At 39.6% G+C, this 72,089-nt stretch overlaps 3 protein-coding genes across 4 annotated transcripts in view; all 3 read right to left on the minus strand.

Moving 5' to 3' along the window:
• Positions 1-25,591: 25,591 nt before the first annotated feature.
• LOC307250724 (kinesin-like protein KIF23) lies at positions 25,592-39,782 on the minus strand. The gene is made up of 22 exons (XM_080027890.1): positions 39,721-39,782; positions 38,848-38,914; positions 37,304-37,432; positions 36,686-36,791; positions 36,304-36,440; positions 36,087-36,199; positions 35,785-35,955; positions 34,875-34,987; positions 34,575-34,696; positions 34,244-34,346; positions 34,069-34,148; positions 33,735-33,854; positions 33,451-33,610; positions 32,126-32,287; positions 30,350-30,516; positions 30,049-30,222; positions 29,458-29,664; positions 27,175-27,408; positions 26,894-26,982; positions 26,525-26,585; positions 26,245-26,285; positions 25,592-26,111 (listed from the first exon to the last, which is right to left on the minus strand). Exons 1-22 carry the CDS (start codon positions 39,732-39,734, stop codon positions 26,096-26,098), a joined length of 2,586 nt encoding a protein of 861 aa, XP_079884016.1. The 5' UTR covers positions 39,735-39,782; the 3' UTR covers positions 25,592-26,095.
• Positions 39,783-40,559: 777 nt separating this feature from the next.
• On the minus strand, positions 40,560-50,474 carry paqr5b (progestin and adipoQ receptor family member Vb). 2 transcript variants are annotated; one of them, XM_080026460.1, is made up of 8 exons: positions 50,344-50,474; positions 49,436-49,563; positions 45,365-45,570; positions 44,595-44,721; positions 43,924-43,968; positions 43,271-43,367; positions 42,951-43,095; positions 40,560-41,557 (listed from the first exon to the last, which is right to left on the minus strand). In XM_080026460.1, exons 1-8 carry the CDS (start codon positions 50,395-50,397, stop codon positions 41,274-41,276), a joined length of 1,086 nt encoding a protein of 361 aa, XP_079882586.1. In that variant the 5' UTR covers positions 50,398-50,474; the 3' UTR covers positions 40,560-41,273. The 2 variants fall into 2 exon arrangements, with proteins under 2 accessions (XP_079882586.1, XP_079882587.1); XM_080026461.1 differs by lacking the exon at positions 43,924-43,968.
• Positions 50,475-57,723: 7,249 nt separating this feature from the next.
• glceb (glucuronic acid epimerase b) overlaps positions 57,724-72,089 on the minus strand; it is a 52,926-nt gene continuing 38,560 nt past the window's right edge. The window contains exons 4-6 of the mRNA XM_080025817.1: positions 68,522-68,767; positions 62,360-62,652; positions 57,724-62,222 (exon numbers count right to left, since the gene is read on the minus strand). Coding sequence (XP_079881943.1) covers positions 61,491-62,222; positions 62,360-62,652; positions 68,522-68,767 — 1,271 coding nt within the window. The 3' untranslated portion in view covers positions 57,724-61,490. The remainder of the gene's footprint in view (positions 62,223-62,359; positions 62,653-68,521; positions 68,768-72,089) is intronic.

Consider the following 72,089-nt stretch of genomic DNA (forward strand, 5'->3'; position numbering starts at 1 on the left):
TTAATGGGGAGGAAACACCAGGGTGTACATATGGGTTTTGAGCCTTGATTTAAAGGCAGAAATGTAGGGGAATCACATTTGTCAGGTGGCAGTTGGTTCCACAAGCACGGAGCAACTAGTGCAAAGTACATTTCTGAGAGTTGTGCCAGTGGCATGGCTGTATATGCTGGTCACCAAAAGAAAGTGATTGTCTACAGTAGCTCAGAAGAGAGTGACATCTCAATTCCACTTAACGACACCACTGATGAGAGTTCAGATGGCCAGAAAGATGATGATGGTGACTTTGTCATTGTGAGCTTTGCAGGTAAAACCATTAGATCTGCTAGGCCTTGTTTAAGAAAATAGTTACTTTATTTACTTTAAATACACCTTAAATAAGTGATTGTCTAAAGGATTTGTCTTGGATTACAGTTTATGAGATATATATCAATGGCACAATTCACCCCATGGTATTCTCTCCAACCGCACAACATACACTACACCGGGGGCAAGTTGTGCATCAAGACAACTTTTTTTCCGAAAGCTATATTTCTTCAACAGTTTATTACAGATCCAAAGTTTTTATTGCCAGGGATGCACAACACCCTGAAATATATGTACATATTTGAGTTGGAGACTTTACTGTCAAGGCCTTACTTTAAAGTTACTTTGAGTGAAAAGTTGCACAACTTAGGCCACTCTCCCCTATCTCTTTTTGTAACGATCCCTCAAGGTATTTTATTTTTTATAAGAATTGTTACAAAGACAGGCTTATTGAGCGTGCATTTTGAAATGTTAAAATAAACTTGTCAGTGCTCTCCAGTGGACACACTCTGCTGTGGAGACACTGTTTCCAATCTACCATCACTTGACATACAGTCAATGACGGATTACCGCATGGGCAAAGTGGGCACATGTCCAGGGCCCTGGCCAATAGGGGGGCCCTTGATTTTTTTTTTTTAATTAAAATTTTTTGACGGGGGTTTCCCCCCTGGGAATGGGTCGTAAAAAGTCGGGTTGTTTTATAATCGGGGTCTTATATTCGGCCGGGACAAGCTTGTGTGCGCTTGGAGAGAGAACGATGTGTCTAGAGAAAAAAAGGCACGGGAAATGGCCAAAGAGCTCCACATCCCCACTGAAATCAAAGCCTCGACTCATTGTGTTGCGAGTCAACGTGTCAGAGGCACGAATCGGTACAGCGATCGACCTACAGTGGCTTTTCTGCTGTGGCAGTTGTAGTGAGGAGAGTTTGCCAACTGTGCGTTCCCTTTACGCACCAGTACCAGTGTAACGAGCGAGGCGGTTGTTTCACTTTACAGTTAGTCGGCAGTGAGATTGGGGTATCCAGGCTCGGGACATGCAATCAGATCGCGGAGCCTGTCCCCTCGACACCCGTTAACGTGCAGGAATCCCCTGTGATCATTTAGTTTTAAACCACAGAGTGTGTCTGTCTCACTGTGAACGACACCAACACAGCGTTTCACCGGGTGACGCGCTGCTTTGCTCAGACATTGAGTGTAGGCTCCGAGGGGGGCAAGGGTGGGCCAAAAAGCAGGCGCAGAGATCTTACAAAGGCAAAAAAAATCTGCTCGCGCGCTTAGCGCGCGCTCGCATCGTCGGTGTCTCTGCCCCAATCTAACTGTCTAGTAGGCTCCGGCGCAAAGAATCTCTTTCTCTTGCGCAGCACCAGAGAGACTTTATAGAATTGTATTTCGCTCTATCTCTCTCTTTCTCTCTCTAGGCCGTGCACTGCATTATAATGTGTGTGATTGTGGATTGCACGGTGTGCTATTGCGTGTATTTGCGTGTTGGTAGGGGTCCATGACTGGTTTGTGTCCAGGGCCCGTGGTCATGTTAATCCGTCCTTGCATACAGTATATGCCGATACTGATACTGTATATCTGTGATAAGCCAATATCACCTGACACACTGAACTGGCCCATTTACCCATAGAGATCTTGTCTTAAATCAGGAATATCAAACACTGTGTATCCGACCATATAATATGAGATTATCATGTTCATAAGAACACCAATATACATATGAAGCTGTATGGACCAAAATATTATAACTTAATAAAGTAAAGTGTCAAGCTGTGTGCAAGGTGTCTGGTTACATTGCAATCATATGCATCAGTCTCAAATATTACACAAGTTACAATTACTATTTAACAAATAGTTAATAAACTGTATAAATAAGATGCAACAACAAAATTGAATTCACTGATATCTAACAACATCTCTGTGAAGGGCCAATGGCAGTGAATTCTGGCAGTCATGATTCGAGGTAGAGCCTTTCACACAACACCTGATGTATGACTCGACACTAAACAAACTTATCCCCAGGGATGAGTTAACAAAGCCATTTCTACGTTTGCCATGGCAAATGACCAGAGAAGATAAAGTACCATGAAGAACCAGCCTTGACTCTGCTAACAAAACTGACGGTCAGTGAACTTGTTTCAGAAAATCTTCAACTGTTATTGTGCAGAAGTTGCATGGAGAGCTTTTGTCTACAAAGCGGCAGCCCTGGTGTTGTTTATGCGGGCTACCATGTGACTTCTAGGAACTGACTGGTAGCAGAATAAATTGACTTTCCCCAAAGAAACAGAGACGTTCGCTTTTTTTCCCGTGTTAAGCGTATTAGCATGGGGTTGCACTGGGAAGATTAAAAATGCTCAGCAGCTGCAATGATTTGTCATAATCAGTGTAAGGCAAGAAAGACATAGCAAGAGATAATATAGCAAGAATTTGTGCTGACAGCGGCATAAATAAAACCCCAGCTAATAACAGAAAAATGGTATGTCCTTCTTTGTCAAACATGGAAGCGCATCAGGTCAGAATGAGCCCAAATTCCTTCCCCTTTGTATTTCCTTTTCTTTTAGTCTCAACCAACTTTATTGTTGCTGCTGTGTACTGTGTAGACATAGCTGACAGAGAGACGACACTTAGCACACAGATACACACATAGCAACTCCTGCTTCTCTGTGTGCTCTGCTAATATTTACACTGCCAGGCTGAACACTGACACTATTGAGTTTGGCCATTCAAAATAATGTTTGACTAGTATTAGAACAACAGTGAGGGAACACTGTCTGGGCAATAAGGCCAGTGGCCCTCAGGTTGTGGCCCAGATAGGCCGGGGGAAGAGTAAGGGTGTGGATTGATGACATCTTTTCACCCTAGTTAAACATTCAGTGAGTCAGTGCGTTTTTGTGTTGTTGGTTTTTTTTGTGCCTGCCTTTTGTGTTTGTGTGTGTGTGTGTGTGTGTGTGTGTGTGTGTGTGTGTGTGTGTGTGTGTGTGTAGGTGTGTGTGTGTGTGTGTGTGTGTGTGTGTGTGTGTAGGTGTGTAGGTGTGTGGGGATTGACTAATGTTTTGTGGTTGCACTAACTGACATTTGCTTTGTTTCTTGTTCGTCATGAGCAAAACAAGGTTGTTAAGGCGACAAACAAAGATATAATAATCAGTAAGTATCAGGTGTACATGGTATCTCAGGGTTTATTCACACAGCTAATCTGGAAATGGAAAGACTAGCGCAAATCCCATTGTTTTATGAGGAAAACTGTTTGTCAATTGAAGAGAAAATCGATGATCCTGTGAGCACGTCCTGTGACTGGACAAATTAGATTGTCTGGGACAAACCAATCTGAAGAGGAATTCCTTTGACTTTGTGAAACATTCGCCTGGGTTTGTGTTAGTCCAGGCCAAGTGTTTACAGTCATTGAGAGCCAACAGGCGGAGTCCACTGTCCATAGGTCTGTCAACATCATCATCACTACAGCAGGTCATAAAAGTTAGTTAATCATTGTCTAGTGCGTAAGTGTGAAACACAGTTTGTCCTCGCAGCGGACGAGGGCCAAAACAAAGATGCCTGCTCATTTCATAATCAATATCCTTACGAAGCGTTATTAAATGAAAGCTGTGATGGATAAAAAAAAAGACTGACTGAGATATGCAGCTGATATACAAACAGATCATAAAGGAATATAGCACTGTGTGTTTTTAATATAAATGTGAGATCAACTGTGGTGGGGGAAGGGTAGGAGAGGACAGGTACACAACATCAGCAACCAAAGTGATAGTCTTTCATGGTTAGTACTGCCATCTCCTGGTGATAGATATTCAGTATTCATGAGGGTTAGGCACAGTACTGTATGTAAATACAGAGGTTTTTCTCCCTCAAATTTACTGATATGAATATTAAAACAGAGATTTGATAGGTTTTATAAAAAAAATTACAATAAGTTCTCCTCCATAAGAAAATACTGTATTGGCTGATGGTGTAAAAAAATTGTTGAAACTGATCAATTATTCATAACCTTGTTTGTAAACTTGCTTTGGATCGAATTTAAATAGGTATAGTCCAAAAGACTCGAAGACTTTCTGGAGAACTGTTATCAAATTAAAATGTACTCTAAATTATCTGAATCAACTTTAATGACTGTGTTTGTGAAGGGCTTTGCCCAATATAACCTCCTCAGTTATGACAATGTCACTGTTCAATAATACTAGGCTAATATGTGGGAGTGTCTCTTCTAATTTGGCGCACAACATGACAGTTAAAATTGTACTGCTGGTGGAGTCCCTTTTTTATCTAAGACAATGCCCCTGCACCACCTTCAACCCACTACTGGCAATAAAATGTTAGACAAACATTAGCTTTGGCAGCGCATGAACAGAACAGTGAAAGTCATTGGACATATTAAATGGTTTATAGATTCAACAACTGAACAAAAAAAAAGTAGACGAAGACAAAGGGCACAGTAGGGAAGGAGAGGTGCTAGTGAGGGCGGAGTAAACTGTTCACTGTTAGAATGCGTGAAGTGTTTTAGCAAATACAGATTATGCAGAACAAACATGGATACCAGAGAAATTAGCTTGGCAAACCATGCATCTGTAAAACAGTCTGGAGAGAAGGTCTCTTTAAAAAAATATATCAGAAAGTAAGTAAACAGCACTAGCACAAATTGCCCTGAGCAAGTTAATTGCAAACATCTCAATACACAGTAGCATTGGTTAAAAAAAAACGGGTTCGACGAGGCAATAAACACAAGTGGGTCAGAAGACCAAATAAAGCGTTGCAGCAGTTCCGGTTTTCAATAATAACTTTGGTAAATGAAAGAGCTGAATGCCGGAGCTTCGAAAGTAAAACCTAACTTGTTATAACACAATTTCTTTCTTGAAGGAGGCATTATTAAACGAATGGCTTGTGCTCAGTATTGCAGTCCTCTCTTTCTAAAAGAAAAATATTGACTTCAATTACTTCTACAAGCAAGAAAACACACAGAGGTGTGCACTCACATAGAGCCAGTAATGTCTGACTAATCTAGCTCCCAACCTGAAATAGCAAAGGTGAAAACGGCACCCTTTCATTTAGCAAACAATAGATCTATAATGAAAGCTCTGAAAACAAAGCACGACTCAGCGGTACAGGATCAAAATTGTTCCTCTTCAAAGAGATCCAGAGCTTGTGTTCTATGCTTGCAAATATATGTTTGTAAGGTTCATCTGAAATTCAATGGAAGTTAGCTTTCACTGGACTGAGCACTATCATCATCTCTAGTGATATACATTTTTAAATTAAATTTTCAACGTATTAAAGAAAGTAGAATCTGACATGAAAGCAAAGTCATTGTCGATAGCTTATAATAGGGGTTATTGTTTGAACAGAACTAATCACATTCAATGTGACAATGTCGGCTTTGTGAAAAATGGCATTTCTAAAACACGCTCTACAAAAAAAAGACTCAGGATTCCATTTTCTTGTAACCAGTGTGATCTCAGTTGAAAAGGAAAGCAATTATGTCTCATTTGAAAAGCCACTTGGACAGCTCTTGTGGCAGCCTGTGAGTAGCCCCACTCATACATGACTCATTTCTACTCATTTTCATCCAGCGAGTGAAAATGCAGCACACTCTACTGCTCCTGCCAGATTTTTGTATGCAATTATCCTCAGGCTCCTCTGTACTCTTATCTTCTCCATCTGAGGTCAGCTCAGATGCTAATAGCCACAGGCCTTGAAGTAGTGTAGTGTATTGCAATAGAAAAAAATGTATGCATGTAAAAGTAAGATCTTTTGCCTGGAAATCTTCAACTCATAGATGCTTTCGCCTGTCTCGAAACTAGGGCTGGGTATCGTCAAGGACTTCGCGATACGATACGTATCACGATACACTGGTCACGATACGATATATCACGATATATCACGATATATTGCGTATCTTGATATATCACAATATATTGCGATATTCCATAAACAAGTTGCCTTGTCAAACATAACAGCACAATATATTGATAATTGCACAGACAAATGAAGTCAATACTATTTCATTCACAACTTCCTTTACTATTTTCTTCCTTTTTTTTGGTTTTGGCAAATGATCAAACACTGCTGCAGCTGCCATAACATCAAAATAACAAATCCAATTCACTCTTGTACTAACTGTACAGGACACACTGAAAATGAAAACACATCAGTGTGCTTTTGTGGCAGAGTGAATCTTAAGTGTTCTCATAAACAAAACTGATTTAACTTCAATAGTCAGTATCCTATAGACTCAGGCCTGACAGCAGACATGGGTTTGAATCTGACCCGTGGTTGTTCTCTGCATTTCATTCCCTCTCTGCCCCATTTCATATATGTATCTCTGCACTGTCAATAAAGCCTTGAAAAGCAAAAGCAAAAAAAAATAAAATAAAAAAATCATAAAAAAAAAATAAAAAAAAATCGATTTTTGGTTATAAAAATCGATACTGATATCGCGAAACTAAGTATCGCGATATATCGATATTTTGACACAGCCCTACTCGAAATGTGCAAAAAAAAAAGAAATCTATACTGAATATAATAAGACTGTGACATAAGTCACATGTCGAAATTGAGAACAACAATACAAAAGTATGTACCAGGAAAGCAAAAAAATTAGGACATGAAATAAGAATTTGGAAGCAGCAAAACCCAATTAAGCACGGTGTGAAGTATGTAACTAAAAACAACCACGATCAACTTAGATGTTGAGTCAAGATCACTCAAACTACTGTATATCCAGTATGTATGTTAAGGGCATTTCATGCCTTTTTCAGTGTTGTCATTTTATACAACACCGACATTTGTGAGCTAGAAACAATGATTCATCTTTAGGTTTTATAGGTAGTGATATTTAATGAGGACACCGACTTGTCCATTGCTAGTCTGAAGTTTAAGCTGGGAAGTAAAGTCTAGATCAACACATTATATAGATATATCAAAATTGGTATTTGTAAAAAATTAGTTTGGTGGTCAAACATACACATATTTTTCAAGCCAATGGAATGTACCTGCACAGACACCATAAACACAGTAAATGGCAATGCCAGTTGACATGGGCAAAGGTGCAAAGGGCTTGTATGTATATACTGCGGTTTCCAAGAAGTGAGTTAAATATTAATATCAGCTACGGCAGTTTTATCTTGGCCAGACCATTTATGATCCTGGCCCATGCCATAAGATAGGCCAGCCTCAAAGATGGATAAGGGGGGGTATAACCTACATGAAGGCATGTAATAGAGATATTAAAACAATATACTGAAAAGGAATGCAAACATTGGTAACTGAAATACCAAAGTCTCCTGTCTCCCTCAACTGGTGCTTTCAGCCATGGAAAAAGGTGTCTTGAGAAAATGGGAATTACCAATTAACCTTAACCCAGACACATAGAAAACAAAAATTCAACTTGATGTATTTGCGGTAGATATGAGACACCGACAATGTCCCTTAAATGTTCTATTCCTAATTTAATTTTTTCATCTTTTTAACCTTTACTGATACCTACCCAGGTTAGATTCATGTTCTGGCACTGCTTTGGCTTATGGTTACGGTTGGTTTCACAGTCTTGATGACTAAGGCCATGTCAACGATAAGCCAACTAAACTTTATTTAACTCTTTGAAAATTTATGTACATCATAAATGGTGTTTTTCCAAAACCACATCTTCTTACAATCACTTACTGTACTAGGAGGTCAAATCTGTAAATGCTGGTCGCTTATGACCTTTACAAAATCATGACTTACACTTTGGTTGCAAGCTTAAAGAGCACCTATCATGCTTTTTCAACTTTTAAGACCTATAAACGTTGTTATAATGATTTATAGTCATATTTAACCATACTAAAGTGTCAAATAATGAATTACATGCATTTAGACGTATTCCCTGCTGACCGTCTGGGGTGGTTGTGCAGAGCGCTAAACACTACGTAGGAACGCTGGTCGTGATTCACTTGTTCAAATTTCCGGGATTTATTTAGTAGATCAATCCGGATTTTCCATGTATGGTAATGCTGCAACGTGCTCAGGCACGCTCCGGCCATGCCCCCACCTGCCTGCTCAAATCTGCCCGCGCGCCGCTGAAAGTCTTCCGGAAGGTAACCAATCACAACAAAGTGGGGTTGGCAGGAGGAGGGCGAGGGGGCGGAGAAGGACGAAGCCTAGTGTTGACAGAGAATGCTGAATGCGCCCAGATGAGAGTAGAGTTTCCAGAAAATCTACATAGTTTTTTGTGCTGTGATTTGTGTCAGGCTGCTCTATTGGAGTCATTAATGAGAAATTAAGACCAGAAAAGTAGTATAATAGGAGATCTTTAAGTCATGATAGGCATGTGTAGCAAGTTATTGACATTCTGTATATAGGAGGACAACTTAATGTTGCTTAACCTTTTCCACGTATATCTATTTCTTATGTTGGTGTAATTTACCTGATTTTTGTAGTCATATTTTGTGAGCATATATTTGTTATTTGATCGATGGCCAAAATGAAGCAGCACATTATTTACTATTAGTGTTCCCAAGATTAAAAAGGTCAGTTCATTGTATTCATCATTGAAATATTTCTTGTTGAGTGATATTACATTTCTTGGAATGTAATGAGAAGTTTCAAAATATTTCTGACAAACTGAGATAGTCAACGACACTCCTTAATGTTGCCCTTGTGTGTGCATGACTATGTGTCTCTTTTGTTTAATCTTTCTTTGTATACCTTTTTTATTAAATATGATATAATTACATAGTATCATTATCACTTGATTATAATAAATTAAATAGAACGACTGTTTTGTCAACTTTTTATCCAAAAGCTGCTGGCTGGCTGCCAATTTCACAACAGTTCTGGGCATTTTATCAATATCAGGAAAAAATAGAAACACAGTATTTACAGTAGGTATTCTCATTGTATTGCATTTTTTTCCAAAGTGAAGATTTTCCTGGATATGTATTAAAATACTGTTGATAACAGAAGATGAGACTGAACAGTGATACAACTTCCCATAATTCCGGGTACAAAGTGAAGCAATGGTTGCGAGTGCTGAGTGACACAAACGTAGAAATGGTAGAATCCAGTGCTGTGTGCAGTGATGCAGATGGTTACTTAATGTTGGTAGATGTAAAAATCAGGACATGACTTTAATAAATTATTTTATAGTGGGGGGTATGGACTCCACAGTGGGATAGTTAAAACCTCATGAACGAAAAATTAAGAAGGGTCTAAAACGAGGATGATAAAAGCGAGAGAGAGAGCGACAAAAAAAAAAGACAAGCTTACATGCTAGACCTTTAATGAGTGTGGGCGTATGGAGATTTGTCTCAACATTGTCATCGCAAAAGACAAACCACAGACAGTAAAAATAAATGTCAGCCCGGGATCCACTGCGCCTTAGCAAAAACCACACCACTGACAGCTGCAGAAATCCAAGGCTGTGCCAGGAACACAAAGAAAACCTCCAACCCACTTTGGCTGAGAGGGTTTATTCCTCAACAATGCCTTCCAATATTTTTTTGTGGATGCAAAAACCCAGAGCTTTCATTGTTCTTGGCAGGGACCTTCATGTCCTCGTTGGTGTTGACGAGGAACCGGCTTAACGGTAATCACTTGCAAATGTATTTATCTTTTATAGCTTGTGATTGCAACTGTTTTCCTCCATGGGCTGAAGCCAGGGAGTGTGAGTAAAGGCCTTTATTTGGAATTCCTAAAGGACAATTCATTTTTACTTATATCTTATCCATTTATGGTTTTTACATGGTAACGATAGGGTAACAACAACCCAGATGACCTAGTGCATTACAATAAGCTATTCTATACAGTTGATGTGCCTTTGAGCCAGGGAGTCATTGATGACAAATGAGGCCTGTAAGTGAAACAAAGCCAGATTAGCCCATTTCTCTCCTAAATACAGAGAGCATCTTTGTGTGTGTGTGTGTGTGTGTGTGTGTGTGTGTGTGTGTGTGTGTGTGTGTGTGTGTGTGTGTGTGTGTGTGTGTGTGATAAGGCTTTCTTTAATCTATTCATAGGATTTGTTTGTATTGTTTTTGTGTTGTGGTAGATGGTGTAGTAGGCCCTGCTCGACTCCTGAATGGGATTTGGTACAGTCAAATTCAAAGTTACGGATATGGTATTATGACTGCGCCACAAGCGGATGCATTCTAAAGCAGCTTCTATTTCATAATGTTACCAATATGGTAGTGTATAAACCACAGCACATTCTGTAATGTCGGGATTACGGCTACAGCAGCGTTATGCCTAAATTCAAGGATGGGAAATATTGTCTCAGTTTACTTTCCTCGTGTTTTGCTCAAAGCTTCAGCTGCCGGTCTCAATGACACTAGAAGGAGGTTAGGAAGAAAATACTGAAAGATCATTCAAAAACTAAAAAGAGTTGGTGTATTGAAATAAGGCACAGAGCTAGCATGGCTAAAAGGTTGAACTAGAAGGAGATATTTTGCACCATTATTAGACAGAGAGTTTTCAAGATTAACCTCTTAAAATAAACGTATTCGTTATTGCTCTACTCTCTGCTGCTGTGTCATATTAATGAGACTTGTAGCAGGTTTGATTAGAAAATCAAGTTCACTAATAAACGAGCAAAATGCTGAATATCCCGACCAACAAGTACCTTCCTCCTCCATGTTAAATGACAGAGCTCTAATTGCTGGAGTCTCATCTGCATCCCAATGTTCCCCCATTCCAACACATTAGCTCCCAGGCAGCAGTATCCCTGGCATATTGAGATGTAGTGCAAGAACCGCGCTGTGGGCACCAGACGACGTGCAGCTAATGCACTTTGCTAATGTATTATTTAGAAAGTGGCATCGCTAATTGAGTTTTAATGTCAGTGGCCGCTCTCCCTCATGTTTGACCGAGCACAGGGGGGAAGTTTAGATGTTGATAGATTACAGCTGGCCACTGGTGGCAGCTCCAAAAGGTCACTGCAATGCTAGGGCAACCCACCACCACCTCAGCTGTTAAAGGAAACCTGCCTTCTATATGCACACCTACTGTATGAACATTTTACTTGTGTTTAAAAATGAAAACAGTATTAAACCATTAAGCAGTCCACTTTATAAAACAAAACCGCTTTAACTCTTTGATGCATTAAATGGGTCAAAAGTGACCCAGACAAGTTTATATATTCAATATATTTGCTATAATTCATGGGATTGCTATTGATTTGTGGTGAACAATAATATAAATATATATATTGAAAATATGGAAGATTAAATTATAAGATACATTTATTTAAAAGATAATGCAAAGAAACACTGAGCCGTGTGTGGAACATCATATGCAAAGGGGTAATTTTTGACCTGTGTTTTGGATTAGAAGAAGTTTGCATTGCTTGTGCAGCAAAGGGTTAACTGCATGGGCCTATAAATAGGTCTAGCTATGTTTAACTCGGCTTCAGAGATAACACCGGCATCAAGTAGTTTTAAGGAATTAACAAAGATAATCCACATACACATAAACCACCCTAATATATTGAAGTGCTACTGCAATCACAGGAGGCATATGTTTGGAAAATATGAAAAGCTCATTTAGAGAAAAGATTATGTAATGCTACAGAAATAAATGAAAATGGCAGAAACACAATACCTTTCAGGGGCTAAGAGGAAACGGGTAAATGTTTGCACGTTTAACTGAATCCACGTATGGAGGAAATAGGTTTCCAAGTTGAAATACCCTATCTGAATAAACAAGGAAAAATTTACATTTTAAACAGCAACACATTATACGCCGCAGCTTTGTGGCAAATCATTAGCTACACACTTCCGTGCAATTATTTTCGCAAGTTCACCCCACACGTTGCTTATGATAGGAAGGCACAGAGAACGGCTCGAGTCTTTATGAGAACCACTCACCCAGAGCACGAGATAAAGCACAGCAATAACTTATTTCAAAAAATCCCAACCGGCTAATTAACATTGTGAATTCAAGCAGAAAGTCAGTATTCCTCCGACGAGTTTAATTGCATTGATGTGTGAGCCACAATTTAACAGCTCAAATAGAGAGCTGCTTTGGCTCCAAATAAATGACGGTATTTCCCCACCTCAAAGACTGAAACAGCATTTCTCTTTTTTTTTTTTTTAGCATAATCAAGTTTAGCTTTACCTGAGCTCATTTGATGATTTAATAGACTTAAATGAGTTTTCCTCCCAAGGTTAATCATGAAGCACTGAATTAAATTTGCTACGTCGCGATTGCTTATTTAGAAAATGTCTTTGGTTCTGCTCAGAGGAATGAACGAACATCCTGCTAGGGTGGCTGTAACAAAACATTGCATCTAGAACAGAAAAAAATTATTATTATTATTTTACCACTACATTATACAGTTGTATTTTTCAATCTTAACAGATATTTACCAAACCGGCCCTGTCAAGCTTTGGATTTCTTTACATATTGTATGTGACACTAGGCATTTAAAGAGTTTGGAGAGTGGGATCTGTGTTCAGTCTTTCAAAACACAAAATACACAGTTGCAATAGTGTAAAGAATGGATTAGAAGGTGTTTTTATCTGCTCTAACGTATGACGCAATTGTCGCCATATCCAGCTACTAGCTTATATACAGTTCAGCATAATAGTAAGTAACCAAACATTTCTTCCAAGGCCAAGTCATCAACAAAGTGACAAGTTACATTTTGGGGAAGCCGGTTCTGGATGAAATGAAAGCTAATTTTAGCAGCTCTGTACAGAAGCCTTAAACATGGAATCATACATTTTATTTCCTCTGTTTTCCCCCGATGAGATAACAAAGCTTGTTTACACTTATTACTTAAAACATTAGTTGTCGTTAGCTCTGGATCAAAAGTTAATGAACTCATTATCACGAGAAAACCAGCTTTGTTTTCTCCATATCGCGGCATAATGAACATAAGAGTGAACAACCTTTTGGTGTGATGGGGTGATTATCTTGTGATCTTGAGATAACGCTGTATAATAAGTAATGAGAGGAAACGTCATTGTTATCTTCTGATCACGTGATAACACAAATTTACTCCTTATCACAGGAAAACAGATGAAACAAAATGTATGATTCCATGTCTGTTTAGGGCCTCCGTAACTCTGTCATGAAGAGATAGTGTTACACTTGTCTACTCTCGTCTTGTATTTTAGCAGAATATAATTTAATTGAGTAGCCATCAAGTGAATAATTTAAAACATTTTACATGGGTCAGCAGTAAACATTACACAGACAGCTGGAGACTGCATTTTCAACAGATTTATGGAGCTAACATTAGCTGAATTGGAAAAAATGCCGGCAACACTCGTCATTTCAGTTGGCTGGAGATGAGGTGTATGCTTTGGAGTGGTAGATCTGCTCCTTTTATGATGGTGAACTGCTTACGCAACGCAGGAGAGCAACTTAGCTTAGTACCAAAAGGACAGATATGAAAAAGCCCCAGTGTTCGACAGCTTGTCTAAAGTTCGATTTCAATCTCCCCTCTCATCCAGCCAAACTGTGCTCTACGTATGTCTCTATGACAGGCGTTTTTTAAAGAAATGTATCCTGAAGTTTAAGATCAACCTCAACACTGAAGCACTGCTCAGAAAAAGACCACTGTGGTGCAGAGAACAAGCGATTGTATTATGGTGCACCTCATCAAACACGGCATGGTCAAAAAGCAGCGCTCTTGATATCTCAGACAAGTGAGTTTAATGGCTGCCAGTGCTTGACCTTCTCCACAGGGCCTCCATGTTAGTCACTCTCCAGCAGTTCCAAATTGAAACACAGCCATAGAAACGTCCAAATATGTGCAGAAAAAAAGGAGAAAGACAAAGCATTAGAAAGGAGACAGGAAAAGAACACATCCTGATAATAGATTCCATCCACTCCCTTAGGGTCTCTTTCCACTGTCTATCCCTGGTATAGTTGACTGAATTGGGAATGGGTGTCCCAAGGGGGTGATATAAGAGTGACAGTGCCCCTCTGAGTATTCCTCTGTGCAGTTTTTATGTGTACAAGGATTGACTGCAGTACAGATCACCCCACTCAGGGTGTGTGTCTGACGGCTCCATCGACCGCAGCGAGACCGTGCCCTGAGGCCTTTTGCACTCGGGGGCATCATGGGTCTAGCTGGAGATTGGGCTCTGGTGTTCCCAGTGACATAAAAGCAGCAGGTGAAAATAATCCGTCTTCAGCCATGTGATTTAAGGATGTAACTTCTCTCTACCTAGTATATACTCCAATTTAGTTTGAATCTTTAGGACATAACATACAACATAGTATAAAAAAAAAATGTGTGAGGCCTAATTGAGATTGGTAAATGGTGTTTAATACATTTAATTGGTAAATTGAACCACCATCCGCTTGTGATCATCACATTGAACCCTCCGCCCCCGCCCCTCCAACCCTGAACAAACCGCAATTACACTCACCCTCCTTATGGCCACCTTGACGTTCATAAGTGAATCTATTGACTATTACAATTATGGAGAGTGACTGAGCTCATCCCACTGGTTCCAGCGCCTAGTTCCTGAAACATGCAGCGGGTTCTGCGAATTGGACAATTAAGATAATTGACTGTACAGGCCCCATTAACAAAGCCTGCTTTCAGCTCCGAGCCGCCGTTAGATTAATTCTCATAATGGAAAAAGCCCTTGTTCCTCCATTGTTCCCCATTTGCCCTGTGCCAGTCATGTCTTATGTCCTATGTGAGTGTGGTTTCATGATGGACTGGGATCACCATGTTTTATTGGACACCAAGAGTGAAGACCAGTGGAGTGAATGAAAAGGTGACAGGAAGAAGCATATAAGATGATTATTGTCCAGTCTGAAATGTGTCTGAACGTATGACTACTACTCTAATGACTATTACTACTACTCTCAGTTCGATTCTTTCCACAAAATTCTAAAAATTAAAGTTCTATCAATTATTCAAATGCACTCTACATATAACAACAACAACAACAACAATGACAACAGCATAATTTTATTCCAAGGTGTGCAACCTCCTTAAACAGACAGGCAAGACTGAAAATACAGAAAGAACATGTCCTGCTGTGTTGGCCTGCACGCTGGCATAAGGGTGGCAATAATGTCAAGCTCCAGATTGGTGTTAAGCACAAAAGCACTCTTCAAACATTTTTTTTTAAATATTTTTTTACTGATTTACTATGATAGACACTCTGGTAGTTCTGGTTCATTGACGTTTGAAAAAGTTCCTGCAGCACTTTAGACAAGTGTGATCCATACTGACTGAGGATGCTGTGGCTCAGTGACCCGATTTAATAAGAGCCTGATAGAAAAGTGATAACACTCAAGAACTTCCTATGTGTTTGATTCACTACTAGATTTGATGAGCATCACTTCACATCACCTAAAAATAAGCATGTGATTATTCACATGAAAAATCCCCCATTATTAACATCTCAAAATGTAAAAGACCTGCAATTTTAGTCAGTCAGAAGAAGCAATCTTTTTTGATTGCTTCCTAGCTCACCTAACCGATAGAAATTCAATAATAGAATTCCGAATGGGTTAAAAGAATGATTCTAAAGTAATGTAAAACATTTAAATGTAAGTAAATAATGAATGGATTAAACATTGTGGTGTGTGCATGTAGTGATTCTGACTCACTTCATGATGTCTTATATGGATCCTGTGTTTCCAATGATGCATTCATGTGACAAAGAGTCAACCATTGACCTGTGTGGATGGGGGGTTGTTGTCTTAGTAATATGAACTCTGTGTGTGTTGTGAGTATTTTACTGGGAGGGGAACTAATTATGTCATGCCAGTTCCTATACCTGTTTTGTTGCTGTTCAGTGCTAGACTTAGGGAACGTGTTAAGTTACAAGCACTAAACACACACGGCTGCTCTATGGTTCTCTTTGTGTTAGGCCACCCAGAATATCTCCATGGTAGTCCTATACAGTCCTACACCTTTCTACACCACTGCCTCTCAAGGCCCGGCCGGCACACACACACCCTCTTATGTGAATGGAGTATGGAGGTTAGGCCCAAAGTTTCTGCTATCTTCAGATGTTATTCTACAGAACACCGGCCTCTTTTTTTTCTGCGGTCAGCGCCTGTCCACTTCATTGAAGAATGATATGCATTCCTCGGCTACTTACAACTAGCCACACTAAAACAGCTCAGGGCCAAGCGGGACAGGTTGCACTGCCAAAGGCAAGACGGCGAGTAAAGTGGCTGCACTTATTGGACTCTGGTTTAGTGAAAACAACGATAAAAAAGCCATATAAGACATAATATGCCAGTAGCAAATTATAAAACATATTACTTGGCAGAGAGACAGGTATAATTTTTTTTCTTTCTTTCTCAGGGAACAAGAGTACACAGCTGCTTCAGCTTTGTCCTATTTCTGACCATCTGCAGTAAGAGCCCCTTCATGATGTCTGTAACAGAAGACAAACCAAATACCCTCCGAGTCAACACAACCCTGATCCCTCCTGCAGTCGGAAAACAAATAAACACAGGCTCACGCTAGGCAGCCCTGGCGAATCCACTCAGGAATTTCAAATACTTCTGAACTTATTTTCCATGAGGTCCTTGGAGCAATCTCTGCAATCAAAGAGGTCAATTTTGCTTGGAAAGAGAAAAAATATTAGGTAAATATTTTGAGGGAAACCGGTCATATTTGAAATGGAATGGCTTCCCCTCGCCCCCTGCCCTTCGTTCTCCAAACACATACAGTGTGCACACGCAAACACAAGCCTTTTCAGTCTGACCGTACACTCAGAGTCGTGCCAGAGACAGACACAAGCTCAAACGGCTTTTCTTTTGATGCAGTGAGTCCAGTTTTTTGGACCAATCAGTGCTGCTCCCCTGCACACCAGACCGACTGACATGCTTGTTTATTTTTCACATGCCCACTTCAGATTCCAACACCTTCATTCTCCCTCCACACACACACACACACACACACACACACACACACACACACACACACACACACACACACACACACACACACACACACACACACACACACACACACACACACACACACACACACACACACACACACACACACACACACACACACACACACACACACACACACACACACACACACACACACACACACACACACACACACACACACACACACACACACACACAAAGGCCCGTGTTTTTGTGTGCTTGGCCAGGAGGACAAAAAGGTATAGGAAATAACAGATCGTCATCAACATCAGAACAAAAACAAACAAACCGAGGAGAAAGGAGCTGCTAAGGAGGTCCAAGGCTCTTTTTTTGCACCAGAAATCCTTCTCATGTGGCTTCAGGCAGCCTGCCAGCCAAATCTAATATGGATTTATATACAAAGAAAGTGCTTAGTTTAACATAATGAATACTTAATCATGCATGGACCCTGTAAAGCAATTTTGCAGAAATAATTGAAAGTAGACTTTGTCTCGAGGCTTTGAAAAAAAAAGCAACAGCTAAACTGTTGACCCAAAGGAGCCCAAAAATCTCACGCTGGATTAAATGTTTACACTGCTGGCATACACTCTGATAAATGAGGTTAGGAATCTGAGCTGGAATCAACCGGTGTTAAATCTGCTGATTCTTTCAGGGTGAGAGAACAGACAGACTGCTGTGCACACAACACATGCACTTGTTGGGCCTCTCCAACGCACATCCAAAAGCTGTCTTTCTATCACTGACTATTTGACACTCTAGAGGTTTGTATAGTCAGTCAGGATGGATGGACAAGGAAAGGTTACAAAAATAAGTGTATAAAAAAGGTGACTAAATGCATTGTCCTTTGTGCTTTTATTTCCCATTTTATTATACTGCACACTTCCTATATTGCTTCTGTAAACATCCAGCGGTACAACGGATGTGAGTAACAAACCAGCAAGAGTAGAACCGCTTCAGATACCAAGACACAACAAACTGCCCGATTCTTATTTTGATAAAGCCTTGTGTACCACACACAAGAACATTGAACCATGTTCAGTAGGAGACTACAGTCCAGATCAAATGTAAGTCTATTATATGAGCAAAGCAGCATTACATCATATGAAATTTTTCCACTATCATGACTAGTGGCTTTCACTTCTTTGTAAATTATTAGCTCTCATAATAGCATTTACAAAGAGCATTAACAAAGAGAATGTGACATCAATTCCGCAGGGCCTCCGGTAGCAGAAAAATACAAGGAATGGCTAAACTTGTATAAAAAAATTGGGAAGGGAGGGAGAGAGGAACGACATAAGCGGATTTGAGGCAAAGTGTTCACTTATGCAAAATAAAACAGGTTATCAGGTCTATTTGGTGATTCCCCGGCACCCTTAATAAATCAGCTTAGGGTGCGGCCCAATGGCTTCATTCCCCCCCACAAATCTCTGCACTGCAATAACATGCGCCAGCGAGCACAGATTAATTTAATAACTCTTTAATACTGTCCATGAAAAGAACAGGAGACCAGCGAGTCCGGAGCATATGGGCTGGGTGGTGAAAGAGGGTATCTGTGGGATAGGATATTGCTGCAGCAACAGATTGAATATTACATAATGATGTCATTTATATTCCATTCGAAGTGCTAGCTTCCCAGACTGGGAACTCAAACAGAGCAGGGGATTTGTCTGTGATAGAGAGTAATAGGCACGGCTAAGGACGAAGGTGAGCGGAGAGTGTTACAGTGCAGAGATTGTCTGTCTCACTATACCGGAGTGTGCCTGACTTGAGATTTAACAGCCTTACTAAAAATGTCTACATGTCTACAATGTCTATAAGTATATATTTACCCTATGACCAGAAACCTACCATTCGAAAATGACATCTCAATACAAAAGGCCTACATACAAAATTCACTGATATATAAACATAATGTGTTAGGCAAATAGTTTTGTGCTACTTCAAATACTGTATTTTTCCATATCCTCTTTGGAAATCTTTTTTTATTATGCTCTAGCAGCAGTTAATCTTATTTTGTCTTAACCCTTAAGTAGCATAAGTGTGAGCTGAAAACATTGCTTTTGTCCCATTATGTGTTTATGTGAGCAGTTGAAGAAACATTTTCTCAATAATAGCCTACTACCACAGAATTTCACAAAGATGTAAACATGAGAGAAAAGTCTGAAAAACAAACTAACTTTTTACAGGAGAATGTTTACTTTTCTCATTCAGTAATGTAACAATAACATTGCAAACTACTAAAAATACATGTACTGTAGCAGTTCTGACCTCCAGTTTAGAAACCAAAGAAACCAGTTAATAACAGTGGATAATCTAATAAATGCTTTGTCATCAAGCTGAAAAGAGGGTTGTTTTCTTGGCTTCATGCGGGACTAGGTAACAGGTCATTGTAAGCGGCCCTATACAGGAAAACTATGACTTTCACATTATGTTCTAAAGATGATAAATATCAAGTATTCCGCAAAAACACGGCCCATCAAAACGACACATCTGCCTCAGAAACATGCGTTGAACACATCAGATGGCAAAGTGGTGTGAGGGTTGGTGGAGGTGAAGCTCGGAGAGAATAAACAGAGCTTGCAGAAGTTGTAATGAGAATTTGCTCCATTTGGCAGTAGCCTGCAGCAAAGGTTTCCCATCTGTTTCTTATTGGAAAGGGAGTCAACAGTTAAGAGGGGGAAGGATGAAAAGGGAAATGCAAGAATGAGTGGACCACAGTGACATCTTATGGCAGCCGCTTATAACACAGTTCAAGTTCAGTTCATGGTTATAAGGCAGAACAATGGGAAATGGCTTACCAACAGTAAGCTTCAAACATAATTTTCAACTTTGTGAATTAATTACAAAAAACCCAGTAAGGAATGTTTTCCTGAAATGAAACATTTTCTGTGACATTTAGATTTTTTTCAACTAAATTTGTTAAACAAACCATTGATTGACAGGATAAAGGCCTACATTATTATGTGAAAACTTTTAAAATATATATAGAAAAAATTAATAATATAAAATCCCTTGGCTGATGTGCAACTATACCATCAAACCATCATGCATATACTGACAATAACTCCAATTAACTCATAATGTTTTAATTTTCTGAGGTCACAGGAGTGTCTGAACTGTGTCCTTGTATTGGCCTCCTTGAAAGAACATGGGAGTTGTCTAACGGTGACAGTGACAAAAGATTTGTTTGCACATCAAGTGACAGTCGTTTGTGCAGGAAGATTAAACACTAAGGTCAATGTTGAACCTGTGAAAGCACTTGACAAAGAATGGCATTACAGTTGTTATTAATGTGTGTGTTTAGACTGGGCACACACACACTCAATGGTTAGTGTGCGTGCGTGAGAGGGAGAGAGAGTATGTATTAAGGGGGTGTGAGAAGCTTTTAGCAAGATCAACAGGCAAAGCAGGTAAACAGTAGCGATCACCTGTAGTGGATGTTAAAGCTTTGGCACACAAGCCCTGTGCCTTTAATATTCAAACTGTGGGAGCAACATATTAGGGTTTTTTTTTTTTAAAGAACACGCAATACTAAGATGGATTTGGCTGTATCTGCCTTCCAAATGCTTAGCTTTTTAACACAATCACTTCATGATTATTAAGGTTAGTAAGAAAAAACTACACTGCCAATTAGTGCTGTGGCTTGTCATGAAGCAACCCTGCATCCTAAAAATAACATATACTGTAATCATTTTCAAAAAGAGAAATTGTTCACATTTGATTTTGACTGATAAAGTAATTTCTTCCTTCCTCATTAAATATGCAACAATATTTACAGTCGCTACACGTACTGTAACTATCGCAGATGGGATCAAATGTGTTGACATTGACTCAACAAGGTATAGACTAAGGCAATGGGTATGGACAACTGACAACTGAGGTTAAAAGATTAGGAAACCAGGGAACCAAGTACTGCTTCAGTTCAAACCACCACTGTTTACTCTGAACACTCAAACACACACACAAACGGCTGTACAAACACCGATTGTTGACTTGGGAGGGGACACAGGAGGGAGGTGGAAAGATGAGAGGGGGTTGATGTTAGAAAGGGCCGTCATATATTTTCTAAGATAATGGTGGCAGAGAGTGTAATTTAGCATATATTTAGTCATGACACCAATTTGTTTTGATTTGCAAAAATAATTGTTAAAAAAATACAAACAGAATAGCACCTGGTTTATCTAACACACTGGCCACAACCACACACACTGCAATATAAAGCCAGTGATAAAAGAAAAATGGAATGCCCTTTATCAGTACATAACCATTGAGTACTTATCAGCCAGAGCCACCTTATTAACCTCACCATTCAAATGTGTGTTCATATGAGACAAAGCTAAAAGAACAATACAGAATTTTTGACAAGACAGGAATCATAAGGACATATAATATTTCACTCCCTAAGCGCTTGTTAAGTAAAAATAAAACAGCACCGCATTAAACATCACAACAGGATGTGTGGGCCTGTTTCAGGTACCACTAAGATACAATGGGCACGTCGATCCAGAATTATAATTCTCTTAACAGACAAAGCAATCACAGCAACAGTTGTTCCGTGTGTTGCTATAATTGCAAAGTAAACAGCAGCATTGTGCCGTACACTTTACAAAGTAAGTGTATGTGTCTTACACGTAACATATTGGCCGTCATTGCCAGATATTGCCACATTGTGTTGCGGCAAAAGCTGAGCCATGCAGGTTCAACTTTTATGCCGGAGGCCTGTGTGTCACACACTATGCAAAAGCAGTGTTCTCATTGAAATAAATGAGCAGGGATTGTATTTTTTAAGTGATCTTTTTCTGGGTGAAACACGGAAATCTGAAGGCAAACTAATGGCTTCTTAAAGATGTGTGTTCCTTGTCCACATGCCTCCTAGCTGTTTGACTGCTTTGTAAATTACTCAAAGAAGGAGCATTCATAGTTGAATGTGAGCATGTTCTAAAACCACATTTATTTATGTCTCCAACATCAGCAGATGGGGGGTGGCTGCAGGTGCTTCAGTTTGTGGTTGTTTCTGATAACCCTGTAGTTAAAATATTTGGCCTGAAAGTCATGCTGAAAGTAGTAGATTATAGTATCACATGACTTCCTGAAATATTAAATATGTTTTAGCCAACATCCTTACATCATAAGTAACACAATGCATTAAATCCACCCTGTCATTTAAGTCAACTAGTTGGAGTTATTTGCACTGGTGACAGAAAGTCTGCTTGTACCGAAAAGTTAAACCAAGTATACCTCATATAAACAAAGTTTGAGATAATGCTTATCCTGTCTCTCACACCACAAGCTTTACTGAACAGTATGGTGGTTTTCCCACCTTTCTGTTTACTTGCACACCGACACGCCTATGTGTGTGTTCACAGGCAATCAAACCCTGCCAAGCACTCTGTATTCACATGATGTGTGCCGCACCGGACAGAAAAACACCCTGAAAGTAAAAGCCTCATACATCAAATGCAGTGTTTTGTAATCTCTCACTTTCACACTCAGCAGTACACCAAAAGGTGACCAATCTAATACAGTGTACCAAAGCAAACACAAGAGTCCAAAGAGGATAAGAGGAGCTGTGTTTAAGCAGCCATTAGCGAGTGTTTGAGTTAAAGAAGCCATTAAGTAAAGCAGTGCTGTCATGCGGTATTTGCTCCGACACTGCTTAAAGGCTGGCTAGTTAAACAGACAGGGATGGAAGGGTCAATATTTTCACAGGCAGGCCTGGACACACAAGGCTGTTACCCACATTCTCACCACCTCCAGCTCAAACTGGTTGTGGCACAAGCCAGGATGGACAACTGATATCACCATAGGATGAAGTGACCAACTAATATTTGGTCATTTTTGATGGACACCAATGCATTAGCCTTGTTCACAACTTTCCTTGGATTGTGGTTTTCACAAACAAGCAAACAAACACACACGAGCACCTAGTCTTTTTCACCTTCTTGTTTGTAAACATTGTGAAACTACAAATCTTATGCATATACACCTTACTGCTCCTGATTTTTAACTAATTTGGTTACCCACCCTAGCAAATACAAGATCCTCATCATTATGTTACCAAAAAAAGTCCTAGTATCATTACAACACCTTGTGAAATATCCCATATAGAAAATGGTCATTCCAATGCCTCAATAAGACCTGTACAAATATCTATGACAGGTGCATTAAGAGCTTTTCAACACCACACCAGGTATGTAGCCTATTATCTAGAACCTGAGATTTAAGGTCCCACCCACCCCAAATGAAATTGTCACTTTCATTATAAAAAAAAACACTTTTAAGGGAGCAGTCTGTACGTATGCCTTCGTGTTCAGTGACGTCTAAATTAAAGATAAAGAAATAAATGTAAAGATTATATTTGATCAACCACTTCCAGTAACCTATTTGCTGAGCAGTTTGTCCATTACCACAAATTCTGTTCAGCTGAATTTGCTGTAAAGTGAAAATGTGGCAATTTCAACCTTATGGAAACATTGATGACAGCTCATCATCCAGGCAGAGAAGTGGTTCAGCAAATCAATGACCTCATCATCCTGCTTGTCCAGGCATTCACTGTGAAATGACACCAATGAGGCAGAAGGGCACCCAGGGACCATTTATAATAGGTCAATGCCTGGGACCCACAGCCTTCTAAAGTCAGTGGCATTGACTAAGTGGGAGGCGTTACACCTCCATTAAAGGATGACTGACAAAATCATTGAATTATCAGGCCATGTCAGTTCTGCAAAATAACTCATTGAAATAAAAAGTCTATAAAGCCAGAGTCTTTTTTTTCAAGAGATAATAAACGCAACATAACTTGAGATATATCCTCTAAGAAAATAAGATGCATTTGAGGCAGTTCTGAAGCCACTATTCCTCAATGTTTTACGTTCAGAAATGTATGCCTTCTAGTAGGTATTTAGTTCCACCTGCTGTTCACACTGTAAACTACAAGTATTTAGCCGTGTCTGCTGAATGAGTGCATGTCAATCACTTTAACGTGGCCAGAATTGGGACTTCACATATTAGTGTTGAACCCACTGCAAACATACTGTGTTGCTCCTTTACTTTTGGCACGGTATTAATAAAACCCTCAAACAGCCTAACAAATTAACTGTGGAATGTAAAGTCTCTGCTCAGAGATCCATAGCTATTGCTAAAAGATGTCTTGTATAATAATAGTAAGTCACAATACACTGGCATAAATAATACAAAGACATTTGTAAGGAACGAGCACTTATAGGAGGATGACTCGGGGCTCCCAGATGTGTCACCCATGAAGCTGCTGCTACAACAATCTGTCACCACAAAATTCACCCCTCACACCGATATATCCTTCAAAGCCTTTGGAATGTTGGTGGAATTTCACACAACCAGAACGTAAGCAGATATCCAGTCCACAGGATTTCAGCAGTGGTGTGGAAAAAAATATATATACAGACCTCGTACTGTATGTTTCTACCTAGGTGTGTAGTTCGGTTTGACATTTCTCACCTGTTGACAGGGCAAAAATGTTGCACAAACAGGCATGAAGTGCCGACTTGTCAGCAAGGCAAACTGTGTGCCCTGCCTTAAAGTGAGCCATTGACTAAAGGCTAAGTCGCTCATTGTGGTTTTGACCTGAAACATAGAAAGAAATGTGTGTCTGACCTGAGGCCTCTGGGGGTTTAGCCTCTCTTCACATCCCATTGACATGAAATCTTAAGGCAGGAAGATAACATATGCAGCAGTTCATTTCCTCATGCTATCCAACATACTCAGAATTAGGATTCTGGAATGTATCTGCTTTTATCAAAAATACATTTTAGGGGTCAAGTTAACATATTGAATAAAATGTTACTAACTAAATGCACAGAGAACCATTTAAATACCAAAAGATGTTGAACTAAGCCTGAGCAGGGTGAAGACAGAGGAAACTGGTGGAGGCCCACAGTGGCTCTGATATGTAAAATGTCCAACATAACTATGTAAAGACACTTTATACCATAACATATCTTTAAATGTTGGTGGTGCTCAAGTTAATTAATACCGTTTCTGAGGACATCATTATTGCCTTCAAAAATATTCTCTGAGCTAAAGCCACAGTGGATATATTTTGGGGCATGAAAGTAGTTGTTTCTAAATGATCTCTGGGAATGGCAGTAGGAAAAGATGCTGTAATGACCATTTTCTAACCAGAGGTGTCACAAAAGACACTCCAAAAAGCAAAGTTAAAAAGTATACATTTAGTTAACATTTGTTTCAAAAGAAGGATTAACTGAAGAAAAAAAATGTTTTAATAGGTTTAACCCTTTTTGTCTCAACATAATTATGAAAAGAGTTGAAGGTGTTCAAAAGAGTTTTATGACACCAGAAAAAGTACAGTACTACACATTTGAGGAGAAACGGAGATCAAAATTGTCAAACTACTTATTTACAGATCAATTTCAACAAAACCAACGTGACAGCTAAATATTTACAATTCTATACTATGTTCTGTGATCATCCATTTGCTCAGTATAACCTCCAATTAATGAAAAATCATTAAAAAAAAAACTATTTACATTGTTCTTCAGCTCAAATACTATAATCTTTGGGTAGCAGTACAAGGTAGTGAAAAGATTACTCAATAAAAAACATTAAATATATCAAATAGTATTCAGATTGGTAGGTCCAGGGTCTTAAAAAGTAATGATTCCAGCATTCAAAAAAAGGACAAAAGCAAAGAAAACATTCAGCAAATTACAATTTGAAGTGTTCTTCATTGTGCAATCAATGTAATTTGGCCTATGATTAAATTATAATAACATCCTTATAATTCGCTATGAGATCAGTTATAAAAGAAAAACGCCACAAATGTACAAACTATGCATAGTTTCACAAGGCGGTTGCCTCACTGTGCAGATAGTCAAGCAAAATCTTGCATGTTTTCAAGAAGGAACAAGTTCTTTCATAGGTACGGGAATTTAGGGCTTTCTGCGTCTGGAGGAAAGAACAAAGAAGAAGATAAAAACCTTAATAAATCCCATTTTAAATCCAAGGCAATAAGGAATATTGCCATGTACAGTAAGTAGCTTGCTAAACGGTGCATACACATACGATTTTAATTGCTTACTTTTGATACACATGGCTTGTACTTGTGCTTGCCACTGGAGCCTAATGGGAGGGAAAGATTGAAAAGGGTTGACGCACACCCACACACATAATTATCCAATTCAGATTAAATTAAGAATTTCCTGTGAAAAATAATTGTCTGAAATGTTTCTTACAATGGATACCTGGAGACATGTAGATATATAATTGATATGTTAAATTGTACTCAAATAGTGTAAGAGTGAATATATATTTGTTATTATATAATGAGTTACTTTTTTTTTTATTAACTGAGAGCTTACCCTGTATTCTATGTCCTCCATATGACCAGGTCCTTCTGCAGACCCTGACCGCCTCTTGCGACTGAAACAAAAAAGATCTTTGTCAGATGTACAATACATCTTTCAAGTCCCAAAATTTGAACTTTATTTCACAAATATGACACGGTAGAAGAATGCATTTGTATACTCATTTATTGTTATAAAAGATATGGTTGGCCCTGGCACCATGACATATCAAATATATTAAAGAAACAGGCTAGTGGCATGCATTTACACCAGTATTTACCACTGTAAACTAGTGGTAAATACTGTCACTTTAATATTGATATCACATTTCTTTGTGAACGTATATAAATATCACATCTCGTTTGTACATTTGTGAAACTGTACCTTGACGGCGTTGCAAGCTCTTGTGTTAATGTCTCAATGTCGGTAAACTGCACAGCTTGTCCTCCACCTCTGGTCTTAAAAACATTGCCCTGAGGAAGTTATGAAAAATAAAAACTCTGGAGAATACAGGAAGAGACAAACTCACACAATCAACAGTGAAGAAGGTAGCAGTGTTAACAGGACCCCCGTGAAATAAAACTAAACAATTGTGTCAAAGTCAGAGTCATGCAAGATTACCATAATAAATCAGAAGTCTCCAATTGAGCAATTGATAATTTTACCTTGATCAATTTGGTTTCGATTTCCCCGTCGGAGGCAAGCTCTTGATGTCTGAGCACATACTTTTGGCATTTAGACAGAGCTTTCTCGTTCGGGGTCGACACCTTGATTGCATTGGGCAGGATTGGCTGCATGACAGTGTCTAGGTCGTAATTAGAAGGTGGTTTGTGGTCAAACCATTTCTCCCCACCCGCAGACTGTGAGCGCCTGTGCATTGGACGGACTGGAGCGGCCGTCTGGTGATCCCAGTGTGAGAGAGACAAACCAGGAAGTTATTGACGTGTGACACCAGCGGGGACCAATTAAAGTTTGTCGGGGGGTTTAGTAGCGGGAAATGGTGTTAGCTACTACTGAAAACAGCCCAGAAGTGTGAAGAAAAACCATGCAAAGCAACGCAAAAAGTAAAGTAGAGGAATTAGGCAATTGAGACCGCATATTAACATAATAAAGATGTGGTTTGTATTAGCTTTTTAAGATGCTGCACATGTGGTAAAAGGTTTTAACATGTCTTTGTTTTAATATGAAAACTCTGATAGAATGAATTCTCAGAGATAGTATTATAGGATGAATGTGTTGTGGTAACAACAAACTGAGCGGCTCAATAGGGAAAAAGGTCAAAAAGGAGCTCCAATATTTAAGATCTGTATGTCCTACTATGGATCATTTCATTCCAACATGGTTGCGGTTAAAGCCTGACAATCAGGCTGAATTACTTGTTGTTACACTTCATTGGTCATTCATTGTTTTAATTGCTGGAAAAAAACAGATGTTGGCAGCAATTCTGTCAAACTATTCTGGGTAAAATAATCCTCTACAATAGAATGCATATTACAGGCCTAAGACCAAAGAGTTACACATGTGCACATTGTAAACAAGCCAAGTATATCTCTATGGATATTCAGGTTCAATTTGGTGATTTTTGGCTCCATTACAGTCAAACTATTTCCTGTCCATTAAGTTAAGTAAAGTTGGTGTTCAAATCCAACGTTTCTAAATTCCAGCTGTTAAATTAATCTAAAAACAAAAAACATATGTATTGCGATGCCCCAAGAAAAAAACATGAAAATCGCAATTTTTGATGCTTTGTGTTAAGTGCCACTTCAAAATCATCCCAAACAAATTAACCAAGCCCTATGGCCATCACTCGTATGTTAAGTTCAATTATGTTTTTGGTTTCGTTATGTGTCTTTTGAAATTTGTTGTCTACTTTTTATAAACCTTAATAATAAAACATGCCGCCTTATACCCCAAACTTGAAAATGTGCAATACAACTGTGGCTACATTAAAGAGTTTTTGTGCATATATTTACGGTGTCATGGTCAATTTCTCATTTCAAGCAGTGCTACTGAAAAAGGTTATACATTACTAGGAAAAAGCTATTCTAGAGGACAGTTGGCAACTGGCAAAATAAACTATAAAGACGATACAACTACTCATACGGCTTAAGAAGCAAGACATGAGGATTTTGCAAGCAGGACAGATCAGTCTGTCTTATAGTCTGGATAAGAAACACCAGCTTATGCTTATGCAGCGCTACTACTTGATGCATGTCTAAACAAGCAGACATCTACCGACGATGCATTTCTACACCAAGGCAAGGCTGAAAGAACTAAAGGCCAGAAGAAGAAAAAAACTACACTTTATCTAAAGGACATCTACATTTTTCTAACACACACACACACACACACACACACACACTGACCCTGGTGCCTGCCTCTAGGTCTAGCCCATAGACAAGAGTGGTAGCAGGGGCCTCAGTGCCTGCAGCCCAGCGCTGGCCTCTCCTGTGACCCACACTGCTGCTGCCGTGGCATGGGGCGGGAGTCCGGCTCCTAGCGTGTCTAGCCTGTCTGTCTATAGGGAATCTCTGCTCCCACTCAGAGATACAGGAGGCTACTGAAGGATAGGCGGAAAGGGAAGAGGAGGAAGAGGAGGAGGAGAGGGTGGTGGTGTCGTTGGAGCTGGGGTAAGGGTCCTCAACTGCCCTAACATTGGCTGGATTTAGGTGGTAAGGAGTTTGGCTCAAGTCCTGAAAAGTGATAGGGAAGAATGGGGCCAAGCATTGTGTGATGTTAGGGGTATCCAGATCAACACCAAATGTTCACCAGGGTGATAAAAGAAAAAGAAACTGCTGTGTACAGTTAAATAAGCATAGAAATCTTTGAATTTAAGATTATCACAAAAGTAAATTAGCAGCATGCAAAAATTTCCATAATAAATTAAAAAGTTTGATAAGAGAGTGTTAAAGAGCACACTGATTGAACTGGCAGAGTAAATAACTCACAGGAAGTGGAGAGGGTGAGGCGGACCTCTTCTGGGCCATGTTGTGATCCTTCTCCCTGGAGGGCCTCTCAGGCTTCTCTGGAGGTGTGGAGGAACTGCTGCCGCCACTGCTGCTCTCTGTCACTATGGCCTTGAGCTGCTTCAACTTCTCTTCCTTCACCCAAAGCTTGTTCTGCATCTCCAGCTTCTTGGCGTTCACTCGCCTATCCTAATTAGGGAAACCCCAGCAGGGTATGTAAACAAAGGGGACCCACCGTACCAGTTCACAGAGCCTAGGCTGTGTATTTACTCTGGATTTATTTTTTTCAGCGCGCACACAGTACGGACAGGAAGTGGATCTGAAGATCTGTGAAGATATTCACAGATTTTTTTCTTTTCCAACAAGCCATCTTCAGAATCACAAATTCCACATTCAACCCACAGCCATAGAAATACAGAACTGTCAAAAACAATTGTTGTGAGAAGTACATTATTTATCTTTCTTAAACTTGTTTGAACAGTGACTATCTTACCCTAGGCTAGTAAAATAGGAGGACAACATACCCTCAATATTCAAACACCCAATGGTAAGGTGACTGTGAATCTGACTTACACACTCCTTCTCCCATTTGAGTTTGGTGTCTGTCACCATGCCCTGCATGCGCTGCTCCATGCGCCTCCTCTCCGACAGCTCTCTCTGGAGCCTCTGCTCCCGGGTCTCCAGCTCATGCTGAAGTGAGCGCTTGTCCTGCTCGTACATGCCCGTTGTCTTCTGCAGGATATCAACCTGAAGAAAAACAATAACAGTAAATACAAGCGTCCTTTTAACAAAGATAAAGTTAATTCAAATGTCCTAGTATTTAAAATCTTGCTAACCAAATGTAGAAAATGGAACAAGAGGGAGAATGAGACACCTTGTATTCAAGAGTTTTAGATTTCTTCTCTAATCGATCTATCTCCGTCTTCTGGTTGACAATGACTCTGTCTCTCTCGCTCATTTTGCTTCGTTGATCATGGAGGAAGGTCTCCTTTGCATTGAGCTGGCCATCAAACTGCTGGAGCATGGACTTCAGTGTATCGGCTGTAGGAGAAAATACACTCAGTGGCCCTCATTTATCAATTTTGCGTGGAAACTGGTGCAGATTCTGCCGCAAATACCTCCCTACGCCAGGTGTCGCGTGGTATTTATCAAACAGTCGTATCTCGCCAATCTCAGCGTACGCCAGGCCATTATTGATAAATGCGGCGGCTGAAAACGATCATACCACGCCCCTATATTTTCTCAGTTTAGAGGCCTCGCCCAGAGGTTTTACGACATGGATATGCGAATTACGGCACAGAAGAGGAATTTATCTGAAGTAAAAATTGACAGAATAACAGCGAAAGTAGAAAAAAAAAGAGTTTCATTTCGGAGCATTACAAGCGGCATCAAAGAACAACAGAAGGTAGCAGTTAGGAAGGAAATAACTGCTGCAGTCAACAGCGTTGGTGTTGACAAAACGATCTCCAGCTGAGGATTTTGCATTTTAGGTTTACATCAGTAGGCTACTATCGCTCAAATGCTATAAAACAGCATATACAATTATATGTCGCCATTTCTTTACATAGATGAAGAAAAAGTGGTCCGACTCAAACATCGCCACTAAAAAAAGCGTGTTGCTGTTCTGAAATGCAACCAACTGAGGGTGAGGGCATAATATAGCCTAAGTGGTAGAGGAGAAACAGACGCACCAACTGTCCGGTAATGGTCCCCATGAAATAAATACAGGTCTGCAGAGATTTGAATGATTAGAATGTATTGGCCCTTTTAGATAGCACTACTCAAAAGGGTTGTAAAAACTAAAAATAACACATTTTGCGTTTTACTGTATGACAGCAGGAGTGGTCAGCCCAGCGGTCAGCTGCACAAGCCGACCCGGCAACGATCAGCTGTGAGAGCGCCCACAGTCCTGTCGGAAAAACGTGCCGGTTAACGGTGGAAATTAATCGCTCGCTTAAGCGATCAATAACACATTAAAAGAGGAACTAACATCTAAAAAGTGCGTCAAATAAATAAAATGTTAAGCTGAATGTTGTGCCGTGTATTTTTTATCATAAAGAGCAGTGTAGGCCTACTACATATTTAATACTGTGGCTAACATTTTGAATGAATGCAGCCCCCGTGCCTCAGTGTCCCCCCAGCAGCTCCAGACGGAGATAACTGCCCTTACGCAGTCCCATGCAGCACTCCTAAGTGGCTGGTGTGTGCACAATTGAATCAGTGCTCCTACTCAGTTGCGCACCATAAGCTGCACAATTTTAAGTGATTAATATCTTTATTTCGGTCTGAGCAAACACTGCATTTGTATTATCTTCTTATAATTGTCCAACAAAGTCATCGGCTACCCGGCACAGCCTGCACTGCGAGTCCATGCTGTTTACAAAATTGCGTACACAAGCTGAGAGCTGGCGTGGGATTTGAGCGTATCCTACGCTCACGTCCATATTGATAAATGCCGAGATTTGCGTGGAAATGTACGTACACCCATTTTTCTGGTCTACGCAAGATTGATAAATGAGGGCCAGTGACCAGAAACACATCCTTTCACAATTCAGTGACTAAACTACAATAAGGGGTAATCTTCCGCTCTGAATAACTGTCTTCAGAATTTGAATAAATGTTGCCTTCTAAAAATGGACTGGGCCTGTACCTGTGTTATTGAACTGCTCCGTCATCATCTGACGGATACGATGCCTCCTTTCCATGACCTCGATCAGGCGGGCCAACGTCATATCATCAGATGGATCCACCAGCTCACAGGGAGGCAGGGCTGGGAGGCTTTCTATCAGTTCACTCAGTAGACCTGGGTCATCTATTGTGTGAATGAGAAATAGGAATGGAATGGTTTGTGTAACTTAAATAAAAAACCTACACATCTGAAATAAATGTCCAATATAAAAGAAAATGTAGCACAACATTAGCACAATGAGATAGAAGTACAAACTTTAGTCTAAAAAAAAAACTTTAATGCGCTTTTCCACCACACATGTAGCTCGACTCGACTCAACTTTGTTTTGGTAGCAGCATGGGTCGTTTTCCACTGCAAATAGTACCTCCTGGACGTGGGCGGGGTCGTCATACAAAGGGGCAGAAAGCCGACTCCAGAGCCAAGTAGCAAAGCAGAAATTACGAGAAGATGTTGTAATATTAACTGAACCAACCGCCAAAAATACAGATGGAAAATGTATAAGTAATACCCCCCATGTATCTGTTTGCTAAAAGAAGTAGTAGAATATTGCGATGGGCCATTAAAAGGGAGGATTGGTGTCCCGGTGATTGACTCGGCCAGTCAGCAGTAGGGAATCCGGGATGCGTCACGTACGCTACATCCCTATGCACGTAAACACTGGCATGATAAAGTTTATGTTTTGCGCTTGTTTCAGGATACGTGTTTGCAAATGCAAGCCGTGTCTCAGCCTGAATATTTTATTAAGGTAGTCAGTGCAGTCCTAGGCTTGTAATGTAATCGCTCCCTATAATTTCTGTTCCAGCTGGCTACTATAGGCTATATAGCTGCTAGCTGCCGGGCATGTCTCCTCTTCTGTCGTGTACAGTATGTTTAAAGTAACATCCCCAACAACCAACACAACTGGGTGAGCTTAGCGAATATATATGGACATTTTCGGATCTGTGATGCAAATCAAATGAAAAGAGAGCCAGAGAAGGCTGCACGCGGCAAGACAACATACACTCGAAAAGTCCCGGAGAGTTGGGAGTAAATACAACAGAATGAAGCCGGTAGTCTCTGGCCAATCAGTGGCCGGCAGTCTGCCGACGTCACCTTTATAATCGGCTCAGCTCACTTGGAACCTAGAGCGAGACAATACCAAAAAACCAGCCGCGAGCAGGGACCACGTCCAGGTACCATGAAATTGCGGTGGAAACGCCAAAAATGAGAGTTGAGTCGAGTCGAGCTGATACCATGCAGTGGAAAAGCGCCATAAGGAACTTGAGACAGTACAGGGGGCATTTTACCTGCATTACCAGGACCACCCCGCTCTTCCAGGCGACGTGACAGCTCATCTTTGAAGGCCTGGTTTCTGTGTCTGCGACCTGCAGTAAGGCCACAGATCGGCCGGTCCACCGGCCGCGCTACCTCCACCTCCTGGGTCATCTCTGCAAAGCGCATCACCAGCTGCAGCACAAAAATTGGAATGCTATTAGAAATGCACTCCATCATTTACTTAAAGCACCCAACAGAGCTCCACATTAAGAGATATAAAAAAGATTTTACATTTGAGCCAAATACCATGTCTTACCATTGTTTCGTCATAATCATCAGCCTTTGGGTTGACACACACAATCATCCTGACTTTTCCTTCTCCATCAAAGTAGTTTTTGAACAGATGTGTGACTTTAGAGTCCCTGTATGGCACCATCTGAAAGAAAATAAAGGCTCTGTGAAACTATAGCCACTGAAAAATTACCAATAATACAAATTATTTATAATAATAATAATAATAATAATAATAATAATAATAATAATAATAATAATAATAATAATAATAATAATAACAACAGAACTATACATAAAATACAGAGCAATAGTATGAAAAAAAATTATAAAATGATGAGCAGATGTTAAATACAAACCCTGTTAATTCCACACATCTGGTTTTCACGCAGGACTTCCATACATGTGCGTAGTGTCATCAAGGACTGGTTGATATTACCTATCCATGAGACATTACCAGAGATGTTCAGGGTCTGCAAAAACATGATTATTATATTCATTCAAAATATGCAGATACACACTAAATGAACTGACCTGCTTCACGCAGACGGTTTCCCTCTGCTCTGGTTCTGCTGGTGCGTTCGCTGCCTGCCAGGTCAACCAGACACAGCTGGCTCACATTCACCTGATTTTTGTCCTGCAAATGTATAAACATGCCGTAAGCAATAGCATCATCAAACCTTGGCTAGAATCCTTGGACTTAATTTGGCCTGCTATTTGTCACAGGCCCATGAGCTTCAATTGAAAATGAGAAATCATTTCACTGGCTTTCTTTGAATAAACAGTTATGATAAACACAAATGGATAACAACATTTAACATATAAAAGGATGATTTCAATAAGTAACTTTGGAGCTGAATGTCACCTGTAGAATGTGGTCCCCATCAGCATCAAGTGGAGCCTGGGCCAGCTTCACTGTGAACACACTGTGGGAGCGACTGGATTCACGGTTGAGTTGCGTGTCAGCTATCCTCCTTTTCTTTTGTCCTGGAGACAGAGCAAAACATCATTAATGTGTGACATTAACAACTAAGGTCTGACTGCATGGACATTGTAACAGAGAAAAGTCAGAGGGTGATTATTGGTCTGTGTGTTGGAGGAACATGCATAAGGTATTAAATAACGCAATGTAGCTATAAGAGAGAAATTAGTCATTACCACTCACCCTTCCAAAATACCTCGAAAGCCTCCTCTGTGGATTTCACCTCAACCTCCGTACATCCAGCAACATACATGTTATGATTCTGATCTTCACGGAGAATCTTTGATTGAGGTTGTCTGAAACAAGTCATTAAAAATAATCAATATATACACCAACAATGTAACACACAGGTGGGTCGCTATAGTAAGACAAATGTTATGACAAATACTTGATGTTAGTATCAAAGTTACAATAAAATACAATCTAGGGACGCATACAGACACATTCAGGGGTAGAGACAGACACATGCACGCTGGGTTTGAACACAAGCTTGAGACATTCATGGACGTTTGGCGTCTCCAGAATAAAAGTAACAACAGGGAGGGAGCCAATCAAACAGCCAGAATAATACACAAAGCTAGTAAGTAAGCTACACCTATGCTATTTATTACAGGGCTTTGGATTAATGGGATGGAAATGCACAAATGACCTAATTAACATATCAGCTCCTACAGCCATGTTACGACTACATATAAACAGTAGTGTGTGTAATGTACTTTCATCGGCCACATACATGAACTCATTGTTCCGTACAGGCGTGCCTCCATCAAGCCACCTAACAAAACAGGGTTTATATGTAGTTTATCCTGTCAAAAAAGCAATTAAAAAACAATATGTCTGAATTAACTGTTTCAGCATATACATGGATGGAACCCTGTCAGTGGTCTTATTGCACAACTACAAAAAACACATTTGTAGTGCACATTAGTTAGGGGTGGGTCAGGTAAGGTAGCAGTGTAACACAATTTGTGGACAATCTCATACATGATTATCACCTCGGATAACTTGGAAAAAATTAAGTTTTGTACAGACAACCCTTCAACATGACATGCGTTTCAAAAAGCATAAAATGATTCAAAATTCTGTCTCTTACTTAGGTCTGAATGGGTCGAATGGAGCATCTTCAAGGAGGTCGTAGATATAGTTGTTGTAAACCTCAATGTAGGACACAAAGACGCTGTAACAACAGTCTTCATCCACATTCTCAGATTTACAGGCCTCCTCTATGCTGATCATATCAGCAAACTCTGGGTCAGCCTTTTGCCTTAAAAAAAGACACAATAGAGAATTACCAAAAATCTAAACGTACAGTGAAGTCAGTTTATTTTGTGTATGTATCCGTGAAAACCACACATTACATTACAGAAAGTTAAAAATAAAAAAACTCAAAGCTACCTGGAGGATGGTGTTTTGGGCACTGACTGCTGACTGGTTTGCTTCTGTCTCTCCAGGAGAGCATCAACTTGATTCTGGATCTCCATCCCATTTTTTTCATCTGGTTTGAACACCTGATATAGATTTTGAAAACATTTCAAAATAAATGCCCCATCCATCTCCAAATATTACAATTATTTTCTTAGAGACTTTCAAAACTTTAGTTACAAATTCTTACAAATCTTTTGGCCTGAAAGGGGCCGATGCTGTTGAAGAGCATGTCTAGAGAACGGGGAAGGAGTCCGCCTTCCCCAGGTGAGCCGGTCATGGTGAAGGTCTTACCACTTCCAGTAACACCATATGTAAAAAGCAGACCTGGGAACATTGAATATCACATAATATTAATAACCCACTTTACACAGAGAGGAGAATACCTGGTGTTGGTTGTATTGGTGTGATACAATGTACTGTATATATACAAACAATGATTTTTTTTTTATCTGCCCATCAGTCAAAAAAGTTATAAATGATTCAAAGGTAAACTTAATGTTCTGTTGATCCACTCATCCTTTCAGCACTATAGATGATAAAGAGTTCATGCTGTTTGTTTACTTACTTACCATTCTTACAATGAACAAGGTCCTCCACCAGCGGCTTGGCAACATCTTCAAACAGCTCCACTTGACTGGTATTAACACCAAATACTTTTTTAAATGAGTACTGTGTCTAAAGGATAAACAAACAAAGAACACACACATGCAAATGGCATTAAACAGAAATGGACAAACATAGTCAGCAGTATCACCATACATATTAAACCTGTAGTGTCCGAAATATGCAGAGGTCTCTCCACTGAAAAAAAACTACCATGTTTTATGGATTTAAATGAAAAGATTTTTTTAAATAAAATAATATCCAACCAAATCATGATTTTGTGAAAACCAATTTAATTTAACTTATTGAGAAACCAAACATTGATGTCATATATTGATTTTTTTTTATATTATAGACAGGGTTGCCAGAGCCTTTAAGAGGAAAAAAAAAGAACAAAGCCGATATTGAATTGTGGTAACTGTATCAATGGTGACTGATGTTGTCAGATACTTTTAATGTTTACCAGCTTGTCTGAATAATTGCTCTTGAGAGATGTAAGGAGGGAACACAAATAAGTATAGACAGTATAAATTCATCAAGTGCTCAGGTAACTTCCCGAGCAGAAAGGACTGAAACACACTTACCTCTTTGTAATCCCCATTGCGGTTGGCTTTAATGCCATCAGGAGCATGTAGCTGAATAGTGGAGCTGCTGATCATCTCAACACAACATTCCTCATTCTCTGCTCCCAGTGGTCGTATACGGCAGTATACCTGCAGAACGATAAATAAAAATGCATACCTCAGCTCTAGGCCACTTCATTACTGCTCAGATTTTCCAATAAAAGGAACAGTTTATTAAGACATCACACAGCTGGAAGAAATATGTACAAAAATTAAATAAATCTCATTTGAACAAAGTCTCTTGGGGTCAGTTTCCAAATTAGCATCAGTAGACCTAGACCAACTTTTTTTTTAAATCCACTTTTGATATATCTTGATAGACTCACTCTCATAAATTTACCATAAATCGATTTAAATGCAGTTTAAGTGTAGCCTGGCATTCCCAGACCTGCCACTAGGCGCTGGCAAATTAAATTTGCTGCGCGTGTTTGTCTGGACACGCTCCGATGAAGCTTTATCAAGAAAGCCAGAAATCTGGCTGGTGGTTTCAATTGGTTCTATCTAATATGGGCGCACCAGAGCCCTTTATATGGTGCTCTGGGGAGGACGTAACCGGATGACGACAGTGACGTGCATGCGACGTCGAAGCCGTGATAATAAACATCAAAGATGGCTGCGGATATGTTGTGTGAGGTTGCGTTCCGAATCGCATACTTTCTACTATATAGTATGTAGAAAAAAGATTTAGGATGTCCCGATTCTTGTGGCCAGATTTAGGATGGTTAGAATACCCGGATGGTCTACTTCATGCGGCCAAGATTGTTAGTGTTGAAAAGTGCATCCTATTTGGGCGATTCTGACCCACAATCCAGTGCGCACGTGAAGTGACGTAACATCGACGAAGCCTATAGGTCCATGTTATGAAAACAAACGGGGATGCGACGGATATAAAAGCAAGAGGCAAGATCAAGGCGCAATGTTATGATGAAATAAGAGAGAAAAGTATGTCCCAATAGTATGTCTACTGCATCCTAACTAGATTCTTTTTATCGTCGGATGTAGTATGTAGAATAGAAAAAAGAAAGAGTATGCGATTCGGAACGCAACCTGAGTTTGAGACCGCTTTGGCCCCTCGACCCTTAACGATTTGGAAGACGGCACTCAAATCTTTCATTAGCAAGTAAGTGGAATGTTCTATTTTGCCGACCGACAACGGCAAACGTTTAATTTAACAGTTTAACAGCTGTTCGCTAAACGAAAGGGGCTTACGTCGCCTTGTGCATCGCTCTGATTGGTTGTAGTGCTATCCAACTGCGTGCAGTGGCATTTGAAATGCACGAGTAGGAGCCGCCCCTTGAGTTGGAAATTACTATTGATCGTGGCCAGACCCTCTATCGTTCAAGATATCAGGGTCTGGATTTCCAGGCTAGTTTAAGTGCAGAATTGTCCCTCCAATTTCTATTGAGGGCTCAAATATGCAAACATGCCGCCCTTTTATTGTGACTGTTGCGACTGTGTTATGTCTCAGTTTGAGGAAAATAAAGTAAGCATAGCTTTTTACTTACTCCAACTGGATCTTTCTCTATGTTAGATGCCTTTTTATGGCCCGGCCTCCGAGGAGTCTTCCCTTTGCTGTAGGGGATACAGCAATTGAGAAACAATTTCAAAACACACAACAATACATGCTACATGTCAGCTGGTTACTGAGGTACTTACTACACTAACATGGCTAGAAGAAGTATGGATGCCTGGACATTACCAAGCTCACACTTTGAGATTCAATTCATCCCTGAGGTGTTAGGTGGGGTTATGGTGGTCACTATGCAAGCTCTTCAACACCAAACTCAGAAAAATATTTCTTTACGTGAATTGTTATGTATTGACAGGTAAGGGGTTTCAAGAATATTGGGAAGACAGAATTGTCTTCAACGGCCTATAATATCATCTTTAAAAAGAAACATAGCAAAACCATGGACTGATGGAAGATATTGAACCAGATCAAAAAGGTAGTCGTATCTGGTGGGCAAAGTTGTCCCTGTACTTTTGGGCATTTTGTGTCATATTCTATGATATGAGCTAGGTTATGCTAACTAATAACCAGGTTAGCTCAGGTGTCACTTGCTAAACGATACAGTCGCAACGCTAACGTTAGGAGAGCCAGATTGAGATGTTGCCGTTTAGAAAAAGATAGTCTCTATATGTGGTGATAGCGTTAGTTATTTAAACATGAATGCTGAGCAGTAAACACATATTGACCACCAGACTCCAGTCATCAAGCGTTAGCTGGCTACACAGCGAGCTATGCTACCAGTAGATAATTCTGTTTTCAACAGAACAACAAAGTTACGTTAAATGATCTAAATAGTTAAGTTTCAACACACTGTGTAGTTGAATATTATCAGCCATGTTCGAGATAAATGTAGAAAACTGTAACTCACCCTGGTCTCTGCATTGTTTGTGTTGTCAAACTCTTCTCCGCCGCACGCACAAGCGCGTCTTCTCGATTTGAAATTCCCTCTTGTGAAACGATTTCCGAGTGGCTGACGTTTCAGCCAATCAAAAGTTAGACACGGCGTTTAGAAGCGGAAGTCCCGCCTTCAGCTCCTAAGCCCTTTGTTAACTATCTGAAACTGAAATAGCCCATGTGTCACATTTTGTGCATGATTTGGAAATGTTTCGACTTAATATTTACTGTTTATGTGATTCACAAAGTCGTAAAGAGCATGAGCGTGAAGCTTAATTCCTGACCTTTGACAATATAACTCAAGCATCAAAACTAACATAACGCCAATCATCCACTATGCTTGACTAGACCTATATTTAAATTGTATCAAGGCCTATACAAAAATATTAAGTTGGAAAAATTAAAAAACAGTGAATAAATTTTTCTTTGAAAATATTACAATAAAAAAGTGATATTATCAAAACATGTATTATTATTCGAAAATTTGAAATAAAAATATTAGGGTCAGAAAGAAACTGTCCCCTTTGTAACTTTCTTAACCCATAGGCCGTGAATTTTTTTGTCTAAATTGCTAAATATTGAGTAAAAGAAGCTGGACGAAGAACTGAAAATTATAATAAAAAATAAAGATGTAGGCCTACAGTACAAGATTTCCAAACGAAAAATTAAATTAACTTACATTTTAGCCTATTTTTCATCCGTCTTGTATATTACGGTCTTCTTAAAAATGTGTTACTATGGTTTATGATTATTTAATTTGATCAGAATTAAATGATTTACTTTGTTTGACTGTTGAACTCCTTAAAAAACTGCTTCAATAAATTATTTTATTTAAAAAAATCATGATAAATAACAATTTACATTAATACTTTCAGTTTTGCATCAAAGGCACAATATGACACGTCTACCGGCACTGCAACAGCAATCATCTGAGGGAAACATCCTACTCCGAAAATATTTACTCTTTATTACACCTTACATGAACAGAACCATAACTTTGAAGTCAATTAAAAGTTGATTATTTGCAGGAAAACTTGAACTTAAAAGCCAAACTTTTTCTTCCCTTATCCTATCAGTCTCTTTGGTCTTGACATGTTTTACATATAACAATCCAATAGGATGTGTTCAAGCACAAGCACTAGAAATATAATAAGGTACAGTGTCAAAATACAGAACTACAATTTGAAATCAAAACTGAAATTGTAACCTTTTTTAAATTATCATTTTGTACTTTAGGCCTATTTGTTCCCTGCAGCTGAAACTCTCTTCATACAAATTATAACGTTGTTTTCTATCTATCATAAAGCACTGCTTCATAGTGTAGCTAACCTTCTTTACATTTGTAGGTACAAGTCATGTCCTTAATGTTCAGTTTAACACCATGTGTTAAGTGCACTTTACGTCAGCTCCTCCTAGCTCAACCAGGACGATTCATTACAGTGATTTCATATTCCCCACAATGCACTCCTTTCATTTGTCTCATGACCAGCTGGGACCCCTCAGTGGTCACATATGAGGCTGGAGGATTTAGCAGCAGCAATTGTAGACCTTGGCTTCGGCTTTCTTTGGACCTTTATTATGTTTCTTTTCCTGACAGACAGGAGCAGAGAGGAGAGGCAGACTGTAGAGGATGATGATTGTCAGGTTCAGCACTATGCAAAACAGCGCGGCACCCACAGAGTTGTTAAAGGTGATGGGGATGGAGTGTTCCAGTAGCCAGGGGCGACGGGTCACCATGTCCTGTTCGATGGCCTTCATCTGGAAGTGGGTACCGAGGATGGCACACACATGGAAAAGTTGATGGCTGTGACCTGCAGAGGGAGCAGTCGAGTCGTGTTAAGAACTCAGTTAGTAGTAAAACCACCGAGCAAATGAGTCACACTGCTAACTGATTTCAACAGAACAAAAACGTTTGGAGGTGGTTATGCATTAGTGCTATTTCACAATGTTTAACACAAATGAAAATACATTTAATCTGTTAATAAGAATCCAGTGTTTCATAAAGTGTTAAGAATGTATTCGTAGTGGTTGAGGGTCTGGATTGTGAGCTGTAAATAAGACAGTATTCACAAGATAATATTTTTATCAGGAACCTTATTATTCCAATACACATGAATGCATCATTATTGCAACTTTTAACCTAATCCTACTTTCAACATTTGTTTAAACGACAAATAATTATTTACTTAAGCATCTTGATTTCACCATATTTTAGTCATATTTGACTTGGCCTGTTCAATTCTTCTCCAATTATTTTTCCAAAAAAAGTTTTGAAAGCTTGTCCTACGACATGATAAGACTGTTGTTTTCTTCTCTCTTACATTGCATATTTTACTACATAATTTTGTTTAACAATTGACAAAGTATTTCTTAAATTTGGGTAGTTGGTTGTCCATAAAGTCCTGTCAGAAACTTAACTTAAAATAATTATTTACCACCCTTATCGCAACATAACTGACTCAAAGACCTTACATGCTTTACAAAAGTCACAAATGCAAAAATTAGGAAAAATTGTCAAAATGGTAAGAAAAAAATTATAAAAACACTTGAAACAACACAAAATGTAAAGGTGCTCAGAGGAACTTTCAGTTTGTGCTAATTTTTTATTTATTTATTTTTTACGATTTTTTTTGGCATTTTTTTTATGCTTTTTATTGACAGTGTAGAGACAGAGTTGAAATGGGGCAGAGAGCGGAGTGACATGCAGAGAACGACCACGGGCTGGAATCGAATCCGGGTCCGCTGCTGGCCGAGGCCCATGGGGGGGACGCTCTACCAACTGAGCTAAGGGCGCCCCCCGAGTTTGTGCTCATTCTTGCACCCCGTTTGGACAAAAGCATTAGTGTTTATAGTAGCCAGCTAGTTACTGGATGAGCATACCCATAACAAAGGAAAACTAAGAAAAACTATATAAAAATAGCATTCTTTGCACTGATGGTCTCATTTGCTGTCCCATGTCAGTTATGATAATCAGAGGAAAAATAAGACTGTTTAAGAAATATTTAAAAGTCCCTCGTAGCACCTTTAACTCAATAAAAACAGCTGCCTGATATGACTGGAAACAACAGGGAGGAGACTAACTTAAAGCATTAAAAAATAATAACTCTGTAGAGCTGAGGGTAAACAGCAGACTCAAGTGATGCTTCTTTTGTAGGTTCTGGTTGGCACAAAGATACTGACTGCTACTCCTCAAACCAGTCTTACCTATGTAGTCGAAGCTGCCAGGTGCTAGGCGCTCAGGTAAATGTGTGGCAAACAAGAAGCCGGTGAGTAAGGCCAAGGTGATGTGGTTGTAATGGAGAATGTTGGTATCATTGTCGGTACAGCCTTCTCCTACACACAGAAACACCTGCAAATACATAACACACAGTCACAGATTACAGAGCTATCCCCATAATTTTTCCAAACAGGAAACCACCTTCAAATTTCTTAACGAGGCATTAAAACTGCTGCTACACAAACACTTCATTTCAGATGTGTCTTATGTGAAGGCAGAGAATGGTGGTGCATAGACAATTCCCTACCCTGTAGAACAGAGGAATGTTGTCAAACAGGTAGGGGTAGGCGAAGGCAAACACACGCAGATATTTGCTGAACTTCGGACTCTGGCATTCAGGGAATCTGAAATCAAAAAAGGAATAATAATTCAGTCATTAATATTCCTTGTGGTTACATTGTTTTAGAAAGGGAGCTAGCTGGAAACTTGTTGCACACTTTTATACTATGGTTGCACATTTTCCCCACGGGTAACACCGTATAAGCATCTACGATTGATGTATGGTCATATTAGGGTAAAGACCTTGCAATAAATGGTTAAATAAATGATGGAAAGATTCAAGATTTTGTGATGACTTCAATTTTAAAATCTCCTGAGCAGCACCGTTTCACCAGTTACACAAGTTTGAAAGTATCCATTTACAGTATAATACTAGCTTTGATTTTCTCATTCAAGTCAGCGTCTGCCTCTGGTTTTTACATAACTTGTTTTGCCACTATCTCGCCTGCTCCTGTAAGCTGCTCAACTGAAACTATCGTCAGGGTAAATCACTGTTTAGGGTTGGTCCCTCCCTACACCCACAGCGGGGTAACGCCCATTAAAAAGTAACTGGCACAACTCCACCTTCGAAATCCCAGTCCCAACCATGTCTGTGGGATGAAGCAAAAGCATTGTCTTTACCTCTTTAAGATGTCATGATTATATTGCAGAAATGGTAAGCCAAGCCTTAGCAGTGGGGAGAGATGAAAGAAGGAGAAGGATTGAAAGAACAATAATTAGCTATAAAAGGACAACATTGATCTAGTACATGAAGAGATAACAGTTCAAACAATGGGATAACCGTCGTAAATGCAAGAGGAAAAATCACAAGGTGGAACAGAGCACTGTACTGAGCAGCACAGAGAGTTGGTACTGACGCTTTATCTCACAAAAAATGTTCATGTTATTTTTTTGTTTTGTTGAATAACCATTGATCATTCAGACAGCTTGGCATGAGTTGTGTAACACATGAATGCGCAAGTGCACAAATATTTAAGCCACAATACAACTACTGTGATTGATATTGGCAAATGGGAAAGTTGGAAATAAAGCCAACATTGAGTAAAGACATTTCAGCTAGTTAGTTAGTTGGTCAAAGTTAATATTTCAACACGTCACAATCACAATTCAAGTTTAAAGAAGCTACGAGGAATTTTTAAATAAATTTTTTTGAAATAGTATAATTTTTCCTCAGATAATCATAAATGATATGTAGCATCGCAGTTGCAGTACATGTTTCTCTTTTTCTTTGAAAAGAAAAGAAAATATTAGGATGAAGCAATAGCTTTGTGAAATTAATATGCTCCCCCTACCTGGAGTAGCAGGACACTCCAGTGCAGATGACAGTGTTGAAGGCGGCCATGGGGATGTAGCATCGGTGGAAAAAGCTGTTCACCCACTTGTCAGGGAAAGCGTAAGCTGAATAGATGAATGCTGATCCTGCAGCAAAACACATTGACAGTGCAACATTTTACACTTTTAGCACTTGATGTTTTCTTTCTGTAACAAGAGCTCTACAATCCAACCTAAGATATTTATTATTTACATACAGGAGTGAGACACACTTACAACAGATATTGAAACAGTAGCCCAACTAAACTGAACATTTAAGCTTCAAAAATACAGAGTTGTTTCAGGGCTGTCTTATTGTTTAAAGTAAGATTGCGCATGTTTGCTGTGATCAGAAAAATATTACTCACGTGCAAAATGTCACCTTTGAGCATTTCTTATTAATTCATGTTGTGACGTTTAGCAGGAGTATCCCTCTTTCTATCTTGTTTTAAATTGATTTTTTGGGATCCTTTTTTTATTCTAAAATGTTTACACTCAAATACAGAAGATTTTGATTTAATTGTTCACACTTTCACATAAAGAAATACTATATTTTAAAGAATTAATTGAATTTCATGTATCATGCGATCCTAAAAGAAAACATAGTTGGTTGAGTTACTGGTAATAATTGTTTAAGTTGCTGAATAAAGTGTATACAACTTGTACATTAAACAGAACCAAACCCTTCTCTGTCTCACTGGGTCCTACAGTCCAATAGTGGGCATAGTAACTGTGAATAACTGGCACCTACCCATGCTGTAGAAACTGAGGGCACCGTAGTCAAAGAAGAAGCAGATGTGACGAGCCCGCGCCGACATGGAGCTGAAGGTGTGAGCACAGCTGGACGCCAGCGGATAAATGCAGCAGGAGAGCAGGAAGATCAACAGAGGCCAAGTGAAGGAGTCCAGCCATGCTCTCTGAATCAGCACCACAGTCACTAGTTTCCACAGGAAGTACCTGCCAGGAGAATCAGATTAAACCAAGTTTTGATTTGATTGGATTCGATACAGCGGTCGTCCTTTATTATTATTATTATTATTATTATTATTATTATTATTATTATTATTATTATTATTATTATTATTATTATTATTATTATTATTATTATTATTATTATTATTATAGCAGAATAACAAGATCAGATTGAAGCTGAGTCGGCTAATAATAACAATGACAGATTACAAGGAGCATCTCTATTAACACTCCTGTCATTTTAAATCACTTGGCTTTAGAGCCAGATCATCATGTCAAAAGTCAGGAAATTGACACTGCATAAAAAAGAAGTAGCAGGGAGTGAAGGTTGTTTATGTTGTCCTCACAAGGAGTAGACAGAGAAGCAAAACAATTCTTAGTAGGCATATTGTAAAGTAACATAAGATGGTATTTAATCAATGACATTTCTTATTTAGTCGTTACTTAAAGGAGCAGTAAGTGATTTGGTCCTTTTAGCTAACTTCCTGTCAGTGGCTGCAGTTAGCAGTACCCTCCCTCGTCCCTACGTCACCACCAGATGAACACACAGCCGTCTTCATCAGATAGTGCCGCGATGGAGAGCAGCGAGTCATCGTTCACGGGCACAGAGACCCGCCTCTTTATAACGCTCTGTCTCCTGATTGGATAAAACGAGCGGGATACTCAAAATTTTAACTGGCAATCCCTGCAAAGCTGAATGACTGGGAGACCTGTGTTATGAACTGTGCATTCTGTTTAAGTGATTGCTGTATGAATATAGAGTGATTCGACACGTATATTAACACAAAAATATCACTTACTTCCCCTTTAAATATTAAAAGAAAACAATTATCTGATCAGTTCCTCTCCCATCTGTTAAATGAATGATTGGGCCAGTTGTAATACTTTGGTATCACTAGTATTTCTCTTATATTTACACATATGAGATAATGAAGGAGTGGCTCAAAATTGTATGTAGCCTATGCAACAAATCTGGGCGTAGGTACAGCATAAACAGACTTTTCTTTCCAGACTTCGGCATACAGCACATCACTTCCGGTAAAATAGCAACTGCTTTTTTTTCTTAATTAAAAAAGCAAAATACAACATGTGAATTAAAGATTGCCGGTGTAAGTATAGCCTATCTGACCTGTTGAAAGAGCCATGCCAGCTGTTTCCCTCTGCTTCTAGCTTTATTATGCTAAGCTTAGCCTAACGAGAATGGTATCCACCATTTCATCTAACTTTCATGAATAAGCCTATAACATCGGCTATAAGGTGACAATAATGAATGAACCGTTAAGTCAGACATACAGTATACTGTATCACCATCAAGCTCTACACAAAAAGCTTTATTTTATCAGAAGGCTATATTTTACCGTTTATATTTGTGCATGCCTGCTGGCCACTGTTTCCATGTCTCAGTGCACCTCATTAACACATCAACATTATTTGTGCGTTTCCCCATCACTGAACAGTTAAGTAATTGTGGTCCCTCATATGAAAGCTTTCAGCACATATCAGCTCATTAGTGCCTGGCCTGTAGGGTCTACCCCGAGCCCCATGACAAAAACAGCATGTTCCCTTAGCTAAGGCTTAGCATATCCATAACATACACATTCTCTCTCTCTCTCTCTCTCTCTCTCTCTCTCTCTCTCTCTCTCTCTCTCTCTCTCTCTCTCTCTCTCTCTCTCTCTCTCTCTCTCTCTCTCTCTCTCTCTCTCTCTCTCTCTCTCTCTCTCTCTCTCTGTCTGTCTGTCCCTTGAGCATGCAGTCAAAGCAACAGGCATCAGGGAGGAAGTGCAGTGTGGCTAGAGTACTAACATGAACACACAAGAACACAACCAAAATAAATGCATCAGTTAGAGAGCTGCCACAAGTCTTGGAGAGATTTAACCATCCATGCATGCTATGTCCTATTTAGCCTTTTAGCCTCTCTGACTGTATCTATAGGTACACTGTAAAACCCTAGAAGGTGATAAAACTCATAAAAATAAGGCAACAAGCTGCATGCATGTGAGATGTATTACTCGTAGTTACATCACCCAATCACGTCAACATTTTGTTTAGACAACTTGAAAGTGAGTCTTAAATCAGACAAACCAAAGAAATGTTTTATTATATTGATAGTTAATGTAAAGCAGTGTCTGTGAAAATTATTTGATGCACTTCCAAAAGCCGCATTCAAACATGGATCAGTGGATCAAGGGTTGAAATGTAAAGGGTTCAAATATGCTACAAACACCGCCCTTGATCTTTATCATGGTTAGCAATTGACGCACCTGAGACACATGAATAAATAGGTTTATCAAACCTTGATCATTGTTGAGTATGAGAGTCCTGTTGGACACGGGCCTGGTTACACGCTCACAGGGACAAATGACTTTAAAACAAACCGGTCTGTATGTTCAATCCATCTCACATTACTTGAGTCACTCCTGACTGATGGCTGTACTTCCTGTGAATTCTTTGGTAGATATTGGTCCTGTGCTAACTATACTACTACTACTACTTATAAAACCCATCATATCCATTGCTCTCCTGTCATCCATTTAGAAGTGTGCTTCTATGGTAATACATGTACACTGGGATCCATTCACTGACTTATAATATGAATATGAAGCAGATAAAATAACTCTGGATACAGTATTGAAGGTAATGGTAGTCTTAACCCATTGATGACTATGGCAATCTAGGATGCATGTCCTTAATGCCTGAGGGTTTTCTGAAAAAATAGTACGAATTGTCAAGTCTACCAAAACCTTAATATCTAAGCCTGTGTAGCACATAGAAACATGAAATAAAATACATTTAAAAGTTAAGGTTCACAGGTTTTATTCAAACATGCTCCCTTAGCGCTTACAAACCAACAAATATTTCTAAAAATCGTCAAAATTAGATGAATTAGAAAATTATTAAATATTGTTAATAAATAGATGCAATGTGTTGTGTGATTTTCGTCAGTAGTCTATAGTAGACCTTGATTCTGCGCACCAAACGCCACTAACTGTTCTGTCGCCGACATAGCTGGCGTATTTTTTTTATTATTTTGTTTTATTTTTTTATTTTTCATTTTTTTGATTGACATGATTTTCGGCAAACCACACAACTTTTGGGTGGTCACGTGGTCTTAAAAAAATCAACAAAACCCACCTCATGTGTATTTGAACCAATGACAGTGCATTCTATGCTGGGAATGCCATGAAAATTAGACAAAGTAATAATGCTGCGCGACGCAGCATCAGGCAGGAGAGCCAATGTGGCATCGCGCAGCAGCCGTCATCAATGGGTTAAGTCAGTAATGTGCCTTAACCTATAATACATCCTCTATCTTCGCTCCATGATATAATGATAATATAGAATTACAACTTAACTATTAACTTAACTATACAGCCACACAGAATAATTTAGCAATACAAACTCTGGATCCCTCTCCCTGATCTACAAGCTCAACAGGCTGCGCAAGATTCCTCTTTTGACTGTAAGTTGTGTGTCAGCGTGTGGTTGCTGTTAAACCACAATGAGAACCACAATGAGAATATGAAACACCCTGTTTTCTCTTGACAACATCATTTGAATGCATTCAGGTATGCCGTCACATGCTACCAGTCTACAAAACACGTGACAGATAGGCGCACGTTCATGAAACCTTGAAAAAAAAAACTAAAAGAACCAACAAAACAAAAAAAAGATCGAGACGCATCTCAGCAAAAATAAGTTCTGTTGGGGCGCGGGTTTGAATCCGACCCGTTGACCTTTACTGCAGGTCATCCCCCCTCTCTCTCTGTCTCCCCATTTCAACTCTGTACTGTCTAATAAAGCTTGTAAATGAGAAAAAATTATCTTTAAAAATCAGTTATGTCAGCCATACCAGGTAGGCAGGAAGTGTGTCCAGATGTTGAGTGTCTCATTGGTCAGCTGGAAGAGGCTCAGGATGCAGTCGGTGGCTGAGCTGCGGGGGTGTCGGTAGCCGGAGATGATGCTGTCCTCATGGAATACCTGGATGAAAAAACATTACCGTGGTCATTTAGTTCGTGATTCTTCCAAGGTGTCCCAATACATGAAAGGGAAATTTTTACTTTGGGATATTTTCACCTTTTTAGACTTCTGAAAATAGCCTTTCAATCAAACAATCTGAGAAGGAGAGAGCAAGTTTTTGGTCACACTGCTCTCAGCTTATGTCACAAATAGACATTAACTTGTTTGAAGGGGTCACAAGCCATGATGTTTGGAACCACTGACTTGGGAATACTCATTTAGATTACATTGCATTAAATTGGATATCAGGTTATATAGGTTATCACGTAGGTTTATTTTACTATCAGGACATACATGTGTAAACATTAATATTTCGACATTGTTTGCAAAATGATTGCGCATAACACCTTTTATTGACAATTTTCCTCAAAGGTGGAGTTAGCAATTCTGGAGAACGCTTGTTGTCAAAATCACTATTTGTCAAAGTCCGTAAATATCTGCAAACTATCTGCTACCTGTCCTTACTCTCTGTGTTTTGAAAGAAAATATGCCTGTTTACAGAGCCCCGGCTGTTTATTAACACAGAAAAAAAATTCAGCACACACAACACAGTACAGACAGATAGTGAACCACGATGAGAAATTGACTGATTTTGACATCAAACATTCCCCAGAATCACTGACTCCACCTTTAAAACAACCATTGGCATTGTATGAACTTCCAGCCCAACACTCGCCCTCCTAATTTAGTCCAGCTCTGTCAGGCAGGCAGGTAGCAAAGGTACAGTGAAGGTCAACTTACTTTGGGCACTTGGTTGATGGTGAGGACTTGAGGTAATTTGATGAGGCTGAGCATGGCTACAGCCAGGTGCTGCTGACGCTGTTGCCGGTGAGGAGAAGTGAACTGAAGCTTCCGTAGGGTGTAGCCTGAGACTTTATAAAGCACGTGTTGCCATGTTGTCCTGGAGGTTTCCCCCATTCATCTCCTCCCTCTTCAAACCCAGCGAGAATATCCAGTGTACCTGTGCCACTCCTCCTCCTCCTGCCACTGTCTCTCTGGAGGCGGAGTTCATGTTCATACACATACACACACACACACAAAGAGAGAGAGAGAGAGAGAGAGGGAGAGAGAGACACACACACACACACACACACACACACACACACATGTACGCATACACGCACACACACACATACACACACACATGCTGCTTGCCACATAAGGTCAAACAATGATCCTGTAAAGGAAGTCAGGTTATTCAAGATTCAACCAAAATCATGGCCACTACCCTAACATTGATCCTCAGTTAAAACATAAACAGACAAATAAAAAGACTGTTTTTAATTGGCTCTTCTTTTTCTTCTCGTTGTAAGTGCGTAATCCTCTCACAAAGAGATGACAGCCAGGAAGGCAGGTTTCAGTCAAAACAAACAAAAAAAACATCTCCCTTCAAGGACAAGAAAAACACAAACAATTGCATTAATGTTCTTTAACTGAGACCATTTCAGTAATTGTTTTATGCCAGAAACCTACACTGCTGAACTTAACGATGAGAAACTATCTTGAGTTTCAGCCGCTGCTGCAGATAAGGCTGACCTGGTGAATGAAGGGTGTGAATTGGTCTTGTTGTAAAGTCAACAGAGCGCCGTTCATGCCCACTTTACTGATCGGTCGCCTTCTCAGAGAGAGAGAGAGACGGCAGCCGTCACACTCAGCCGTGAGGGCCGAGCCCAGTCAGTGCTGGCCACTACATTATTAGGATGGTAGCAAGTGTGATGTGTTATTTGTGGGTATGTTTGAAACTTTGGTCACGTTACAAAAAAAAAATAAGGTTAATGATATTTTGATAGTGTGACATGTGTTTTGATTTAGGTGGCATCACTTTTAGTGCACTCCACAGTATTGTTGTTCTGAACTGAGTAATGTATAACAAAACCTCACGCTCGCTTAAGTTTTAAAAAGCAAAAAAAGATGAGTTAATGCTTTATCTCAAAGGTTTGATGGAAACCCAAACTATTCTGGATTCAAATTCCTAATCCTCAGTACCAAATCTATTCGAAATTAATCTGGACCAAATATGTTTAAAGCCTATAGGCCTATACATTTGTATGGTGTTGCTCCTTTAACCTCTTCTAGATTTGCATTGGCCAAAGACGTCCGCTCTTAATGTAGGCGCAATCTCCAAACTATCAGCCTTTAGTAATCCACCATTCTGTGTTATTAAGTCGCAATCACAACAGCAAACTAATACAGTACATGCACTGCAGCCGAGCACCTTGGGATCTCATTCTGCTTTCTCTCAGGGGAGCAGAGCTACAATCAGACCCAGAGCAACACCACGGGTTTACTGTTGAAATATAACAGGAGACTCACATCACACTGGAAGTCATTTTGGAAGTTTGGATTGGCTGGGAGTCGGTTAGGACAGTTAATGTGTGAGTTGATACGTAAGTCATTGGGACCTTAGTGGTGGTAGTATAAACAAAACCTGCTGAGGGTTCATGTCCCAAGAGAGCCAGAGGATAGAAAACAACATCCAATGACGTGACGTCAACAAAGTTATTAATTGGAATATGGTGAGAAAACAAACAAACACACACAGCACTGAGAAGCAGTCTCTATTGAATAGATGCCTGATGTCTATTCTTAATTTATTTTATTCCTATATAAAGCTATTTAAATTGCCTTATGTTGTGCTTTATAAATAAACCTGCCTTGCCTTTTCTAGAGAAAAGCAGAGTAGAAAACCTTCTTAACTTCATAGATATGTTAAAAAGAAGAAGACGAATAATACCTTTGTCTCGATATTTCAATAGTAGCATTCATTCCTCTGGTTCAAAGTTTAAATACTGCTGCACCCTTGACCTTACCCGACCACACCCAACCCCTCCCATCACTCACTCTGGATGGATGTGCATGGGTGGTGTCAGGTCAGGCGTGTGCATTCCAAATACTGTTCGGGTTTCACTCCGATTCAGTTCAGCAAACTGAATGGCACATGTTGCTTCAAAAGCACTTACTACCGACAGCATCTTCAACAAAACAGACACATACAAAACACATATCTCACATGACTTGGAGTGTATGCAGTGTTGTTGCCGACTTTTAACGAGCTGTAAAAAAAGAAAAAAAGAAGAGAAATTAAAGATTATGTTTGAAATCCAGACCAATCTAATTGTTTCAGAGTTGATCAATACACACACTAAGAATTAAAAAAAATCTGGGATACATTGCTGTCTTAAAGGTGCTGCGAGGAACTTACAGTATTTGTTCATTCTTGCACCCTCTTTAGACAAAAGCGGTAGGGTTTTTTTTACTACGCCAGCTGGTGTTCCTGGGTGAGCGTACCCATTACAAAGGCATTGAGAAAAACTATATAAAAATAGCATTCTTTGCACTGATCCTCTCGTTTGATGTGACATAATTGTAATTTATGATCATTAGAGGAAACATTTGACTGTTCCAGAAATATTTAAAAGGAAAAAAATGATATTTACCAAAGAACGTTCACTTAAAGTACAACAAGGGTTCCCATCATCATTCTTGATTCATCTAGTCTTTCGTCTACTACATGATGACTAATGAAATAATTAAAGGAAAACTCTGAATCAGTGAATGGAGAAACACACTGAATACAGTTGCTTCAAAATGCTATATAAAGGGATATATTCATGGGGGTGAATATATTTCATCCCTCCAGAAGAGTTTGGATAACAGATTTGGAGAATCTTTGAAAAATGTAATTTCCTTTCATTCGTCCCCTATATGTATGAATGAAACACAGAATCTAAAACGAATACAATGTAGGCCTATTACTGGTACAGAAATACACATTTTTAGGTGCAAAAAAACTGAAGTATTTTTGATACAGTACCTGCTGATAATGATGCTGATACTTGTACTGCCCCATCTCACCACAGGGTGTCAATGTTGTCAAACAGAAAATGCACAGGTGTGGGCGTGAACAGGTACTGCAGCCTATTTATAAGAGGCAAAAACCTCTGCAAGATATTTTTAGCTTTAAAGGTTGGAAGGTTTTCTGATAAGGGGCTCAGTGCGCATAAACTTTATCTTTAGATTTTTTTTTTCTAGTTTAATTATTCATTTATCACAGTGACCTCAGACAACATTTATAGCGGAAACAATCACAGGGAATTAAATGGCAGCACAGCAGGGACAGAAAGGTCTTGGAGCGCAGCATGCTTCTTTTATTGACTGTTAATGAAAAAAATACAAGTTTGCCTCAGGCCAACCCACCAACCCCACCCACCCAGAACACACACACACACACACACACACACACACACACACACACACACACACACACACACACACACACACACACACACACACACACACACACACTCACGCACACGCACGCACACACACACACACACACACACACACACACACACACACACAAACACACACACACACACACACACACACACACACACACACACACGCATGCCCAACTGAGCCTCCAGTGGCAAGACCTGAATGTCTGTGTAACATCAGCACAACGTCTTACATTAAGCGCTCACTGAGTCTTTCATTAATATTGAAATACTTTGTTGACTTCAAAAGGCTGAAAGATGGTGCAAATTCCATAATTATTTTCTTTTTGCTCAGACTTAGATTAGAAAACACAACAGATATATTGATGAAATCAACGTGTATGCAGTGGTGGAAAGTGACTTTTACTTCACATCATCATTCATTCAATTTGAATGGAATGAAATGTAAGATTAGAAGCATCAATGGAAATTCTAGAGTAAAACCAAAATATTTCAGATTTGTACTAAAGCACAGCAGCTGAGTAAATGTACACAGTTGCATTCCATCACTTCATAAATAGGAACAAACAGTAAATGTATATAATAAAATAGCAAGTGCAAGCCTAATGAAGCCCAATCATCTTATTCTTTTCTGAAATGATTTCACAAAACATAAATTTTCCTACTTTGCATTTGATTTTTTTATTTAATTAAAGTAAGGCTAATGATCTGCTGTGGGTGTGTGTGGTGCATGGGACAGATGGGTGGTAGACTTCACTGAACCAGGCTGCTGTGCTGCAGCTGCTCAAAGTGCTGAAGCCTCCCTGGTGTTTTGGTTGATGAGGGTTAGTTTGTGTCTCCAAATGAGGAGCGTGTGAGGCAGAAACCACCACCAATACATTATTAATAGTTGGCGCTCTCCCTTTTTCTCTCTCTCTGTTGAATTTCAGAGTATATCACAGCTTCGTCACCAAAGCTCAATCTAGGAAAGCGCTTTCCACAAAGACTGACTTTCTCTCACTACATAATTTTTCTATTTTCTCCAACCCCTGCTATGGCCTCCGTATCCTCATTGTTTTCCTCCAGCACAGTCATCTCTGGCTCGGTTGGTGATTGCACCATTGAAGACTTTTACCCTCTCCACCTCATAAACCATAAAGTGTGCCAGCTGCTCATGAATGAGCAAAATACAGCAATTACCAGCTTTTGGATAGGGAGACAGGGGTTTCATTTTATTGGAGTGTAATGGCCGTTTCTCTGTCTCTGTTGTTCATTTGGAAGAGAGGATGAGGCTGAGCTGAATTTGATAACGCTGTCCGCTCAGTAGGTAGCACATAATGAAACAAGATAAGAAGTGATGAAGTTTGAAAATGATTTGGCAGAGATACTTTAGTAAAAGCTTTGCAGCACACTGCTGAGGTAGCTGCTAATAAGATGATGAGAAGATGAAAAAGATCGATACCACTCTCATACATGTCAAGTTAAATAAAAAAGGGAGCCATTTCTGGTTAGCTTAGCATAACAATCGTAAACAGGGGGAAACAGCTAGCCAACCCCTGTCCAAATGTAACAAAATCCACCTAACCCGGGGCCCTTACTAATTGTATGTAATGTTACAATAGCCTTAAACCAAAGACTAAAATCGACAAACAGCAGATTCTGGGAAGTTAGCCTATAGTGCTCAGAGCCAAGGAATAGATATGCAATATAACATCCTAATTAATGAGCATTAGTGGTGCTGGATAGGCATTAATCTCTCTCTATATATATCTCTCTCTTGCTTGCTGTTACCATGCTTTTCTGCTAAGCTAAGTGGACGCTATAGCCTATAGACTATTATTAATAAATCAGATATGAGATTGGTATCGAAAAGTCTAGGCTATGTCCCCCAGATGTAGAAGTCCCCCCCTGAACGACACACCAAGAAATGCGAAAGGCGGTCTGCAGGGTTCAACGCAGTGTTAATTTCATCAGGTGGGTAAATGTATGGTCCCCACCCCATCCAGCCTGTGGCCTCCAGTCTCCAGAGAACCAATGATTCCCTGTAATGCTATCACAGCCATCTGACAGTCATCTGAATGGCAGCAGAGGCCGGCACACAGGCCCAGCATATGGGGTTTATGTAAGGCTAATTACAGGACTGGGAGACAGACTCACTGTCAGGACCAATGGTAATATCATTAGTGTCGTAGGAAGTGGAGGAATGGGACGCGTGGGGTGAAGTATGTGGCTATGAGGGAGAAATGATGGCGGGATTGTATAAATGCCAGAAGGTAATGAAACATGCAAGCGGGTGGCAGGAGATACAGACGCTCTCAGGTATCTGTCTTCGCTGCTCACTGGATCAGAATAGCCTAATTAGGATAAATTATTAAGCAGGATTGTTTTTCTTCTCAGCCGTCTGACAGAGACAACGTTCAGTATGGACAATGTGTTTCCCCTCTACTGCAGAGTGAGAGCTGCTCCACAATGGACATGAACAGTTTATTATTTTAGCTAAAACATCACCAGAGTTCAATCTAGAAATAGAGCAGTATCTGAGTATGATCATTAGAACTGCAGCAATGAAAATATGCAAGAAATGGTTAAAGGGATAGTTCAGTATTTTAGAAATATGGTTGTATGGGGTAGCCTACTCAAGCATAGTCAGTGTGTTACCTTATGGAGATGGCAGTCAGCGCAGTCACTATTTCTACAAGGACTTTGGGGGAGACTTTGCCTTTAGCAGATGTCAGCCTTGCATTGTTGCAGAGGGGGCCAGAAGAAAACCGTTTTTTTTTCTCAATATATAAATGCTAACCTAAATATCCATTCAATTGTACCCTAAACTGAGATTTTTTCCACAGCTTTAGTGTGCCGCCAGTCAGCCTTTTATTTTTGTATCAGCCTCTCAAATCAGAGCCACTGCGACTCTCTTATTCGAGAGACACAAGAAAAAAAAGAAAAAAAACATCTGTCTGACAACACACTAAAGCTGCTCTCAGTGTAGCATACAATTGAATGGATACATGTGGAGGAAAACCATTTTTTCTTAAGGCCCCCTACAACAATACAAGACTTCAGCTACAATGACGCCGCCCCCAAACTCCTTAAAATGAAGGCACTGACCCCCATCTCCATAAGGTGACACACTAACTATGCCTTAGTACCCAATAAAACCTCACAAATACTGAACCATCCCTTATCTACCAGATTTAAAGTTAGTAATAGATTTAATTCAGGAGGGACTATGTGATAGGCTATAGAAAGGTTTATATATATACAGCTCTGGAAAAAATTAAGAGAACAGTCTGTATTTTTCTTAAATCTTCATCTCAATATTGAAAATTCTCTTAAATGACTAAATGTATTGGAATTTGGAAGAAATGCTGTCAGTAGTTTATATCATAAGACCAAAATGTTCATTCTACTCAAAAATATGCCTATGAATGGTAAAACGAGAGACACTGAACATTTGGAGTGGTCTTTTAATTTTTTTCCAGAGCTGTATATATATATATATATATATATATATATATATATATATATATACACACACACACACACACATGACTATTTAAAAATGTAAAATACATATGAAAATGTAAAATACATATGAAAAAAGACTATGGACGACCACTAGCCATCAGATTTTTAGTGTAATATGTCCTTTTTTTAGCAAATTACTATAAAAAGTTGGAAATTACCCCATTGGCAGAGCTGGATTCAATCAATGTTTTGCAGATTTCCTGAAAAATTTGCAAAACTAATAAATGGCAAATTAATTGAATCTTAATGATCCATTCATTGCATCAGCTCTACAGTTGACATGGGTGATAATAAGTTAATCGTTAGACTGATGTTGTAATGCAAAGTGCTTAGTCATTTTTAAACAGTACAGTGGAGGAGAACAGTTTAAGAAAAATGCTTTTATTTAATTTTGTTTACACCTTTAAAAAGCAACATTTTTAAAGCACAAAGATTTACTCCGTATATAAACAACTCTCTTTCCTTGGACTAAAAAAATGGTAGCATTTGCACATTGTGCTTTGATTGCAAAGTCTGTACAACTGCTCTGGGTCTCATGTGGTGACACAACCCCAGTAAACATTTTATTGCATAAATCACATCTGACCTCAGTGGTCATATGTTGAAGTCTTTAACAGATAGTGGAAAAACAGAAGAAGAAAAAAAACACTAAGATGAGGAAAATAACTTCTCATTGCCATTACACAGTGAACAATAATAGCAGCTTCCTTATTGAAGGTGTTGCACATTGTCCTGTAAAGAAAAGAAAAACAAAGCAATCCATAAGAAAAGCAACCAAAACATATGAAAATAAAACAGCAGTTGTGCTTTAGTCTACAGTATCTAGCAAAACATCTTACTCCAAAATATCCCAACAAATGATGAATGATGCAAACAGAAAAAAAGTAAAAGAAAAACTTTGAAGAGAATCGCAGCTATTGGCTCACTTGCCTTTACAACAGTAGCTGACTAAATGCTAATCTCTAGTTGCACACATCCCCCTTTACGATAAGCACGCTTTACATATCTTTTTATTTTCACTTTAACCTATTTCAACCTACATTTGAAAAACAAGCATTTCTCAAAAGGCAGTGTCTCTGTGACTGTCTCCAAAGAGACTCAACATCCATTAAATGCTGAATGGAAATAGTTTTTTTTCCACAAAAATATACAAATCAAATATAGTTGAATCAATGACTTTGGTATATAAACAAAATGAAGGGAGTTGATCACACACACAGCTTCCAGTCCTGAATGTTCCCTTAAAACTACATAACAACTTGACCTGTCAAAATGGCAGGAGTGAGACTTATGCAAGGATTCATGGGAAGGAAACGCCACCAGGAAACGAACAAAGCAACGCACGCACGCACGCACACACACACGCACACTCACTCCTGTTCTACAGGATAACATTTTATCTCTTAACTTTAAAAACACAGTATGCTCCTCTAAGACAGAGGAAGTGGGCTACTGTACAAACTAAACCAAAAAATAGCTTTTTAGAATAAAATCTAAATATTTTGAGTTTATGAGAAGTAATGTTGACATTTTTAAGATAAAAGTTTCAATTTGTAACTAACTTTTAGGACAAATTTAAATCACAAGAAAAAATTTGAATTAGCATTAGAAAAAAAATCACAGCATTACATGAAAAAAATGCCTTGAGAACATTAATTCAATAAAGTATTAGTAGAAGTAACTGTTAAATACACTTTATATCAACTAATGTATTTACGTTACTATGTTCTCTTGCAAAATATTTATTTTTCCTTTTAATATTATAACTTTATTCTTTGAAGATTACAATTCTCAAAAAATTTGATAATTTTTTCTTATCTTTTTTTTCTGATTATCGTCAATTGAGTTTCTGAATGAAGAAAGTTACAGATGGTGTATGGTGAGAAAAGGATACCCGCAGGAATTAGTAATGAGTCTCAAAAAATTCAAATCAACCGTTTTTCTATCCAATGTTACATCAAAATTAAATCGCACATTTCTTTCATGTAGTCTTAAACACTCTTAAAAGTTTCCATCTCTGTTATGAAAATGACCAAAAATGAAATTAACTATCAGAGGAACAAACCAGCCTGGGCTCTCCCGTGTCCCCATTAATAATCTTTAAGGCAGATCGATGAAAGCCTCATTAATGCTGAGGGCTCCTCTTGCTTTTCTGTACCAGTGTTGATGCCAGTGAATGCTGACTCATCCCCGACTAGGGACTGTACTGTATGCAGCCTCTCAAGCCTATTAGCAAGGTGAATTGTTGCTGTCTTGTCGAGCCCCATTCTCCCGATACAGTGGTTCAACTGTGCAGCGCCTTGGATTAAAAGAGGCTGAGTTCACGCACCCACCACAGCTCAAAAGGAGCAATGAGAGCCTGCTGGGACCGACAGCCTGTACGTTTTTGAAGAATGTTTCCTCAACCTTCAGCACTCTCCCGGCATTGTCTTTAAATGTTGTGAATTGACATAAATTGAGACGCAGCGGTGGCTCTACTGCCCACACATCTACACAACACATTCATTTTCAACCACCTACACTTGTGGTGTGCAGCACTTATCATCTGGAAGTATAGAGCTAGGAGAAGAGCTTTTCAGTTGAGTTTTCAACTAAACGGCAATTTTAAAAAAGGTCAAAAGGGGGGCAGGAAGATGAAAGATGTAGCTTTAACTAATGCAGCCGGTGCTCAAACCAGGGGATATAAACATTTGACTGAGTAGTCAAGGGTGTTATTTGAAGCTAAACTTTGGCATTTAAAGAAATGCATAAGTAGCAGTAAGTATTTAGCTTAAATTCATTTTTACAGTATGTCCTGTGTGCATTTCTTTTGGGATGAAAGGATTTTAAAATTGACACTGCTAGACCCCATTTAGAGCAATCGGCATGAAGCTTGACTTGACTTCTCTATTTCTGTATCTTATTTATCAAGTACAGTTAATCTAGGTGCTCATTTCTCAGCCGCAGTCTGATTTCCTCTCAACTGTGACCACATCGGTACTGAAACGACTCGGCTTGGATCACAGTCCACCATAGGATATGATAAATGGTACATGAATCATGTTTTTGTGGGACCAACAGACTGCAGTGGGTTTAACTTTTGGTTACAGCTAAAAAAGGCAGAACAACCTTAAACACATCACATCTAAGTACCTGCATTACATTGGCCTCAGCACTGATGGCTAATTAGGATATTTCTGCAGGCCTGATGGGTTTGAGCTCAGTGATTGTAACAGGAACACTTAGTACCTGTCTCTCAGGCAAAACACATCCTGGTCCATGTGTAAGTCCCTCAGCCAAGTATGTCCGGCACATTTAAATGAAGTGGAATTGCGGGTCGCAAGCAATATGTATATTAAAATTAATATTTAAATAAAATATTTTATGGAGTTGAGCTCATAGTCATAGCAACACCACCCGACCAAAGATTATGTATAAGAATGTATCTGAAGTGGAAATTGCTTCAGAAAATAGCTAAGCTACAGGTTTTGGAAGCATAACGCATTTAAAGGGATGATAGACAAATTAATGAATCTCAACTAATAGCTTAAACACGGTATTCATAATACCATACTTATTGATTTAAAACATTGACATTTTGAACGTTATGGGATAATAAAAGAAATAGGATCAAATGGGGAAACAAAAATCACAATGTTTCAGTATTTTATGTTGATATGGAATATTTAGTTTTGGCAACATTCTCTTCCAATAATTTATACTATATTTAGTCTTTTATGGTTAATTTGTTTTAATAAACTTTGAAAATCTGGCTGAAATGGTAGTAAAATACAACGGGAGATGAGATATGACACACACGCACACATCCACACACACACTTTCTGAGCACAAACACTCTGAAACTAGGTCTGTGCATAATTACAAACACTAGCTTAAGGAAAAAAGAAAGGAGAGGAGAGCTACAGTCAATGTTGCAGAAAACATAAAACCTGCAACAGGGCACAAGAGAAATGCTTAGTGTCGAGAGCTGCAGCTGAATAAACTCATCCTTTAGATTATGAACCAAATTCAACGAAAACTGGGACACAAAGACACACAATGTGACCAACTGCAACACATTCAATCATCCACTAGTTTCTCACATATTAAGTCTATTCAATGTTCATCATCCCAGCTCTATACTACACACGGGTCACAGTTTGTTTAGTTGTGCTTGGCACGAATCCCTTTTAAGTAGTTTTTCCAGCGCTTGACCACATCCTTGAAGATGGGAGCGTTGTCTATAGATGCCAGCAGCTGGAGCTGGTTAATGTGCGTGGTGTGATAGTCCCAGCGTGCCAGGTTGGGCGCGGTGCCCAACACAAAGTGACGCAGGTCGTAGATGCTGCCAGAGCCTGTGTCAAAGAGCGGCAGCATGGCCTTCACAGACTCCATGCCTCTGCTGAACAGCTGGTTGGCCTCCCTGCCCAGCTTCTCTCCTGCTGTCTCAGTCAAGTCAAAGAGTCCCAGCAGGGAGTAGATGAAGCCGTTAAGGACGAAGGAGCTGGGCGTGGTTGGGTATTCTTCATACCAGTCGTATTTGTTCATGAACACAGCTTTGACCCCGTGCTGCGCTGAAGGCACCTTGTATGGTCCCACTGCCTTGAGGGCAGCGTTGAGGTAAGCCTGGTCCTTGGTGAGCAGGTAGGCTCTCACTAGAGTGGACATGGCCTGGCCCTGAGCCATGGCAGAGTACCAGCCGGGCTCCAGGGGCCGGAAGCCTTCTCCCAGTTTACGGGTCACCATGATCGGCCAACCTCCTCGGTCGTCCTGGTTACGCACCAGCCAGTCGCTGGCGGCAAAGAAGGCGGCCATGTGGGCAGTGGTGGAGATGGTGACGTTGTCGACCGAGCCGCGTCCGTGTAGGACTAACCGGACCACCTGTCTGGGCATGATCTAGGAAGACAATGGGAAATAAGTGCCAAAGATTTCATCATGAGCAGTTAAATTATATGAAAATCTATTGTTTTAGTTGTCTAGTCCAGTTACAAAGTAATTGGAGCGAAAGTGGTTTTTGTTTGAGATTTACTGACCTTTGTGGCCTTTACAGCCTTGGTGTTGGACAGGCCGATGCCCTTCCTGAGGTCAGTGAGCAGATCTCGGGTCAGTGTGCTCCAAGCGGTGCGAGGGCCTATACCGTAGGTGATGTCACGCTCTTTGGAGGCGATGAGCAGCGTGCTGGTCACGTAGTGGATAGTGAAGGGCGGGCCCTTCTCCGTGGTTTCCAGGACAACCGACACACTGCCGTTGGAGATGAACTTAATGTCCAGACTGAGGATGAAGTCTTTGGAGTTGGCCAGCTGGAGGGACACGCCTTCAGAAGACTCTGGAGTGAGGAGGGTGGGTGCAGCAGAGAAATATGGGAGGAGTTACAAATGTGTATAATATGAACTGAAATGTTTTCATGTGCACTTGGTATGAGTGCACTTGACCGATTTAAGAAACGTACTCACTGACGAATACCGGATGACAATGGACTATTTTTAGCAGACTGACTGGAAGCTTTTTACAGCACGTCTGTCTCCTCTAGTACACTCTCCTTTGATGGTGTGCTTCTATGATAGCTCGTCTTTCTAGTCCTGTTCAAAGATTCACTTTTTAGTCACACTCTCGTACAATCAATAGCAGACAGATTCCTTCATTTGAATCTTTATTTCCAAGGGTCTTGTAATGATATTGGTTGTGTAAAGTGCTGTGTGTGAGTCTCGAACACACACAAGGGACAAGTTTCTCATCTCATGAACAGTGAGTGCAGGTTTGCACACTGAGCTTAATAAGAAGGAGAACAGAAGAGAGGGAATTATAGATGACGGAAAATAAAGGAGAGAATGAAAGATGAGGTTGATCTAAACTGGTCAGATACTCCTTTTACAATATGTGCACTAGTGAGCCACCTCAGTTGCAGTTCTGAATTAATGCCAACTCCCTTTAGTACAAACAGCTTCTGGAATGATCTCTCCCTTGGCCTTGTTACTCGGTCTGAACACAACAAAAAAACAAAGAAATCAAGGCTATCTGAAGGACGAAGAGAGAAAAGAGTTCAGGAGTCATGAAGAAGGAGGGTAATGGAATGATGGGTTGCCATCAGTGCCCCTTGAAGCCAGCCCGAGACCGGAGAGAGTGAAAATGAGCCGTTACTGAGAAGACAATTTGAGAAGCACAGAGACAGAGAGATCTCACATGACACGAGCTGAGAAAGCAGAGGCAGACAAAGGCCGTGTGAGACACAAAGACAGTCGATCGGGAAGAGAATGAAGGAGAGAGCCAGTCTGGCAGGGGCCTTTGGATGACTACGGCTCTTTAATGCACTCATAAATCCATTACTTAAGGCAATGCAGAGAGTAAGTGGATTTGTACTCTGGCCCAGTGATTACTCTGGCATCAATAAAGGATGGGAAGGGAATATAGACGAGATTCCACCTCCACTGCTCGGCTCTCTGGCTGCTTAGCAAGACTGCAGCGGACAGAGGTGACATGCGGCTAGGTACATGTCAGCGCAAAGTCGTGCCTGGGTACATGAGTGAAAGTAACACTTGAAAACACATGCACTGTACAGTCAGCGCACGTGTGATTATTAATCCTCAACCTCTGCTAACAACATCAGTGTGTCAACACAGGGCAAAAGCTGTCTATGAAAATAATTCACCCACTATGAGGTTTTCATGTTTTTTGAGGCTGTAATAACGATTATTTACATTATTGATCTATTAGCCAAAACATTTTTCATTTGGTTGTATATCCATGTAATGTTAAAAATGCCCCTTAATAACTTCCCAGAGGCTGAGATGACTAATTGAAATGTTTTTTATTTTATTTTACACAGGTATATCCCATTGAGACCGAAGACTTGTTATACTGCCAACACTTAAAAACTAATACATTAAAAAGTGAAAAGTAAGTGATATTTTTTTGTTAATATGAATGTTAAATCACTCTATATTCATACAGCAATCACTTAAACAGTATGCACAGTTCAACACCCAGTCATTCAGCTTTGCAGTAATTGATAAAATGTTGAGTATCCCGCTCGTTTTATCCAATCAGGAGACATAAAGAGGCGAGTTTCTGTGCCTGTGAACACTGACTCGCTGCTTTCCATCGCGGCACTATCTGATGAAGACGGCTGTGCGTTCATGTGGTTGTGACGTAGGGACGAGGGAGGGGACTGCTAACTACAGTCACTGACAAAAAGTCAGCTAAAAGGACCATATCACTTACTTTTCCTTAAAATCCCCACAATTGACAAAATGAAAATAAATTCTGCCGAAAAATTACTGAAACAATTAAAAGATTTAGCAGCATTGGCATTCTTTACAGCCTGTAGTGTGTGTGGATGAAGCCCTATCAGCTTAGCACATCTGAATACTGTAGATTATTCACGTTCTTCTTTGTGAACCTGCTCGATCTCTATCCGGTTGGAGGATTGTAAGTAAACACGCCTTTCTCAAGTCCAGCCACACAGTCTGGTCGGACAGAGATCTGGACTTTGACATTATAAGTTATGATCCACATAAACATCAACATTTCAAAATTTTTCATTAAATAGCTGTTCAATGCATTTACATTTCGGTATAAAAACCACAGTAAGTGCTACCCCTGTAATCACGGGTGTCACCAAATCAACCAGTACACAAACATTTGTCAATTTAACTTTGATTCAATGATGTAAGACAATACAACATAGAAAAAAGGTTAACAATAAGGTTATTGTAGCTGGTGACAACTGTTACTCCACTGCATCCCCATACACAGATCACCTTGCTAATTCTGGCAGGCTATATGGTTTGAAAACAAACTGCATTTCGGACCACTATTGGAGCCAGACCATCTAAAAAAAGGTGCTCAGTGGTGGACATTTTGTTGCTCAGGACTGTGTGCAGATGGTAGATGGTAGGTTATTATCAGGGGACAAATGATTGATCCACTTGTTCAGGAGTGGTGCCCTAGATACAGTAAGGAAGGGAAAAAAGACCCAAAGAAAATAGGGAGTGGGAGGAGGTGGAGGGATGAACAGACAGAAAGAGAAACTGACAGCCAAGGAAGGAAACAAGAGAAGTTTAGGTGAGATGAGCAGAACAAGGCGTTAAAATGGATGAGAGTTATTATGATTGCAATGTTTAGGAAGTGCAAAAGGGGCTGAGGGGTTGTTAAGTGGGTGGAAATGAGTAAATAGAGGTGGGAGATGGACTGTAATGTGGGGATAGAGGAAGAAGATTAATGGAGAATGAAGACTGCTGAGGGAGTGGTGATGAAAACATGATGATGTCAAGGAAAGAGAGAGAGCTACAGTGGCCAGCTGAAGCTGTAAGGCAAAGGGAAGCAAAGGAGCAGGAAGGGACAGACAGAATTGTTAAGAGCGGTGAACTGAAGAGACCATTTTGACAATGAGAGCTATTACAGCAGAATCAGGAGCTCAACAGGGGACAGAGAGAGAGAGTGTCCTGGACTATGCCAACAATCTCATGGCCTTCGTCATTTTACAGGTTATACAACTAGGCCAGATGTCCTATTTCTTTTATTAAAGATATTTATAAGACCTTAAAGTCATCAGCTTAGTTTAACATGGATATTCCAACAACCATGCCCACCTGCTGTCATTTGCCTCAAACTTGACAACTTCCAAACTGCTTGCTAGGGCTATGGTGATAGTCTCACGTCAATTTCAGACTATTGACGTGATAGATATATTACGATAATAATGTTGGTCTTTTACAAAAAGCATAAAGACACAGCCAACTCCTTATTTCATTCAAATAATCAATAACATCATAGAGTAGTGTTTCTTTTCTCACAAAAACATGTTTTGCCAAGCGTCAATCGACAGATGCCTGTAGCAGACAATGAGCAAATTAACCAAAGCAGCAGCCAAGATGTATTTTTTTCTGTTTTCAACAACTTAATTAACAATCATTTACAACAGATGATTAACTTTGCCATAGATAGTTGAAAGTTGAACTAAACTTTCTGGTTTGATAACATCTCTCTTTTTAAATCCCAATCTGAATCAGACTATCATTCCAACTGCAAGCCACCCTTTATACAATTCTGTTTGGGTCATAATGAAAAGGGTGAAAGGAGTGAAGCAGGAGTCTAATAGTTGTTTTCTTCTACATTTTTTTCTATATCTATTTTTAGATGTATAGGGGGAGAAGGCTGCACACAATCAACGGATACACAGACTGAGGGAGGCTGGAGGCACAGTTTCCTCAGTGCCACTTGAGCCTTGGATACAAAGAGAGTGAGGTGAATTAAAGCAGGTTCTATTGAGTTGAAACTGTGCAAATATGCACCAAGGTCTAGTGCCATCTTTCAATCAGTGGTAGCAGTAAGTGGTAATAATCGACAACTTTCTGAAGGCCTGTTAACTATTATTATTATTATCCAAAAATTTTAAAGTTATTTTGCAATGTTCAAATCTCTCCAAATGGGTTTAAATCAACAAGATTTTCAGTGACATTTCTGTGATGTCGAACTCATCAGAGACCTTTGTGTCTTTATAAGTGCCTATGTACATTCACTCTGTTATAATACTGCTTGTATTATACTCTTGTAATTTATGCTAAACTTAAAATGTCTAGAATTAAAATCAATGCATGGTATATTTAATATCAAACGTTTTGTAATTGTGATAAAATGACAGCTTAAGTATTTCTGATTAAGACAGATGACCACCAAATCACACAGTCGAGTGCTCCCCATTATAGCAGAATTAGTTAACAATCCTCACAGCTCAGAATGACTGGGAATTCTAAAAATATTGAAGCCGAACAAAAGTGAAAAAAGTGCACCAATGACTGTGCCCAGCTGTCTAAGCAAACTCTTTGAATAGGGACAGTACTTCATTACCTGTCTAAAAAACATGTCACAATCAACTAGATGTGATCACTGAAGAACGCACCGCTATATTGATCTTGCTGAACAATGAAAAGGTAACAGTAATGCTCATGTGGTACGTTTGGTATCAACAAACAGGTTTACGTTAAATTGGCTACAGCTGATAAAAGTTGGAGAAGTCTGCAGTAAATAATATATTGTCAAACTGCAAGGTAATTCTGTCTGCAGCAATTTTCACAAAGCATTGAGACACACCCTGCATTCCAATAGTAGTTGCACTTCCCCTTGTTCATTTACCCTCAGCCCTTGGCATGACGTAACAGCATACGTTGCACGGAGGGAACTTGGAGAGCGGAGGGAGACTGGGCGGGGGAGGAGCGGAGGATTTAAATGGAACCCACTTGCCCACTTGCCCTTGTAGTCGCAATGGACCGTCAGTTACATAGGTAAATCTGAATGCAAATAATACAGAATTATAACATTCTGCTAAGGTAGCCTATGTTGCAGAAAGCCATTTCCATAGCATAACAAACATTGAATTTCGACACGGTAACTCAGATTATCAAGATATTGTTACTTACACATGTAAATAGTTTGCTCCGACATATTTTCTTATTTATGTTACTTTCAACCAAAAACATTTGTTTTAAATAGTCCTCTAATTGGCAGCCATCGGTGTTATAGCAGCAATGTGTAAACTGCAATACATTCACTGGATTGTTCGTATGGAAATAGGATAGCCTAATTGAGGCGTTTTGGAATATATTTATATATATATATATAGGCTATATTTGTCCTGCGGGTGGCCGCGATGTCCCTAAAAGCATACAGTCTACCGGAAAATAAAAGGAGAAGAAGAAGAAGACAAACTGCAATGCACTGTGGGTGATATCCACCTCGGAGTGACCATCCATGTTGACTTGATCACTCAGCCCTCCGAGGGTCTATCTCACGAAGTTCACTTCAGTTTCCAGACTATTGGAACGACACTTAAGATGGCAGCGGGGATTCCCCCGAGAGCAAGTGCCTAGGGAAAGTGAACGAGGGCCTGTTGAACGGGTATTGGAACGTACCCACAGTGAATGTGACAATGGAAGAAGAAGAAGAAGAGATATGTGATGCCTTTGCATGGTGGTTCATAAATTATCACAATTTTTAGGAATCCGTCAGTATGTGGCGGGTCCACTTGTCAACCGACACAGTCTTACCAGTAATCTTGCACTGTGCCGGTGACTCACTGCAGACTATTATCCTTTCCAGAGAGTATACAGTTTGCATATGGGGCCTCCTATACAGCCACAGTTAACAGGGGATAAATTCCTTGGCCTGAGGCATTGTGGGCTCATGGAAGGCTTACATACCTGGAGCGCTGAACTGACGCACGGAGGAAGCTCTGGTCTTGTCGTGGACACGGCTGAGCCCGCAGCCTTTGGGGACGGTCCAGGTGGCCGTGCTGGCCCGGCTGTCTCTCTCCTCGGCTGTATCGTACACCTCCACGTGGGGAGGCCGCTCCGTCAGGTTCTTGCTGTAATGGCTCAAGCCATACTGGGCAATCTGGATGGCGTAGAAGTAGCCCTGAGGGCCCCACTGAGTGGACAGAGGCACGCCTGGGTGATAAAAAAAATAGGGAGGAAGAGGAGAATGTTGTTGAATAAAGAGTATTAATTTTTCTGTGCTGATAGGCTTTAAAATCTGGTTCTTCCATGTTTTTCTTGTTATTGTAATTTTTTCTTTTGAGCTCTTTGTCGTTTATTTCAAGCAAATGTTGCTTTCTGGATGGAGTTAATGGTCAATACAGGCATTCATTTTGGGTTGATGAAGGTCTAAATGTGTTAAAGTGCAGAGTCACATTGAGTTCATAACCAAGTCATATCAATAAAACTGTTCCAAAATGAATTATTACTACAAATGATTTTACAGATTTTCCAACTTTCGAGAAGGGGTGTGTGCACGTGTACCCGGTTGGTTAGTATATCAAAACCGTTATCAATAAATGAAAGTTTTGAAAATGACTTCAATATGTTCTGGATTCACGCATTAATTCATTTCAAATCAGAAATTACACAAACTATTTGGAGAAGATAAAAGCTAGTCTGCAGAATCCGTCTGTCTGTCCCTCTCCGTGACCAGAGGCGATATTGCGTGTTGATGCCAGAAATAGTTCAGGCACGAGAATCAATGATTAAAAGATAGTTAACTTGAAAGACCTTGTGACGGGATAATCAAGTGTGCAACCAAAACCCCATAATTGTGAGAAGAACATAATATACTCACATAAGGGCTGGTGATAATGTGTCTCCTCCGTTCAAACTAATCCCTATTTCATATGTATCTGATCAACTATATTCTACTTCCTGATCGCTTTTTGTGTAGTTTTACTCTACTACACCTGGCAAACAGTATTCTACTAGTTCTCTACTAAAGTGGTTTATAAGCTATACACTTTTATTTTAAAAGGACTGCGTGTCCATTTTTGTGAGTATTATTTCAAAACAGACCAAATTTAATGCACAAAAACAATCGTTGCTTCAATATACAACTGCAGTGGCAGTCACACTGACAAGCACAAATAAAGGATCTTGCACGTTTTCCAACTGCTCCCTGCAGCGTTTCCAATGCAGCGTGTGTCTGGACAGCCCATCCACATAGATTCACTCCAATACACAAAGATTTTCATGTGTTTTTATAGATTTTTTTCCCTTTCAAATGTCAATGTGACAGATGACTTGAGCAGTCGCTCCTCCCTGCACTCTTTCTTGTATCAGGCCAGGCAGAGTTGAAGTTGTGCATTTTTTTATCTGCACCGGCCAGATAACATGGTTTCATCCATGCATGCCTAGACATCGTTTGTGTTGCATGAATAAATGGCCCAGAACCAGATAACTTTTAATTTTTCATTACTAAGTTATGCTTCTGAAATATGGATTTCCTTCAGCTTAATTACCATTTCTAATTACTAATGGGACATGAATACATGTATCATTTTAATGTTGGTCTTAAAGGCGACAGTATGGACCATTGCCACAAACCACATTTAAAATAGTTAAGTCCTCACAAACAATACCCGATTGAGAAATTAAATATCCGATTAATATGTTAATAAAAAAGCACAAAACCCACTCACACACTCATCCATCCCAACACGAGCTTTCCAATCCCTTGTCAGACTTTTCTTCATGCCTGTCTTGCTACCAGCATCTCCCTTGACAACATAAGTCATATGACTGTCAGAATCCTCACACTGCAGCTCTGTGCTATACTCACTGAAGACTAAGTAATCCATATGGAATTGACCGTTAAGCCTCCTCATATTTTCATGACTCCAGAGAGTGGACTTTTCTAGAAATATGAATAACTAAGACTTGTGCCAATTACAGTGTACTCTATAAGCCTACTGATGTTAATATGGCCACAAACGTGCTACATCATTTTAATGTTTTGCAATGTTTTTCCCCCTCCTCTTTTAATCACTTGACCTCTACCAGGTCAGCAAAACTGTGACATCTAGATGAATGTTAACAAAAGAATTAAAACTCCATTAAGCAACATGTTTAATATCAACAATAAACCAAAAGACTATTATGTCATGTGGAGGGGGTTGTTGTGCTGAACCCACTGGGAATTACGACTAAACTCATTAGGTCTTTGCAGCTGTTCGCCTGATTTAGAAAACTGCAAACCCAAAGAACCAAAGCAAACTGATGGATAAAGTTTAGCATGTTGTTACAGCTAAAGGCTAAAGAAGTTGTTGAGGACCAAAGAGCAAAGGCCTGTATCTGTTGGACTGAGAAATGTCAGGTGGTCAGAAGCATGGTGCAATTGGATGTTCATGTTGCTCTACGTCTGCTGGATGTATAAGAAATAGATTGCTAACACATTATCCATAAATATCAACTTGAAAAACCAATGATCTAATCTGGGATTCATTTTATTTGAGGTGTTGTGTAGTGGTTCTGCCTCTTAGCAGCCAAAATAGGTTAATAGTGATGCAGCTTTAATGGCTTGGTATTCCAGCTGTGTACCACTTTGGAGAAATAAACTTTATTAAACGTATCTGGATACATCACTGGCTGTTTCTAAGGCTTTGTCCACATGTATAGGGATATATAATTATTATTTTCCTGTAAGTTTTTGAATCTACTGAAACTGAGTTTTGGGTGAATAAAATTGAGATTTTTGAAACCTCCATGTTTTGTCCCGGGCATTTGTCGAAATTCTGACATCACCTAAATTCGTGCAAAACCCATTGTTGCTTTGTGCAATGAGCACGCACGTAACTAAACAACAACAATAGTGAACTGCCAGTTTGTTTTTTAGTTGGTTAGCACTGCTAGGTCTGATTAAAGGTTTACAATTTAACTCAATATAAGAACCACATTTCTATTTGGGTTTCACCACAGCCTTTTGTAGTGTGTGCCAGAAAGCTTTTAAATAAATGAAGTTGAAGAGATCTGTTTCAAATAACTATGAATAAATTGTTAGGTACAATTGTTTTTACGTCACTCCCACTGAAGTTGTTATTAAATGTTCTTCTCTGGTATTTGATCATAGCTTTAGTCTTTATCACCACCTACTGGCTTGGCATGCTTGTTTTTGCATTCTCAAGTAGACAGAGATATTTTGTGTTAAACAAAGTTGTTTCAGAGGAGGAAAATATCCGTTTAACAATATCTGTATGTATAGAAAGACCCAAGGGTTTTCAAAGCTGGTTTTAACCCAGCTATAGGACCAGCATAATCACATGCAAATCACATGGCTTGTGAGCCAGTACAAACCAGGATTTGTTGTTTGGCATGAGACATGAGAACTGGGAAGGAAATCCTCACCTGGCAAGAGGAGAAAGTGTTGTATCCATCTTGGTCAGCAGGTTGAGTGTGCAGGTTAAGAGAGTGTAACCAAATGTCATGTTTGCATTCGCACCGATAGCTA

This window comes from Ammodytes marinus (assembly GCF_949987685.1).
Source record: "Ammodytes marinus genome assembly, chromosome: 1".
NCBI classification, from domain to species: Eukaryota; Metazoa; Chordata; class Actinopteri; order Uranoscopiformes; family Ammodytidae; genus Ammodytes; species Ammodytes marinus.

Bases quoted from the DNA above. Each gene is read 5' to 3' on its own strand.
- LOC307250724 (XM_080027890.1), bottom strand. The intron at 34,149-34,243 runs GTCAGTTCATTT...TCTCATGGATAG, and splicing joins AAACCGTCTGCGTGAAGCAG to GTAATATCAACCAGTCCTTG. The intron at 29,665-30,048 runs GTAAGTCAGATT...TTCCCTAATTAG, and splicing joins TCAAATGGGAGAAGGAGTGT to GATAGGCGAGTGAACGCCAA.
- paqr5b (XM_080026460.1), bottom strand. From the start codon at position 50,397: ATGCTCAGCCTCATCAAATTACCTCAAGTCCTCACCATCAACCAAGTG. The intron at 43,969-44,594 runs GTAGGGGGAGCA...CCCACTGCTAAG, and splicing joins GGAGTGTCCTGCTACTCCAG to GCTTGGCTTACCATTTCTGC. The intron at 43,096-43,270 runs GTAGGGAATTGT...ATGTATTTGCAG, and splicing joins ACATTCCTCTGTTCTACAGG to GTGTTTCTGTGTGTAGGAGA.